Raw genomic sequence first — 68021 nt, forward strand, 5'->3', positions numbered from 1 at the left:
CGTCCTGCTCCAGTAGCTGTGCGCCTTGCGACGTGACGTGCGATGGGACGGTGCTGTCTCTGGGGATGTGTTGATATGGATTCAGTGCGGCTCCATCACGAGGGCCCCGTGCCGAGTCGTGCGCCGCGTGTGTGCGGGTCTTCTGCCTGCTGGTATGGTGAGACGATCACAATCAGGGGCTGATCCCGTCGTCGTCCGTGACATCATTATTATGGGCTGATTATGTGCGTGCAACATGGTAACCAAAGCTGGATCCATGCGGTTTTGATCCAAAATACGTGCGGCCCGGGCGGCGCGGAACAAGCATCCTACCATCGGTGCCGTCCGTAAGCATCCACGAAGTCCAATTAGGCGCACATGTGACACCGGTACGGTACGACAGGACAGGGATTCTTGTTTCTTCCCGTGCTAGTGAGGTGATCGGATTTGGTGACTAAAATTTAGGAGATGTCATATGAGGATATCGTATGGGGTGTTCGAATATTAATAAAAAAATAAATTACAGAATTCGTCAGTTCTCCACGAGATGAATTTATTAAGCCTAATTAATTCAGCATTAGCATATGTTTACTGTAGCACTACATTTTCGAATCATATATTAATTAGGCTTAAAAGATTCGTCTCGTAAATTAGTCGTAAGATGTGTAATTAGTTTCGTAATTAGTTTATATTTAATACTCTATGTATGTATCCAAATATTTAATAAGACACCGACTAGGTCGACCTCACGTATGTACTGTTCGCCGACTGACGGCAGGAGGTATTGCGAGCAGTACTCGTACTACACGCAATCAGATCTGTCCCCTTGGACGTACGGGGCTTAATTAACGCAAATAACACTCCAGATTCCAGAGCAGTCACACACTCCATTTGTTTACTTGCTCTTGCTCGTCACTTCTGCTGCTGCCGCGGCTTTACCACCAGCTCGATCGCTTTGCACAAAGGCAGCCGAGCCGATGGGCCGCCTCCTTTGTAGCCGAAGGCGACGACGACGTGCGCGCCCTTTCCTTTTGCCTGCCAATCGTATATGTGCCATGCATCAAGCCAGCATATGCCTGCACAAGTGCACATCCGCCAGGCGCTCCATCGCTTGCCGAGACTGGTCAAAGCCATGCATCGCTGCGTAGCGATGGCCGATAGCGACGCCGCCATGTGAGGTTTATCTGTTGTATATATATGTTAAAATTAATTAATTAACGACGACTCGCGTTGCGCCGTGTTATTCTGACAGCGACTTTCGATCCTCGTAAGTGCTTGGCCGTTGCTTGCTTGTTGCTTTCCACACATATGCATGTGCCGGCCAACGACCAGCCTGTTTGTTTGGCTGTGGCTTGTCATAAATGATCGTAAATTTTCAGTCGGAACAGTATTTTTCTCTCACACAAACCAGCCAGCAGTACTTCTTCACGAACCAGCAACGATACGAACCAGCCAACCGAACAGCCGTATAGTGCGGTGTGGTGGCTATATATTCCATCAGCTTCACATTGCCGGTATAATCTCGTGCTTATCGGTAATAATAAACCGTATAGCCGTGGCAAGTTTAGTCATCTATTCTTTGGTTCAGACAGCAGCTTGATGGGTTTTATTGTTGCTACTCGTGCAATCAAATGGAAGAGAATGTAACGGAAGGGGAAAAAAACTGATGAGCGCTAAAGTAAACGCTACTGCTTTTGACTAGGAGTTACTACCGTTACCTGTATGGAAATTAATAAGTGCTATTTTTTTATAGGAATATATAAGTGCTACATTTTGAAGTAGATCATAATGAGTATCATATCTTGTTAGCAGTTAGTGTGTACTGAACCATATGGCTACTACTACCTGTGAAACAAAGGTATCGTCTTATCATAATAATTAATTTAAAAGTATTAAGATATGGATCCACTCATTTGAATCAGGTAACATTTTATCATCAAATTGTTGGTATTATCTGCCACTCCGGTGCTTACCTAGCTAGGTGTCATCGGCAGCTTTTACAAAACAATAACTTTTAAGAACTGGAGTTGTACGTGGAAGAGAAAAAAAATGAAAACTATGAGATCTTTTAAGGTCCCGAAAAATACCACATAGCACTAACAAGCCTACACACTAATTTGAAAATAATAAAAGGAAAATCAAATATCTATGTTGTCATAAAATAAAAATACACTGCTATTTTGATAATTAATTTGGATAACTTTGACGAAGCATTTCGTTCTCGAGAACACATTTCCATATAGGCCCAGTAAATAAATACGGAAGTTTTTTTTTAAAACTTTTACTACAAAATTATTTTATCTAGCAACTACTACGCGTCCAAAACGAATATGAGCCTGTTGTGTCGCTAGCTAGACATAATTCTACGCCTTTTCTTTTAAGGCCTTTTTGGATCTATAGAATTTAATTGAATTAGAATCATATTGTTTGGGCAGCCTATTTTGGTAGAAACGACAATTCCAAATAATTCCATCGAAGCCCATAACACCCATGTAGTAAGATTCTTGGCCTGAAAAATGGAAAGGATGATTCCGTACTTGCTCTTTCTGCCCATCATGTCCTACGAAGCAAACACTTGTTTTGTAATGGAACAACGATGCCATCAGCACCGCGGAAGGAGCACTATCATATCGAGTATGCATGCTAAAAAATACCTGAAATTCAAGGCACCCCAACGGGCCGTTAGAGATCACCAATTTGCAACAACGGTGAGGTTTAATATGATCATACGCACCCTGCTTAAGCTATGTACACCTTCTTTTGTGTCACTTGGAACATTTGGAAGAAAAGTAATGCCCGGTGGCCGCATCTCCCAAACCTGCTAGTTTATATGCCGTCAAATGTTGCTATAATGGCAAAAGAAGATATTCTGCAACGGAGGCGTACATTTCTAAACTGTTACCGGAATAGGACATGTGTTTGTGTGAGCTATTTGTGAGCTAGCTTTTTAGCATTGTGGTTTTCCTTTTTAAGTGCCGTGGACATGGAGGGCCCTCCTTTGAGGCTGGAGTTCCATGCCGCTCAGCGCCCAGCCTGTTCGTTTGGCTGTGGCTTGTCGTAAATGATCGTAAATTTTCAGCTGAAACAATATTTTTCTATAACATAAATCAGCCAGCAGTACTTCTTCACGAACCAGCAACGATACAAACCAGCCAACCGAACAGGCTACTTGTACAAATTTGCTTTCTACCTTAAGTGATTAGATAGAGCTTTGTCATTTAAAAAAAAAAGCTATTATACATTTCTACTCAATAAAAATCAGGCACGAGTTTGATAGTTACGGGGTGGTTCATAGCTGCTTGTCGACAAACCATAAATCCTGTTCAAAATTGACAGTTTCACACGTGTCGAAATCCGTTAACTCTTGTCATGGATTTATATAAAAAAAACCCATTAACCCTCATCGGGTAACGGGTATTGTGACAAAAGAATATTTACACACGTAGATTGTAACCCGAAACATTCATTATGTTCGTTTGGATTGAGCAACATATCTATGTTCATAGCACACGGAACATTATAAAATGCTTACTCATGCGCTACTAGAACGGGTGGTTACCGATATAGCATCAGATAAATGTTACCTGATAACAACAAAATAGGAACATTATGGCCCGTTCGCTTCGCTGAAAAAAAAAACAAACCAAAACGCTGTTCCGACTGATTTGTTGTGAGAGAAAAACACTGTTCCGACTGAAAAAATAAGCTGAAAAAACGAATTATAGCGAACAGGGCTTATAAATGCTTACTCATGCGCTACTATAATAGGCGGTTACTCGAAATCTCGGACACTGGTACGTGCACATAAACCCTAGTCCATCCACGCACGCAAAAATAAAAGTCACAAAACATTTTTCAACTGTATATATTCGATATATAAGTGCCTGTTTAGTTCCTAAAATTTTGCAAAATTTTTCAAGATTTCCCATCACATTAAATCTTTGGACGCATGCATGAAGCATTAAATATAAATAAAAAAATAAAACTAATTACACAGTTTAGACGAAATTCACGAGACGAATCTTTTAAGCCTAATTAGACTATGATTGAACACAAATTACCAAATAACAACAAAAATGCTACATTACTATTTTCCTAAAAAAATTTTGTGAACTAAACCAGACCTAAACCATAAGCAAACTCGTACCTCAAAAGAATTTACATGTGGATACTGCCTACCTGGTGCTTTTCAATCAAAAGGCCACAAAATCCTCCTCCTGTTTTCCGGTGGAAAGGAAAAAGAAATTCGCGAGTATATAATGCAGGGAGGCGAGGAGGAGCAGACAGGCTGCAGACAGCAGGGGTGCCAAAAGCGGGGCAAGGAAGAGCGGAAAAGCCCACCACCACCACCTTCCTCGGATCCACAACCCGGGTCCTTTCTTCCTCCCTCCTCAGTCCCACCCCTCCTTCTCGCACCTCGCAAGTATTTGAGTCTTACTCTATTCGAGTCCTACCAGTGGGAGGCAGGCGAGCGAGAGGTGGTGGAGGAGCGGACGGAACCGTCGCCTGCTGCGGCTGCCTGCGAGATCTAGGCGAGCGAGCGAGCGCGCGCGCGGCCATGGGTGCTCGCTGCTCCAAGCTCTCCGTCTGCTGGTGGCCTCCCCACTTCAAATCGCCGATGCTCGGTGCGCCGCCTACCGCACTTTGCCACCACCGCTGCCTCTCCCTAGGATTCTCCGTGTTTTTGTTTTCTCTCTCCTCATCACACTCGCGCCGCGCCCCGCGCCTGATTCTTCTGTTGTTGGGGGCGGCGGCGTCGGCCCGGCATTTGGGGTGTTTTTTTCTGCTGCGGCTTTTCCGGGGTTTCTGCTGTTCGTTTCCGCGTGCGTGATTTCGTGCTTCCGTTTGGTGGGATGCGGCCCCGTCGATCTCGCTGGAACTGTGGCTCCGATCCCATCCCTTCGATTTGTTCGCACGCGCAAGAGCGATCCGAATCGTGGTTCGCCGTGGCCCGCGGCCGCCACTTGCTGCGCTGATTCCTCACGTTTCTCCTTCGCTCGGTTCGGCGAATTCGGTTGCTCTCGCGAGGTTTCAGGACTTATTCGCGTTTGGTTCTCCGCGTTTCTTCGTGCACTCTCGTGGCGGAGAGCAATGCGAAGCTAACAGCGAGTGGTTTGCTCTTGATTCCGAGCGAGGTGTGCCGCTGTGTCTGGCTCCTCTGCTTATGGTCCTGATCCGACTGCCGTGTTCGATTCCCTGTGCAGAGAATGGCGCCGCCGAGGAGGACGGCAGCGGCGTGCCGGTGTTCGCCGAGTACAGCCTCGACGAGCTCCGGGCGGCCACCGACGGCTTCGCCCCCGACCGCATCGTGTCGGAGCACGGCGAGAAGGCGCCCAACGTGGTCTACCGCGGCACGCTCTTCAGCTCCGGCCGCACCGTCGCCATCAAGCGATTCGGTCGCTCGGCCTGGCCGGACTCACGCCAGTTCCTGGTTCGTGTACCTTGCTCCGTGTGATGGATGGATTGTTTCTTATGTTCGTCCTGCCTCTGTGGCGTCTGATTGAATGACTGTGTGTCCGTGGGCGCAGGAGGAGGCGAGGGCTGTTGGGCAGCTGCGCAGTGGTCGCCTGGCCAATCTGATCGGTTGCTGCTGCGAGAGCGGCGAGCGTCTCCTCGTGGCAGAGTTCATGCCGCACGAGACCTTGGCAAAGCATCTCTTCCACTGTATGTTTGGTTTCTCCTTCCTCACTCTTCTCTTACATTAGCTGCAACTAGCGCATCTGGGCTTGTTAGAGTTGATTCTGATGTGATACTAGTTCAATGTAGCATCAAGGTGATGGTATTGGGACCCATATTTAAGGATGTGTGTTTGTCACCTGTATCCAATCTGGAAGTGTTGCCTTAAGTTGTAGAGTGTTGTTCAAGTTAGTTTCTGCTGCATAACTCTTTAGCTGTTTGCTTTTGTCTGGGGCTATTTCTGTACTTTAGGCTAACTGGAAATCGACACTAGTCTTTTATAATTAATTTTAGTCACCATATTTAAGGATGTGTGTTTGTGCCTGTACCTCAGTACCAGTAACCACTGTGGAAGTGTGGCCTTCGGCTGCAGAGGGTGGAAGTAGTTTCTAGTGCCAAATCCTCTACCTGTTTGTTTTATCTGGTGCTATTTCTGTACTTTAGGCTAGCAAGAAATCAAGACACTGGTTTTCTATAGTTACTTTTAATCACCAATATTGGGTTGTGTCACTTTGTTACTTTGTTCTGGTTGGAGGTGCAGCAGTCATTCATGCCATTGATTTTAGGCCATGCTAGAGGATATCTGTAGCTTGATTTGCATCTAACCTGCAAATGTTGCTTCCAACAAATGGTACTTATTAGGGATGATTTGAATTGCTATGACCTTTCATTTATGGACCACTCTCGAAGGGATACGGCTGTTAGGAGCTTTATGCATTTAGGATTTTCGATCTTTAAGTGTATTATATCAATCTAATATATGATAGTTGCTATGTGTTAAAAAAGACGATAGCTGCATTTTATCCTCATGGTGGTTATATGTGGCAGGGGAGACAAATCCATTGAGTTGGGCAATGAGGATGAGGGCTGCGCTTTATGTGGCACAGGCGTTGGACTACTGCAGTAGCAAAGGGAGGGCACTCTATCATGATCTGCATGCATACAGGGTTGTCTTTGATGTGGTAGGTCTTTACTTGTTCGCATTAGTTGCTTCTCAGATCTTTCATACAAAAGCATTAATCCTTTTGTGTTTTGACTGTGGGCCAATTTTGTAGGATGGTAACCCAAGACTATCATGTTTTGGTCTGATGAAGAACAGCAGGGACGGAAAGAGTTACAGTACTAATTTGGCTTTCACGCCTCCTGAGTATCTTAAGACAGGTAAATGTGTCACACACTAGCAATAGTATCCCATGAAACATTTTGGGGATGTGCCTCTTTAACTGTTATCTGTTCTGCAGGCAGAGTAAGTCCTGAGAGTGTGGTTTACAGTTTTGGCACTGTCTTGCTTGATCTCCTGAGTGGAAAGCACATTCCACCAAGTCATGTAAGTTTTCCTACTCTGTGTGCTTTTAACATATTCTACAATTATAATACATTGGCGCTGTAGTGCTATTAACATATTCTAGAATCTATATAGAAATAAATTTACACTAACCTTTTCTCTCCTTTATTTAGTTCTTTGTGTGTGGATATTTATTTTTTGCCATTGGTATATTTTTTCGAGGGAACGAGTTGACATTACCTTTTTCTTTTCCCTGTAGGCACTCGACCTTATAAGAGGAAAGAACTTTCTAGTGCTGATGGATTCTTGCTTGGAAGGTCATGTATCCAACTCTGATGGAACTGACTTGATGCGATTAACATCCCGCTGCTTGCAGTATGAAGCACGTGACCGGCCAAATCTGAAAACTGTGGTATCCGGTCTCGCAAGTCTCCAGAAAGATGCTTCTGTAATGTTCTTTCTTACTATGGTCTTTTCATGTTAAAATTCTTATACCATGGCGATTCTTGAGTATGCAAATGCCCCTTGTTAAATTTTGTTTCAATTGTAAATTAGAGGTAGTAAGTCCGATGTTATTTTGTTCGAATGCACTTTGTGCATGTGTTGAGAACACAAAGGTTGTTCGTGTGTGCCATGCATTCTATCTTGTTTTTTTCTAGCATGTGGACTTATGTCATTATTTTTACAGTTTTCCTTGCTTAATAGTTCTAACTGAATTTTAATGTAGACTCTGTCGCACACTTTGCTGGGGATCCAACATGATAAGAAAAACTCAGATCGAGTTTCCTTATCCGCTATTGGGAAAGCTTTTGCCAGAGCAGACCTGAATGAGGTGCATGAAATATTGCTGCATGATGGATATAATCAGGACGACGCGGCTAATGCTGAGGTAAAAGAACTATTTGCCAGTTAACCTTATTCCTAGGATGTTTGTTGCTGCAACACTATTGTGCTTTACTCTTTTCAGCAAGTAACAATGGTCTTGCATGGCCAGCTCATGTTATATACTGCTTCCCCCTTGTTTGCACTGAATTCTCTCTGATAAACAGAGAAAAAAGAGAGAAGATGTTATCTTACCCCCGTTTTGTACTGCTGTAATGTGATAAAATACATATATTGTAGGGATTCTCATCAATCATGAATGAGATAAATATACCTTATCTTACTCTGTTTTTACTAAGTTAGTAAATTCTGGTAACTTGCATTGAAAATCTTACTGGCCTTGGATGTATGATAAAACAATGGCATCCATATGCTCGTCACATTCTGCATGAAACTCAACTTTGAGGTTACATTCACATTACAACTATATAATCATGCTCAGTCATAAATATTCTTACATTTGTATTTTGAATGTTGGAACTTGCAGCTCTCTCTCCAGTCATGGAATGGTGATGTATCTGAGAGCTTTGTTGTTAAGAGGCATGCAGACAATGCCTTCAAGTCTAAGGAATTCGTGACTGCAATTGAGTGTTACTCAAGGGTATGCTTATATTATCATCTGATGCACACCTATAATTCTCCTTCCTATATCTGTTACTTACCTTTTGTCCTATTTCAGAATGGTAGCTTTGCCATTTCATTGTATTCAGCAGCTTTTATTCCAACTAGGCTTTTTTATGGGTTTTCAGAGTAATGGCTCAATTTTATGTCCTCTACTGGGTTGCTATGACAGTCGCTAAGTAGCATGTGTAAGGCGTTTCAAGCATTGTGGTTTAGTCAGGAGGTTTTGTAGCTAAAATTGCGATGATACACCTATTGACACAGTTGTGCGAATGTCTAGGAACTACTCCCTATGTTCCCAAATTATAAGACGTTTTGTCATTTTTAGATGCATAACTTTTGCTATGTACTTAGATGTACACTATGTCTAGATACATAATAAAAATAATGTATCTAGAAAACCCAAAACGTCTTATAATTTGGAATGGAGGGAAGTAGTTCTTTGTGGTATGATAATGAAGACAGGCAGTGTGAAGTAGTCTGTGTTGCAGGATTATGTTTTTGGTATGTTTTCCTAGCACCTTCAGGCTATTAATCTGTGGTATTGGATACTTGGCAGTTCCTCGACTCAGGCGCAGCGGTGGCTCCAACCATGCTGGCGCGGAGATGTTTCGCATATGTGGTGATTGGCAACCCCCAGGAAGGCCTTGAGGATGCAAAGAGAGCCGCGGTTATTGCATCTGACTGGCCGATGGGACACTACCTGCAGGCCATGGCACTTCATAACCTGGGAAGGGAGGCTGAAAGCCAAGAAGCACTGAAGATTGGCACTGCCTTGGAAGCTGCAAGGAATAGTAGAGCTAGATCTGTATAGCCCTGAATTTGTGATACCCTGTCCTGCTTGTACCTAGATCGCCTGCATTTCGGGTGCCTCCCTCCAATGCTTTGCCACCAGTAGGGCTGTTTTTGGTATTCCCTAACTTGTATCGGTATTTCCCGTGGTTTTACAAGTCAAAAACTCCTAGGTTGGCTGTTATTACACCTCCAATATATTCATGAATACAGGAATGGGCAACTAGTTTGCAATAGCATTCTGTTGATGTGAGTTTGTAAAGTGACAGAATTTCCATTTATTTCAACAAATTCATGTATATACAAACTTTTGAACTCTGCAACTTTAAGATATTTGAGGTCAGGCAACCTTCAACTATGTCCATCTCTAGTGCTAGGCTCTCTTATGCACTACTTTCTCGGTCTCAAAATAAGTACATATCTCATATTTAGAGGAGTTAACTAATCTAAAGTTTGACTAGATTTATAGAATAGTACTGATGTTTGTATCTATAAATATGTTGTGAAAAATATATAACATGATTAATCTAATAATGTCAAGTATTTGATATCATAATATCAGTATTTATATTTTTTGTTTTTATATATAGTCAAATTTTAATTGACTCATCGAAGTATGAAATGTGCACTGAGCACAGAGGAGGCAACTTATTGCATTATCTTTTATTTGTGTATGTGTTGAGCAGTATTATATCTACGAGGGAGGGAGCCGTATCGAATATTTTTCTCTCGAACCGCATCAAATTTTATTTTGTGTGTGGGCATAGCTGCGTGGTTGTGTTGTGTTCATTGTCATACTTTTGGTTTGTGTGTACAATGTGTTGTGCCCTTGGTTTTTGTGTATAGTGTGTTGTGTTTGCTCTCGTGCCCTTGGTTTGTGTGTGTATATATAATGTGTTGGTATTTCTGTGCGTGCGTACTTAAGCATGTTATATATAAGAATTTTTTTTACTGCGGCAGCTGCTGCAGGCCGCCACCGATCTTGGCCCCGCCCTGCCACCTTGGTTTTTCTTCGCCTCGCCATCCTTCTTGTCACCGCCACTGTTGTTGTTGTTGTTCCTCTTGATCCGAATCGGGATCGCGTTCCCGCCACCACCCTTCTTGCCACCGCCATTGCCATTGCCACCACCCTTCTTGTCGCCACCGGTAGCGGCCGCTGGCATGCCCATGGGCTTCATCATCATCTTGGGGTCGTCGTACATGTCGTTGTCGAGGCCGTCGTCCTCGAAATCCTCGTCGTCGAATTCATCAAACTCTTGTCCCCAAACTCGTCCTCCCTAGGGAGGTCGAACTTGACGGCCTTGGTGCCTTTGGTCGCCGCCTGCGCATGCGCCGTCATCGGGAACGACATCGGCATCTTGTCGCTGCCCATAGCTATGAGCTATGGTGGGAACTACACCCCCTTCATCTGCATCTGCTGCTTCATCTACATCAGCTGCTGGAGCTGCTGCAGCGGCGACTGCGGGTGCGGTGGCGCCACCATCTTCGCGTCCTACGCGCCACCGGCGCCAGCGCCACCACTGCCTGCTCCACCCTAAGGTTGCTGCTGCTGGCGTCCTTGGGCTGTTGTTGCTAACATTTTTTATGGAACAATTTTTGGATGCTAGAATGACGTTTTTTTATGGGACAGAAGAGTACAAGCCTAGTCTAATCACTTCAATACAAGCCTCCTAAACAATTCTAGTAGCAAGAATTACAACTAAGCTATAGCACACAAGCTACCGAGGCTAGCTACACAACTAATCTAGATACTCAAGTAACGCAACTACACAAGCTACACTACTCGACTATTAGAGCTATTACTACTCTCCGTTGAGGTGAGTCCTTTTAGACTACTTCATGAGCTTTTGCGAGCACACAAGGTCGGCTCTCAGTGTGGACACTTGTGTAAAAGCCCGCGTGTCACAAAGGCACTCTCTGTGCCTCTTTGATTTCAACAGAGTTGCTCTTCACGAATTTTGGTTAAGAAATAGTAGTTGTAGCCAAGCATCAAATTTAAATTCTACTTAAAGCCACCACCCTAAAATGTATATATGTTCAACATACCATGCATGAAAAAATAATTTGGTGTGTGTAGGAGTATATATATTCCTACATAAGTGTGTGCGCGTGCGTGTTCGTGTGTGTGTGGACGCACGCGTGTGCATGTGTGTGTCTGTTCATGCGTGCGTGTCCGGACGTGCGTGCACGCGCGTGTGTGAAGCATTATTGTATCTATGAGCCAAAACCATATCAAATAATCTTTTGTGTATTAGTTCCGGTTGAGTGGCTGTGTTTGCGGTTGGTACCATAAGTGGTTGTCCGTTTTGCCCGTCTTATAGGTGGGCCCACGCGTTATCTTTTCTTCTTCGTCTTCCAGCCTCCTTCGCTCCTCGCTGCGCCTCATGTTCAAGCTGGCCCTACCTAGAGCGGCGACTACAGGTCCAACCCCATCACCTCTCCACCGTGTGCAGCACCTCCTCGCCCGCCGCCATCATCGGCCCGTTGAGACCGCCCATCTTGCCCTGGCCAGGCTGGTTCCCACCGCCCGGGGCGCCGCCGCCACGCATGCCATTCTGCGTCTGCTACTGTAGCCCACCAACCTTTTTGACCCTGCACCCGTCGTCCTTCTTACCGGTGCCATCATTGTTGGTGTTCCCCTCGATCTGAAGGGATCTCGTTCCTACCACCACCCTTCTTGTCACCGACGTTGTCATTGCCACCACCCTTCTTGTCACCACTGGCAGCGACCGGCGACATGCCCATGGGATTCATCATCATTCTGGGGTCGTCGTTCATGTCGTCGTTGAGGTCGTCATCCTCGAAATCCTCGTCGTCGAATTCGTCGAACTCACTGCCGTCGTCCCTGAACTCATCCTCCCCAGGGAGGTTGAACTTGACGGTCTTGGTGTCCTTGGCCGCCGGTTGCACCTGCACCGCCGCCGGTAACGACATCGGATCGGCATTGGCATCTTGCCGCTGCCCATGGCCATGAGCTCCAGTGGGAACTTCATCCCCTTCATCTGCATGTGCTGCTGCATCTACATCAACTACTGGAGCTGTGGCGGCGGCGCCACCATCTTCGCGTCCTTCGCGCCTCCGGCGCCGACGCCACCATCGCTTCCTCCACCCTTGGGTTGCTTCTACTGGCCTTGGGCCTTGCTGCCGATGTCCTTAGGCTGCTACTTCTAAGCCTTGTGCCCGCCATCCTTGGGTTGCTGCTGCTGGCCCTTCCCACCGTCGCTGGCGCTGGTGCCGCCAAGCGGCAGCTTCTAGTGCTGGGTAAAACTAGCTTCGACGAACAATAGCTAAGTGATAGGAAAGCAAGCGCAAAACAGGTATTTGTGAAAATAACTGACATCCTAACATTACTTTAAGCAATGGAGGTATAATGGTTGTGGTATAGAAAGAACAAAAAACATGAAACCATGGTGTAAAGATCACAACAACTTTTTCAGTGGTTGATGTGGAGTTTGGATCTTTTATAATGGCTTGTAGGGAATTGGGCTCTATTGTATATATGTACGTATATAACTAATTAAGGCCGCTCTCTCTAGGAGTATTATATCTATGAGAGAGCCATATCAAATCTCCATTTTGTGTTGTGGTGGTGTGGTTATGTTTTGTGTTTGTTGTTGGGCCCTAGGTTTTTGTGTGTATGCACTTGCGTTGTGCAATTGTGTGTGCATGTGTGCTTGAGTGTGTTGTGTGTAAAAATGATTTTTTTACACAAGCACTAGTTAGACAATTAACAAAAATGTAAGTATTATCACAGAACAATCACCTCTGAGGGAATAACAATTACTGATCAAGGTCGATGAAAATGAAATATGATTCATAATAAATGGAATAAGAGAATTCTTAGTAAGTTAGTTGTGTCAAATCCTCTTGAAAACACATCAAATATATGAGATGACAAAGACATATTAGCAGGAAATACGATGCAAATATTATTACTTGGTGGATACATGATATTGCCATAATTTTATAGAGTGGAATATCTAGAGATATCAAGGGAATATGTCACTCTATGCTGACATGTACAACATGTGTAGCGATACCTTAGAATTTTTTATAACCTTGAAGGTGATATAGCATAGGTGTTATCCTCATGCCTAGTACGAGGGTCGTGAGCTCATGGATTGTACAACAAGTGGAATATCAAGGGATAACAAGGGAATATGTCACTTTATGTTGACATGTACAACATGTGTAGCGATACCTTAGAATTTTAGATAACCTTGAAGGTGATATAACATAGGTGTTATCCTCATGCCTATACGAGGGCTGTGGACTCATGGCTTCTCTCCATATATGTGGGTAATCTTCAAAAGGAGCTTATGTCATTGGGACAAAAACATAAAAAGTTGAGATTTTATAGTTGATGGACTTCAATTTAGAAACAATAGTCTCGGCCAAGCATGAAATTAAAACCTTACCTAATTTATATATACGTTCAATGTACCATGTGTAAAAATGATTTTGTGTGTGTATGAGCATGTCGTGTGTGTGTGTGTGTGTGTGTGTGTGTGTGTGTGTGTGTGTGTGTGTGTGTTTATGTGTGTGCGCGCGAGCGCGTGAAAATGATTATTTTGACAGGGAAATATTAGCTTCCATTAGACCATTAGTCATTGATCTAGTTCTAGGATCGATAAGATTTGACCGGGTGGGACTCTGGCCAGGAGGAATAATCTGTAGCTCAATCCAAATATTCGCACTGAGTTCCATTCCTAAGTGAATTTTACTAGGTTTTGGCAGAGTGCTTACATGAAATTTAAAACCACAACAGAAGTCAATCTTCTTGGCATCTGACAAAAGATGCAGCTACATCATTAGTACTGACACAACACATACTACTTACATACAACAACTAGCAAATGCCAACCCGGCCTATTGGCATCTGTCAAAATATGTACTTCCGTGAGCACGAGTTATTTACAGGACTTCAAACTGAAACTACAATCTAATAGTCGCACCAATGATGAAAAAGGCTCATCATCATCGACATCGGAATTGTAAATCATTTCATCTTCATCATTGTTATTGTCCACCAGCATCGTTCGGATACGCAACATCGTTTTCTGCCATAGTCGGTGCATCCCCTACAAATAGGAAACATAATTTGAATTTGTACAATGATGCTAAAATGGAGACGTTAGAAAAATAAAACAACGAGTCCTCACATGAGCGACACTTCATAGTCCCCTGCACGGCTTCGGCCCTAGCGGCCTCCTCCTTGGCCCTCCTCTAGAAAAAGGCCTTCCCTCTCACACCCTCGTTCTCGAGCCAATCGTACCTCTCCTTGGTTTCTCGCCTAAACTTTAGCAAATCAGATTCGCCAAAGTACCATGAAAGAGGTCGACCATGCTCTTGAGCAAAGTCTGCGTCAATCCTCTCGCGAGTCTTCATCGGTGGCAACGGGACTTTGTACCTTTTCCTAATATCTTTCTTCTTCTCCTCCGACAGCCATAGCTTCTTTGTTTTTTTTTCAAGAGACGAATGTACCTTCAGCCTCTCTACTACAGCTCCATGACCAGCGAAATCCTCCCATTTGCGTGCCCTTCCCTCCTAACCAGAATAAGGGAGTGAAGACACCACCTTTGGAGTTGCATGGGTCGACAACGCGATCAAGTGTCAAGGGACGCTTCAATTGGCACGTGTAGTAAGCATGACCGGCTAACTCCGATGCCTTGATTGCTTCACAAAGGCCGGTAGGCCAGTCACATAAAGGTGTAGGTAATGCTGGTAGGAAAGGGCCAAATGCACAATGATCTTTCGGATAACCCAAACACAGTTTATGGCACCGAGCCGCCATCGAACCGTGCCAGCCAAGTAGACAACGGATACAATTACAAACCATTTGAAAAATATACATGAACCCTAATGCAGCGTACAATACACATATGATTTAGGATTAGACAACACCCTACACATCACAAAAACTATGCATCTGATCCCAATATAGTAGGCATTGTTTTAGTTTTTCTAAGTGCATAACTTTATCTATGCACCAGTGTCTAGAAAAGTTAGAATGACTTGTAATTAGGAATATGAGGAGTGCACAATAATTGATATAATGACATACGCAATAACAATCCTAACAACCCTCCTGTGGATGTACACATAGACTATACACTAAGTGACACCACATTATTATTATTTTTTGCGATAATCTGATGTTGTCAGGAAAAAAACGAACATAACAACCTTACTGTGTTACTGTGTATGATACACTTAGATTATACTCTAATTGATACTACAGAATAATTGATATAATTCAATGTTAGTCAGGAAAAAAACGAACCTAAGAACCTTACTGTGGATGATATACAGAGATTCGCAAAGAAAAATATTATACTCTAATTACCTCGGAGGAACACAAATCCAGAATTTAACTACGAAACAGGACAAGCTTTCGAGACAGAATTACTCTAGAGCTGTATCAAATTATTACAGGCATGTTCCCTGTTCATGATTCAGAGAGAAGGCGCATCACTGGAAGGGTAAGACACCGTGATTTTTCTTTAAAGTAGTCCACGCATTAGCATGTCTGTCGCTGTATTGGTGTACTTAGTAGCAGGTGGTGGCATTCTAAAACCAACCAAAAAAAAAAAAGAAACAGAGCAATAGGATTCTGCTACAAAATGGAAGCAGTGCTTCTCAGTTCACATCTGAGGCCGGTTCCCAAGCATCTGACCGACCAAATTAGTCACCTGAAAAGAAAGACCCGAAAGATAGGGGTTAATATGGTGAGACACAAACCAGCAAACATCACATATCAAATGGGAGAATTATGGCCAGTATATCAACATGGGTAATCGGGCATAGGTGGAGCAGCAGGAAAACTATTGTGCTATGGAATAAGCAGAACTATAAATCTGCAAGTGGCACTGTTCCTTTAGATATATAAAGTGAAGATTACTGCATCAAGATCACCATGCTAAAGAAAAAACATAGATCGAGCATATCTCCAGGCATCTGCAGTCTGTGGATGGATATCACAAACTATTTGTTCACAATAAGCAGGTGCTGAGGTACACTAGAAATACATCATTCTTTTCCAACCTAAAGTAGGAAAGACACCATCAAGGACAACTTTTTTTTGACAAATTCAATCAGTGCACAGTCAAGTTATGATATACTCCATAGTCTAGGAATAAGCATAAAAATGAATCCGTAAAGGCCAAAGAGAAAGGGAATCAACAAACATGCCTGCCAATACTTTGAAACGCATCGATCAATGCAACTGTTCTCACCCATATTGAGCTCAGCTTCTTTATACCTGAAATAAAACGAAAAATCAGGAAAAAAAATTCATAGTTCAATCTCACAGATAGATCCTTCTTGGCTATCAATTAACACGCCATGAGAAGTTCCAAGCTTGAGGTGTAATTATTGCAGCTTAGTTAAATTATTTGGTGATTATCCATATATAACATCATAGAGCGTTATTTGTTACATAGAAGTAAGGATGTGCCAACAGGACTATAAATAATAGATTTTAAAAAAAATAAGCTGATCATATCTGTACCTTTTCTCAATGCACTTGTCGAAACAGGTCTGTGTAAGCCTGTATAAAGCATAAAGACACTGTCAGAACAAGCATAAATAAATCAAAAGAAACCTAAATGATTCAAGGCCTGGATTGAGAGGAGTGATATAATATGAGTAGACATGTCCAACTGTTGAGTTGTTAATTAACATAAACAACACACACATTTCAGACGCCCAGGAAAACCCTAAGATTACATTAACGATTAGCATTTCAGATAAGAGGTCTTTGGAAGATTCAAGCCTAATTGTATCAGGACTTGCATGACTATTTAGGAAAAGCCACCACATTCACCTTTTCTTGGAACATATTCAATTCCTTCAGTTAGTTGGAAATGAGGAAACTAAAGATTGCATTATGAATTAGTAAAGCATCTATGCTGAGTGCTAACACCCATCTCTTTGCTGAATTAGCAATCTCCAATTGCAGCCAAAATGGTAGCCACCAACGGCCTACTTGTTACGAATTAATGATCTCAAGGAAGCAAGATGCATGTCACTCACCTATTGAAAAGATCAACCCTGTACTCCATCTCCTTCTCCGCCATCCCAAACATCTGTACGGTGAACGGCGCACAGCACCAATCTTAGCAAGAGCAGCAAATCCAGAAACCGAAACCCAAAAAGGAGGATCAAGGTGCGCCAACCTACCTGCTCCTTCTCCAAGTTGGTCGGCCCGCCTTTCCCAGCCATTGCCGCACCTCTCCTGCAAAGAACAGAGCGAACCAACATAATAGAATCTCAGAACAACACGTCAGGAGTGGAGCTGAGAAGCAACACGGGAAGCAGACCCTCACGGGGGAAGAGAACGAAGGGCGGGGATCTCGCGGGCGGCGCTGAAATTCGATGTCACGATGAGCAGCCGCGCCTTCGCCCCACTCGCCAAGTCTAGCTAGGGTTTTGCTCTCGCCTTCCTTGCCGGCGGCGGAGGAAGCAAACACAGACGAGAGCAGGCGCGCCTCCTCACATGGGCCGCACCCCGAACGGGCCAGCTCACTGACAGAAGGGCCCACTTGTAAGCCCCCGCCTTATTTTGTGGCCCGCAAGCCAGCGTCGTCCTAAATCCTGATGGGCCTCGAGGCCCAAATGTGCTCACTTACAACTGGGGTCCACGAGTAATGCCAGAACGTTTTAATCGTCTTCCTCCAAAATCCAAACCGCTCGCTCCTCACCGAAGACTCGAAGAGGCCATTAGCCATGAGCAGCTTGGCTTATCCGCTCTTCCCGCTCCCGTGCCGCTGCTCCCTCGCGGCGGCGCCGGCGTCTCGGATACCTGCACCTGTGTGCCTATCTGCTTCGGCTTCCGCGGATGCAGAGGGCGAGCTGACGGCGCGGGAAAAGCGAGCGCAGCGTCGGGAGCGGCGGGAGCTGCGTGCGACGGACTGGAAGGAGGAGGTGCAGGACCGGCTGATCCACGAGCCGGCGCGGCGGAGGAAGAAGCCTCCTAAGCGGTCGTGGAGGGAGGATCTCAACCTCGACCTCCTCGCCGAGCTGGGGCCTCAGTGGTGGCTCGTGCGCGTCTCCATGGCGCCCGGCACCGACTACGTCGACCTCCTCACCAAGGCCATCTCACGACGCTACCCCGAAGTCACCTTCAAGGTATCACTTCCTCCTGTCGTTAGTTTTGTTGGCTTGATTGCGTCCGTGCCGCCCGAATTAAGCACTGCCCTGACGAGCATTTAATTTTTAGGCTGTCGCATCGTATTCATACAGATTATGTTATGAGCGTCGTATTCATACAGATTATGTTATGAGCAACATCACGTTGCAGTATTCTTGCGGCTTATATAATTTCATACCTAACATGTGAATCTTAGATTACTAGGTTGAAAGAGATTGAGGATATATATATATATATATATATATATATATATATATATATATATATATATATATATATATATATATATATATATATATATAAACTGTGAAACTGTACTTATGTTCTTACAAACTTGTAACTGTGACTCTTTTACTTGGACAGTATAATCACTGTGACAAGAAAATCTACATTAAGATTACTGACTGTCAATGCTTAATTGTAGCAAGACTTGGATTAAGAGATCTAGTACGAATCTGAATGCTGACAATGAAGTTCTCCTGATTACCGTTCCTCATAGCCTTATAGGAAATGGTTTAGTACTAATCCATCTGAATGACTTCACTAGTTCACATGCATACCATTTTCTTTTCAGCATTTTATTTCTCACAAAAGTTACCTGCAGATTTACAATCCATCCATCCAAGTAAAGAGGAGATTGAAAAGTGGTGCAATCAGTGTTAAATCCAAGCCTCTGCATCCTGGGTTGGTCTTTCTGCATTGTACCTTAAACAAGGAGCTTCATGACTTCATCAGAGACACAGAGGGTTGTTATGGCTTTATTGGAGCTACAGTTGGTTCAATGTGAGTACCTCACTCAGTTCTTTCCATTCCTTCACTTTTGCTCCTCTTTTGTTGACACGTTGTTTTATTGGCATTGTTATGATTCTTGTTTTTAGGTGGCTATTTTCATATTCGTTTTTTGAATTATCCAGTAGTACTTGACCTTAGACAGCATCTCATCCTGTAAATATTTTGAAGAAAGACTTGAAACCATAGCGGTTTCTATGGATATGTGTAATGTAACTACGTCCAAATAAAATATATGCTATCCTTCAACATACTTCTCCAATGACCAGGATATTCTTTGGCCAGAACAACGATGACCACAGTATTTTGTCTAACATAATTGTAACAAAGGCATGTGAAGTATCCTAATCACGACATTTATATATTGCTAGTACATTAATACTGTAGGTCTATAGCAGATCATACCTCTTCTGTGATCACTGATCAGTGATCAGTTATTCAGTTTTTCTGATTTGCACTTCTTTTACCTGTCTTACTATGAAGCAAGAGGCAGATTAAAAAGCCAAAACCTATTCCAATTGATGAAGTTGAATCAATTATTAGAGAAGAGAAGGAGGAACAAGAGAGAGTTGACAGAGAATTTGAGGAAATGGAGAATATGGGAAATGTTGAACCTTTCAGTAAACCTGTTGAAGAATCTGAACTTATGTTAATGAATAAGATCAAGAAGCAGTTTAAGAAATCATCCTCAAATGGTGGCACTAGACACAGTGCTTTTTCGCCTGGTGCAACTGTTCATGTTCTCTCTGGGCCTTTTGAAGACTTCACTGGTTCCATCCTGGAAGTGAATCGCAAAAACAAGAAGGTTGGGCTGATTACAAATTTATCTTAGTGAACTAGTTGTACGATTATTTTGCAATACCTTTTCTTCTGGTATTGTTTGGTTTTCTAAGAAGTGTTACCTCTCACAGGCCACTGTCCAGTTGATACTTTTTGGGAAAGAGAGCTTTGTGGATCTTGATTTTGATCAAATTGAGGCAATTGAAGTGGATGCCAATGATAGTAAACTATGAGGTCTGAAAACGCCTCTAAATCCTCGAGTTTGACTTTGGCAAGCATGCTATGGTAGTAGGCTAACAAAAGAAACGATAGATCTAGAGCATGTTTTTTTTCACCTATGGTGGGGCGCCTTTGGTGTCCCAGCATAGCAGGTCCCAAGCCCTGGTAAAGGAGGAGGGTTGTGTTAGGCGTGGCGAGCCAATGTAAAAACTTAGCCACTTTAATGGAGATAAACCCGAAAGAAAATCGTTGGGGCGTAACCCTCTTAGCGACGCGCCATATCGGAACCCGGGTATGGTGTTAAATGGGCAAGGGCCGGGTCGTCACCCCCGTGACGCGCCGTGTCGTGATCTGGGCATGGTGTCAAGTGACCAAGGATCGGGTCGTCGCTTCCTTAGTGGCGCGCTACATCGGCGCCCGGGTGTAGTGAAAAATGAGCAAGGGTCTTCGCATCTGAGTCGACGGGTGCGAAGGGTAAGGAAGCTAGTCGAACCAATTAGAATCCGTTTAGGTAGTTGGAATGTAGGGTCACTTACAGGTAAGTTAAGAGAATTAGTTGATACCGCGACTAGGAGGCGTGTAAATATATTATACGTTTAAGAGACTAAATGAAAGGGTCAGAAGGCGAAGGAGGTGGACAATACAGGTTTCAAGCTTTGGTACACAGGGACAGTCGCGAATAGAAATGGAGTATGAGTTTTGATTGATAAGAGCCTCAAGAATGGTGTGGTGGGAGTGAGAAGGCAAGGAGATAAGATTATCTTAGTCAAGCTTGTCGTTGGTGATATGGTCTTGAACGTAATTAGTGCGTATGCCCCCCAAGTAGGCCTCGACGAGAGTGCTAAGAGACAGTTCTGGGAAGACTTAGATGGTCTGGTTAGAGCTATACCTAGTAGTGAGAAACTTTTTATAGGAGGAGATCTTAATGGGCATATAGGTACTACAAGCGCAGGTTTCGAGGTAGTTCATGGAGGTTTTGGGTATGGTAGTAGGAATCAGGAGGGGGAGGAAGTTCTGGACTTCGTGGTAGTTTTTGACCTGATGATAGCCAACACTTTCTTTAGAAAGAGAGAATCTCATCTAGTGACCTCCAGTAGCGAACAACACTGTAGCCAGATTGACTTTGTACTCACAAGAAGAAAGGACAAACGAGCATGCTTGGATTGCAAGGTGATACCAGGGGAGTGTGTTGTTTCTCAACATAAGCTTTTGGTGGCAGATTTTTGTTTTCAGGTGCGTGTCCGTAGGGATAAACAAGCTAAGATTGAAAGAACAAAGTGGTGAAAACTGAAAGGCGAGACGTCAGAGGTATTCAGGGAAAGAGTTATCAAAGAGGGCTCTTGGAAGGAAGAAGACGACATAAACAACATGTGAGATAAGATGGCAACCAACATTCGAAAGGTGGCCTCAGAGGTGTGTGGAGTAACCAAAGAAAGTGGACGCGAGGCTAAAGATACTTGGTGGTGGAACGACGAAGTCCAAAGGGCTATTAAGGAGAAGAAAGAATGCTATAGACGCTTGTACCATGACAGGAGTGTGGACAACATAGAGAAGTACAAGGTGGCAAAGAAGACTGCAAAGCGAGCTGTAAGTGTGGCAAAGGGTAGAGCGTACGAGGATCTTTACCAACATTTGAGTACGAAGGAAGGAGAGAAGGACATTTATATGATGGCTAGGGTTCGTGAGAGAAAGACACGAGACTTCAACCAAGTTAAGTGCATTAAGGATGAAAGGGAGCATCTCTTGGTGAAGGAGGATGAGATCCGACATCGATGGCAAGAGTATTTTGACAAATTGTTCAATGGTGAGAATATGGACACAACCTTTCAGTTGGATGACTCTTTTGATGACACCAATAGGCGCTTTGTGCGGAGAATCCAAGAATCTGAGGTCAGAGAGGCGTTGAAAAGGATGAAAGGAGGTAAGGCGATGGGACCGGATGGTATCCCAATCGAGGTGTAGAGATGCCTCGGGGACATAGCTATAGTATGGCTAACCAAGCTGTTCAACCATATTTTTCGATCGAATAAGATGCCTGATGAGTGGAGGAGAAGTATATTGGTACCGATCTACAAAAATAAAAGGGATATTCAAAGTTATACGAATTACCGGAGAATTAAGTTGATGAGCCATACTATGAAGCTATGGGAGAGAGTTATCGAGCATCGCTTGAGAGCAATAACGCGGGTCTCTATGAACCAATTTGGTTTCATGCCCGGAAGGTCAACCATAGAAGCTATTTTCTTAATAAGACAAGTTATGGAGCGGTATAGGGAGAAGAAGAAGGACCTACACATGGTTTTTATTGACTTGGAGAAGGCTTATGATAAAATACCAATGAATGTTATGTGGTGGGCTTTGGACAAACATAAAGTCCCAACGAAGTACGTCGGGCTCATTAAGAACATGTACAACAATGTTGTGACTAGAGTTCGAACAAGTGATAGAGACACGGATGACTTCCCGATTAGGATATGACTACATCAAGGGTCAGCTTTAAGCCCTTATTTGTTTGCTTTAGTGATGGATGAGGTCACAAGGGACATACAAGGGGACATCTCTTGGTGTATGCTTTTCGCGGACGATGTAGTGCTAGTTGATGAAAGCCGGACAGGAGTGAATCAGAAACTGGAGTTATGGCGGGAGACTTTGGAGTCCAAAGGTTTTAGACTCAGTAGAACTAAAACTGAGTATATGAGATGTGACGTCGGCACTACTAGTTGAGAGGAGAAAGATGTTAGTTTGGAAGGTCAAGTATTGCCTAGGAAGGATACCTTTCGATATTTAGGATTAATGCTACAGAGGGACGGGGATATTGATGAAGATGTTAGCCATAGAATCAAATCAGGGTGGATGAAGTGGCGGCAAGCGTCTGGTGTCCTATGTGACAAAAGGGTACCACAGAAGCTAAAAGGCAAGTTTTATAGGACGGCGATTAGACCTGCTATGTTGTATGGTGCAGAATGTTGGCCTACGAAAAGACGACATGTTCACCAGTTAAGTGTCGCGAAAATGCGTATGTTGCGTTGGATTTGCGGTCATACAAGAAGGGATCGAGTTCGGAACGATGATATACGTGATAGATTAGGGGTAGCGCCAATTGAAGAAAAGCTTGTCCAACACCGGTTGAGATGGTTTGGACATGTGCAACGGAGACCTCCAGAGGCACCGGTGCGTAGTGGAATCCTAAGCCAGGATAGTAACGTGAAGAGAGGCAAAGGAAGACCGAAGTTGACTTGGGTAGAGGCAATAAAAGGAGACTTGAAAGGATGGAATATACCCAAAGACTTAGCTTTAGATAGGAGTGCTTGGAAGACAACTATTCACGTGCCTGAACCTTGATTGTTTCTGATGGGTTTCAACTCTAGCTTACCCCAACTTGTTCGGGACTTAAAGGTTTTGTTATTGTTGTTGTTAGCCAAAGATTGTATAGTAGAACATGCTGTCACTATTATTGCACTCTCTGATTTGTGCTCCGCCATTATGATATAAGTAATTTTTCCGTTGTTTGACAAAATTCAGGATTCCATCACATATCAAATTGTTTCTGTTTAGGAGATTATCTGAGCTCCTCCATACTTTAGATGCAGCAGAGGAAATTTTCGAATTTGTGGCTTTCTGCTACAGTGTCTCTCTTTATGCTTAATAACTGAACAGGCATCTTGTGTTTATGTATCACAGTACCGATAACTTTTATCGACAACTCCAGATCTCCAGCTGGGCCTGAGTGAATGAAGCAGGAACTTCAGTGGGTGGACAGTGGACCGTTGAAGACCCAGTTATCAGCAAGAGAAACAGTTAGCACATCTGCACATGAGCTGCCGTCAAAATTAACTAGTAAGTTCTGAGTTCACTAGCATGTGTTCTATAACCTTATTCCATTGAAATTGATTTCCACTGTTCTTATTTTCTATTTGTCAGGGGTTACTGAAATGCAATTTATAAACAATGAGGATGCTGAAGTTGAGATATCTGACTGACTTCCACTAGGCTGTTCACATTTTGCTCGAATGCAGAAAGAAATATTTCAATTTTGTCAGTCCCTTAGGCCATTCATTTCATACTTTATCTTCCTGTATTCATTTATAAATAAGTTAAAATCGAAATAGAAATTCGAATTTGTCTGAGATTGTTTTTCCTTGAGTACTTGGATTGGATCACCAGCCACTTTTCAATTATGCACTGTGCATGCAGCGACCCGGGGCTTCGTTGAATCGTTGGCTTGCTTCGGTTCCTGAACTATGGCAGACGAGACAGAGATGGCTTTGTGGAAAGATACCCAGCTTAATTATTTGTGCCAGCCAAAAGCTTTCGATTAGGAACAAGACAATCTTCCTCCTTTTGCTTTTCGCTTTCCGGGCAGCTTCCACAGATCTGCCCTCAAACAAGATCCAGTAGTAGTAATGTTCAGACAAAATATGCATTCCCTTCACCCGAACTGCTCTATCATGGCCATAATTGCAATAATTTTCAGACAGATTACGTGCTTGCCATGTCAACATCCTGAAAACGTCCCCTATCCCCTGCTCCTGCAACTGCAAGGGGAGAATTGTACATTTGTACTCTAGCAGCGAGCGCCAGAGCAGCAAGCACAGTCACCATGACTTTTTTTTTTTTTTTGAAGAATCAGTCACCATGAGAATGCCCTTTTATGAGGGCAGAGATGTGGTCCTGGAGGCTGGAACGCGCTCTGCACTGGAGTGCCACTGCAAGTCTGCAGCTGCCCCTCACTACAAAGCCAAATCTCCATGGCTGCATCTTACTATGATCAAATCATGAACAGGTGATGATTACCAAACGATGATGATACGAGAATTCAATTCAAAGTCCTCTTAAACGTGGGCAATTACTTTATTTGAGAGAGAACGGCAATCTCGATTAACCAACAGAAGTAAAAAACAAATCTACGGAGTCACCAGTACAGCGCTTCTACCACTACGACTGTTCTTCACCAATGAGATGGTGAGATGCAGCAGCTACTCGAGGTCCAGCTCCAGCTCCAGCAGGGCGCATTGGCACCCACCAACAACTCTGTCGGAGGAGGGTGATCCGTGGACCGTGGCGCCGCGCCATGCATCGGTCTGTCACGGTCGGCCACCACGCGGTACCAGGTAGACCCGGGCGCGCACGACGGCGCCGTTCCCCAGCCGGAACCCGGGCGCGACCGCGAACCCGACGACCATGCCGGCGCCGGCGTGCGGGGGCGCCCCGGTCACGCTCTCCATGTACTCCTGGTGGAACTCCGCGCCGCGGCCGGCCTCGAAGTGGCTGGGCGGCGGCTCCAGCGCGAAGGCCAACAGGTGCAGCAACCACATGGCCTTGGCCGCGCGCAGGAACTCCCCGTAGAAGGGCGTCCGCGGGTGCGCGCCGGCGTTGACCACCCTCCGGTGCTCGCCGTCGCCCAGGACGGCCTCCTCCACGCGGGGCGGCAGGAGCGCCGTGAACTTGGCGGCGGCGTAGCGGCCGAATGCGCAGGTCGGGAGCACGCCCAGCAGCTCCGCGGGCTCCATCCCGCGCATGTCGCGGAACTGCACGTACCGCTCCCGCCGGAACGCGGCGGGGTCCAGCAGCGACGAGAGGGAGCCGTCCAGGTAGAAGGACTCGTGCTCGAAGCCGCCGAGGAGGGCGCGCGTGACGTGCGCCTCCAGCGCGTGCTTGGCCAGCTGCGGGGAGGATACCGGGATCTTGGTGAGCGATCGAGTGGCCGCCGCGAGCTCCAGCCCCGCGGCGCGCATCAGGTGCGCGAGGTGCCCCGCGAACGTCAGCGTCGCCGCGCGGGCCTGCTCGGCACAGGAGGTGAACAGCTCTGCCGTCGGCGCGCCGCCGGGGCCGTTCTGCTTGGAGAGCGGGTGGTGGTGGTGGCGCCCGTTACGGCGGCTGGTGGCCGCCGCGAGCTTCTCCTTGAGCCCGTCCACCTCGGCCTGCTTGGATTGGAGCTGGCGCTGGAGGTCGTCGAGCGCCGCCTCGTACGGCGCCACGGCCTCGCGGAGGGGCGGCGCGGAAGGGTTCGGGCGTGGGATGTGGCCCGCGGCGGCGGAGCGGCGGAAGCGGTCGCGGAGGCGCGCGAGGTGGCGGAGCTTGGCGACAACGGCCGCGTCCGCGGCGCGCATCTTGTCGGGGTCCCAGGGGCAGTGCGCGCCCTGGAGCGCGGCGTAGGCGCGGCGCACCCCGGAGACGGCGTCGAACACCTCCGCCATCAGCGCGTCCGCGTCGCGGGCGCGCTCGGCGCCCTTGGCCGCGGCGGCCAGCCTCTCCTTCTCCTGCTCCCCCTCCTCCCAGATCTTGAGCTTCTCCTCCTCCTCCTCCCCCTCCTCTTCCTCGATTTCCTCCGCCTCCGCAGCGGACGGGGACCGCCGGCATTTCTCGCTGCTGGAGACGGCGTCGGCGAAGGGGTCGTCGTCGTCGTCGTCCAGGTCGCTGTCGACGGAGTCGCGGAGGGTGTAGTTGCAGGGCAGGCGGTTGGAGAGGCAGGAGGAGGCGACGCGGTGGATGAGGTCGCCGACGGTGACCGGCTTGGTCGCCATTCCTCGGCGCTGCGACCGAGCCTTCCCCTGCGGGCTGCGGCCGGCCAAGCTGCTTGCTTTGGAGTGGGGGCGTGTGATCGGCGTGGGAGTGGGAGCGGGGCGGAAAAGATGCCCTGTGGAACTCAGTGTCGGGTAGAACAAGACAAAAGGCACTGAGCTATAACATGCACCATCAATTCTCGTCCGAATTAAAAATGCTTGCTAATCCTCATAAAACGTACTACAGTGCTAGTTTAACCAGAGATCTTTCTTTTAGGCTCTGTTTGATAGTAGGAGAAGGCAGAACCCGCTTCACATGCGCAATGAAAAAGGGCTTATATGGTATTTCGTTTATGAAGTCTATTCCCGTAGATTAAGGCCCTGTTTGGTTCCCCCTCCTAAATGTTTTAGGAGCTAAAATCTGGATAAAATCTGTCTAAAGAACCAAACACCCCCTCCTAAAACCTCCTAAAAGTTTTAGGAGGCTGGTTTTTCTTTAGGAGCTCCACCCCCTCCTAAAACCTCCTAAAGTCCTTCCTGGACCCCCACTACCCCTCATTTATTGCCCCCTCCCCCCCTCTCTCTCCTAAAGAAGGGTAAAAGTGTCTTTGTTCAACAACATTTACTGCTTTTAGTCAGTTTTAGGAGATGCAACCAAATACTCTTTTAGGAAGTTTTAGAAGGCTGTCTAAAACTTTTAGGAACTAAAGTTTTAGGAGGTCGGAACCAAACAGGGCCTAATTTAACAGGGCCTTTTATCATAAGTTATGGAGAAGTCAAAGCTAAAGCTGCTAAAAAACCCGGATCCTAACTAATTGTCGTGTTTTCACGTTTCACGACCTTTGGAATAAAATAAAACGTACAGTAATTTACCGACGTACAATCTCTACTTGTATCATGGTGCGAGCCAGCTCAAGTTTTGTCACAACCAGGAGCGATGTGCAATTACTTCTAGCAAGGACGTGCTGTAGCATTGTACGTAGCTCTGACTTCCAGATTCTTTAGCTTTTTTTTTTTTGGCGACGGATTCTTTAGCATTATGCTAGCCCGCATCTACGGTTACGCACGTGGTCTCGTGTCAGATGCTCTACTATTTGGGGTCCTCCATCCTTCGCAGACGGCGACCGTGCGTTGCAATCGCTTGGCTCTCTGATCGCCATTATCAAGTGCCTACTTTCACCCGCCTACAATACAATTGTTCATGAAATCGTTGCAAAATTTACTGGTCGGACAACGGCAGGTAAATCTGCCATCTGATCACGATTCAGAAGTTCAGGGTCATCGGATCTCCTATGCTCGCGGTCACCGCGATCTCGTGGAGAGTTGGGGGTTAATCGAAGACTAGAGTAGCGGCCTCGAACTTTGTTCCAAGTTCTCGTTTAGATTTGGTACTTCTAAATTGCATATTCAGCTCTCTAAACTTATTTCGAGTTTTTATCCACGTCTTCGTACTTTTAAATTGTGCATTTAGCTTCTTAAATTTGTCATAAGTTCTTATCTAGGTCCGGTACTTTCAAAATACACGCTCAATTCCCTAAAGACGTATATATTGTAGCATCCTGGGCCGTCACTTCTCCGTACTACGTTACATGTGCCCACCCCACTCGTGCGGCCACATTGTGTTCTTTCACCCATAGTGGTGTATTTGCACAGGGGACGAGGCGTGCGGTGGGATCTCTCGATAGACGTGCAGACCTAGCTTCCTAGGACCATGTCGCTTGGCTGCTCTTGTCATGTTTGCTCTACCACACGTCCTAACCGAGCCTCACCGCCGCCGTGGCCCTCCTCAATTCCACTTGATCGCTCTTGCTCCAACTCATCGTGGCGTTGACAGCCGCCTCATCGCCACCACCGCACTCCTCCCCATTGAGTGGGAGTTCATGCTCATTCTCTATATTTTCTTGCACTCAGTTTCCCACTATCACAACCTTGGCAATGGCAAGGCCGTCGTTGCAGCGGAGTGGGTGAGTGTAACTTACGGCATGGCGGCACTGTTCGTTTCACTAAAATATGGCTTATGCCGCTACTTATGCTGATTTGTTGCGAGAGGAAACACTGTTCGTTCGTTGAAAAGTACTGCTGAAGAACAGGACGATAGCCTAGGGTGGCAACGTGAGTGCAGTATCACACAACGATGCACACACAGGGAAAGCGTAAGGTAGTAGGGCGAGCATGTTATAGCGCTTGTAGCTACACATGTAAAGTAGGCGTTTTACAGTGTGGCAGAGGCGAGGATGGTGGTGTGGGGATGGTCAACCATAATGGTATAATAATACAACTTTAGGTATTTAAGTGTGCAATTTACATGTAACGGGTCGAGATGAGAACCTGAAACAAGTTTAGAAAGAGAAACATGTAATTTGAATTAATGGGAACCTCAATAAAACTCGGAACTACGAGCAAGTTCGAGGACCTGAAATTTGCTTGGTACTCCCTCCACCCATGAAAACATGCAACTATGGATTACGTGCCAGAAAAAGTAGTTCACGTTTGACCAAGTTTCTAATGAATAATATTTATATTTATGGCCTCAAACCAATTTATTATGGAAATACATTTCATAATTAATCTAATGATATTTATTTAATATCATAAATATTAATATATTTTTATCTATAATTAATTAAACTTAAGATAAAAAACGTGACACGGTGCTATAACTGTATGCTTTCGTGGAGGGAGGGAGTACTACCACAGCTATAACACGTGACCCCACTGGGGGGCCCACGGCGCCGGCCATCGAACCCATCGCCTAGGACCCGTCTGTCTGTCAGTGACCATCCGACCCTGCCTCAGAGCTGGTTCGTGCACCCTCCCTCCTGGCTTGGCTTGGCCCGACCAGGCGACCACTGCCTCCGCCCCGTGCCGCCTAGTCGCACTCGCGCACCGCGCGAGATCCACCTTCCCCCGCGCCCGCCTCCGACGCTCCGGCGCGGCTGCGTGAGCCCTGCCCTACGGAGGGGCTGGGCTCTGGCTTACCCGCAGATGCGTCCCCTTCTGGCCCTCGCCGCCGCGTGCGCCCTCCTCGTGGCCGCCGGCGCCGCGGCGGCGGAGGAGGCGAAGAACTCCACCAACAAGTTCCGGCAGCGCGAGGCCAGCGATGACATGCTCGCCTACCCCCACCTGTGAGCACCGCGCGCTTCTCCCCAAATCCCCTCCCTCCCTTCCCTCCGCGATTTACGAGCCGCTCTAGATTTGGAGTAGCTGCTGGATCCTTGGAGGCTTGGAGCGATCGGATGGTCCCTGTGGGTTCTCGTGGGGGCGTTGCGACTGATGAGATTAACGAGCTTTTGGGTGCTAACATGCTAGCGTGCCGCTGGTGTTGATTTAGGCGTTGGATTTGTCTAGTGATCACCTGTTCGTCGATCGTTGAGTGCTGCAGCCTCAGTTTCGCATTTGGTTTCTTGAGGTTCTGGGGTTTAAGCACCACGTGGTATAGTGAATTTGAAAAAAATGAAAGTGAGCAACTGTTGTTTGGTTTGAGCATTATGGTCGCTTTTGAGTAGCTTGAATTGCTGCTACTTCTGTTCATATTCCAAAAGAGATAGCAACTACTGTCGTCCTCCAATCCCGTCTGTAATCTAGTAGAGCAAGGTTAATAATACAGCCTGCCGGCCGGCCGGCTGCAGGATCTTTGCAGTCTTCTCTCAGCCCACCCATACAGGAGTTAGCTCTTCACTATTAATACATGGCCCACTTGTCTCTCCCACAAAGTTTCTCAGATCATGTGTCTAAGCCGGTTGTAAGCTTACAGCCCGCTTATCTTCTCTCTCCTCTCCTCTCTCCCCCACGTCAGCATTCTGCCGGCTTACAGTCTACTATTATACTTGCTCGTATTGACACAAGATTTAGAAAGTAGAGCTGTCAAAGTGAAACATTTTTTTTATGTATGTAAGGCTCACACTATGACCGCAGCCTAGTCAGAACTGATCTTATAAACTGTTTGAAGTAAGTGTGGGTAATCTGAGTATCACTTAATTTTTTTGGATTGATCATGTCTGAACCTGTGGCAACTGCAAACATCTGTTCTACTAGTAGTATGTTCTCGTACTGGTCATCTCAGCGATTATACTATTAGTGCTGACAGCGATTTACCTGCATTTAATTGATAATTGCTGCATGGCACATAGAAATCTGATAAAAGCCAAATAATGAGCAAACTATGTACTAGTTGTTTGATGCAAGGCCTATTCTTTTTTTTTGGGTTCATATGTCATAGGAATTAGACCTTCTATGCATTCAACGAATTTCAGCTAAAGTTAACATCTGCTATAGTGAACTTAGGATGTAAGTTCAATTATGCTTGTCACTAAATTTTTGACACATGTCTAAGTACTATCTCAATTGAAAGCACACCTTTAAAGTCAGTTAAGTAATAGTGGTCGTCTACATGAATTGCTTAACGCACCCAATAAGTTTATCTATACATTGTCTTATAGAGATGAAGATGCTTTATTGCAAACCAAATGTCCAAAGCATGTGGAGCTGAGATGGCAGACTGAAGTTAGTTCCAGCATTTATGCAACTCCTTTGGTCGCTGATATCAACAGGTATTTGTCACCTAATTTGGCGTCTGTCTTTAGCATCACACCAATTGTGGTTATCTGTGTCAGAGATCTTTCTCTCTATCTTCTGCTGTTTATGAACACGTTAATCATTTTGTCTTTTATTTGTTGCTCATGCAAGGATATTGTGTCGTGCATGAAACAATGTCAACTTCTGCTGTTTCTGTAACTATTAGTGTTTTATGCAACATTGAATGAGTACAGCATTGCCATTGCCAACACTAGACCATATTGTTTCTTGTATTTATATATGCAGTTTTCACAAAGTTGATTTTCAAAAGGTCAAACACATATGTTTCCGTTCTTCCTATTAGTATTTTAATGAATTTTCCTGCATAAGATTTCATAATAGACACACTGTTAATGAACCTTTTTCTGTTGTGTAGTGATGGAAAATTGGAAGTAGTGGTGCCATCATTTGTTCATTACTTAGAAGTTCTTGAAGGCACTGATGGAGACAAAGTGCCAGGTGTTGTTTCATTGCCATTTTACATTCTTAGTTCTTCCTTACAGATTCTGAAAAGAATTCTCATCTGTACCTAATTATTGTCTGTGATGTCGTAATACCCTTTTAGCTCCTGAAAGAGTTTTGAGAAAATTTCTCCTGAACTTTTAAGACATGCTAAAATAAATTGGTTTGGTTATTATTTGTTATACACTTTTCAGGATGGCCTGCATTTCATCAGTCAAATGTTCATTCAAGTCCTCTTCTCTATGACATTGACAAGGATGGTGTACGGGAAATAGCTTTGGCTACTTACAACGGTGTTGTAAATTTCTTTAGGTCAGGAACTCTATGACAGACAGTTTTATGTCTCCCTGTTAAATCCAGCAATATTTATTTGTTTATTATGTAGGGTGTCAGGTTATATGATGATGGACAAGCTTGAGGTACCTCGTAGAAAAGTACGTAAAGATTGGTATGTTGGGCTAAATCCAGATCCAGTTGACCGCTCTCATCCAGATGTTCATGACAGTTCAATCGCCAAAGAGGCTACTTCTAAGGAAACTCCGGTAATAGATCAGAATAAATCAGGTATCCAAGAATCTTCTATAGGAATGCAATCTTGTATGTTACTTTTTATAGAAATGTCTTTTTTGGTTTTTGGATCTCATGATAAAGCTTAACTTGCTATCAATTAGCAGAACTCCTGATGTCATCAACTTGCTTTAAGGGAAAAAAAAATTGCATGCATGTTGCACCAGGACCAACTATACTAACTGCTGTGGATATGGACCTTCTATGCATTTCATTTTTGTAAAATATGCAAGATTATCTGTTTTGTTGTTATTTATATATGCTTATCATTGTAGGAAGTATGGAGGGAGGTGAGGCCCTGAAAAATACATCCGAACAACACTCAGTTGAAACAAAACTTAATTCTACCCAAGCGCAAGAGAATGTGCAGTCGCCGAATAATTTAAACGACACTCATTCTGGGAGCATCTCTAGTGTTACTACTGAAGCAGAGAATACATCACAATCACATACTCAGAGACGCTTGCTTCAAACAGCTGACAAAAGTGACGAGCAAACAGGAAGCTCAAAAACTCACGAAAGTGATTCGGGAGCAAAAGTAGCAGCCACTGTTGAAAAAAGTGAGCTTCTAGATGAAGATGCAGATGCATCATTTGACTTGTTTCGGGATCCAGAAGATCTACCTGATGAGTACAATTATGATTATGATGACGATGTTGATGATCGTTTGTGGGGAGATGAGGACTGGAAAGAACAAGAACATGAGAAAGCGGAAGATTATGTCAGCATAGACGCCCACATCTTGTCCACCCCAGTAAGTGATGCTTTAGTTCCTTTTGCTTATGTTTTTTTCTATCCATCTCATAACATCTTGTCCACCCCAGTAAGTGATGCTTTAGTTCCTTTTGCTTATGTTTTTTCTATCCATCTCATAGATAGGCTTGAGTTATTATCCACATTCTTGCTACAGGTAATCGCAGATATTGACAAAGATGGTGTACAAGAAATGGTGATTGCTGTATCATACTTCTTTGATCATGAGTAAGGCTTCTCTTTTTGCTACAAACACATCCTGTTCAAGTTACTCATGACTTCTTAATAATGGCTTCAAATTGATTAAACTTTGGTTTACTTACATACAAAAATTGAGGCTTAACGGTTTGTCTATCATTGTGAATTTGAACTTAAGTGGCCTTGGAAATGAAAAAAAAAAGAAACATATGTGCAACTTGTGTCCCAAGAATAAAATGACAAAACTTTATTTCTACATCATCATGTGTAGGTCTTATTAAGATTGAACCTTACCTTCCCTGGTTCTTTTAATAAATTTTGTCACCAGATTTTGTACTTTCCTTTCACAAAACTGGCAGGCTTAGATTTTTTTGTCAGCAAAAATGTGCCAAATCGGGTGTTAGTCGTGAACTCGATGTGTTTTCTTGGTGCCAGTGCTTGGTGTTTGTTAGTCTTGCTTTTATGATTGATGAAAACTGTTTTTTTAACAGAACTTGCTACCACAAACTCACTTGAGAATTTTTGGTTTGTGTTTTCTGGCTTTTATTTGCAGATATTATCGTGATTCAGATCATGCAAAAGAACTGGAAGGAATTGACATTGGAAAATATGTCGCAAGCAGTATAGTTGTCTTTAACCTTGACACTCGGCAAGTTAAATGGGCTGCAGAGCTTGATTTGAGCACAGATACTGTAAATTTCCGTGCTCATGTATTTTCCTCTCCAACTGTGGTTGATTTGGATGGTGATGGATATTTGGACATCCTTATTGGAACTGCCTATGGCTATTTTTATGTTATCGATCATCGAGGTAAGTTTGTAGTCTCTTAATATATTAATTAAGGATTGAATCCAAAGGAAGCTTTGTTCTAAGCTGGGTTTTCCCTATATTTTCTACATATCAAGTTTCTAAATAATACTCCCTCCGCTCCAAATCATAAGACATTTTGGCTTTTCTAGATACATTGCTTTTATTATGTATCTAGACATAGTGAATATCTAAGTGATAGCAAAAACTATGTATTTAGAAAAGCCAAAACGTCTTATAATTTGGAATGGAGGGAGTAGCTTTCATTACTAGGATAGTGGTATTTATTGGTGTAGTTACAAATAGTGGGATAATAACTAATAATCCACCCTGGCAAAGGGTAGAGCACACCAGTTCACTGGTCTGTATTCCATTCCTGACTAAGGCACCACCTTGAAAGAAAAATATGATTTATTCCCTGGCTAGAGAAAAAGGGATTTGCTGCCTAGTAAAACAGAAGACTACTGAATGAAATTAGTGGCCTATATTGAATCAAGCTTTGCTGGTCCGTCTATGATAAAAATCGCATTGGTTTGGCTGATTGAACGGGAGGGGGGGGAGGGGAGGGAGATGTAATATAAGTTCTGTATTGGTGTGTTGGGTTCTGGGTGTCTTGTATGTGGTGTTGTACTTCGGTACCCTTCCTTCTTAAATCTGAATGAAATGACACACACCTCTTGCCTTCTGTGCGCTGCTAAACTGTTTATATACGTAAAAGTATACATGCCCTCTTCTTATTTTGATTCTGTGAATTAGGTAAGGTTAGGAACAAATTCCCCCTTGAGATGGCAGAGATCCATGCACCAGTCATTGCTGCGGACATCAATGATGATGGCAAAATTGAGATGGTTACCACTGATTCCCATGGAAATGTAGCAGCATGGACTGCTGAGGGAGAAGAAATCTGGGAAGTGCATCTAAAGAGTCTGATTCCACAGGCAAGTTTCATATATTTCTTTTGTATAAGATGTTGATTGATTGTTGCTTAGTTAGCTCGTTATTTATCTGTATGGCAAGGCACTACACGTCTTGTCATTATCTGTACACTTCAAGTGATGCATGTGCTGAAGATGCATTCTTAGTTTAGCTCAAAGCAATACGTACATCCAAAATCTTGCGTAGATTGTTTACTTGATTCTCCCATTTCGTCTTAAACTTATGCTATGGCCCTGTTTGTGGGAGCTTTTGCTTCCCCAGGAAGCTCCAAAAGCCAGAAGCTCCCCCCAAATGGGTTCAACGCTATTTTGAGACTGACTGAGAACATTATAACTCAGTTTCAGGCCAAAAGAAGATATCATATATACTTTCACCCCACCATTTCATTTACTTTATATTCGTTTTGTTATTATACTTGGCTACAATTTCTATAATGCAGTCTGATTATTGTCATATGATGACAGAGACCTACTGTTGGTGATGTCAATGGAGATGGCCACACTGATGTTGTGGTCCCAACTGTGTCAGGAAACATCTATGTTCTCAGTGGAAAGGATGGCTCAAAAATCCAACCTTTCCCATATAGAACACATGGAAGAATCATGAGTCCTGTTCTACTGCTCGACATGAGTAAACATGGAGAAAATGCAAAAGGGCTAACTCTTGCTACAACATCCTTTGATGGTTATTTATATCTGATCGAGGGATCAAGTGGCTGTGCTGATGTTGTCGACATTGGAGAGACCTCGTATGCCTTATCTTCTTTGCTTTGCTAGATGTTTGATATCATTGTTGGGGATTATGTACTGCACTTCAATAAAGTCGGTTGATTGTTGCGCTTTGACTGGTAGGTACACTATGGTTTTGGCTGACAATGTGGATGGTGGAGATGACCTTGATCTTATTGTTACCACTATGAATGGAAACGTCTTCTGCTTTTCCACGCAGTCACCACACCATCCACTTAAGGTTGGCAATCTGTTTCTGTAGGCCTTCATTTTACTTTACATTATTTGACTCATCTCGGATAGTGCATTGGTCTCTCGGTTAACCCTTGCAACCTATGCTTGAACCTTGTTTGAACTTCAGAATCACATTCTCCAAGATTTTTATTCTTTTGATTTTTGGATGTTTAAACTTTGTAAAACACTTGGTTAGCATGATAGAGAGAATTTCTCATTCTATATTTTTTTCCCCAGCCAAGCTTATCATTCTAATTTGATGGCAGGAATGGCGGTCATCAAACCAAGGAAGGAATAATGCTGCATATCAGTACAACCGTGAAGGTATTTATGTTAAGCATGGTTCCAGGACCTTCCGTGATGAAGAGGGCAAGAATTTCTGGGTAGAGTTTGAAATCGTTGACAAGTACAGAGTGCCCTATGGGAATCAAGCTCCTTATAACGTGACGGTATATTCTTACTCCTAAAGTATCGCGTGAGGAATGAGCTAAAATATGTACACTAACTTCAACTACCTTTGTTTTATGGTTCAATTTCAGGTAACTTTACTTGTTCCAGGGAATTATCAAGGAGATAGGCGCATTGTGGTCAGTGGTGTGTATCATCAACCAGGGAAGCAACGAATGATGCTTCCCACTGTTCCTGTTAGAACTACTGGAACTGTGGTCGTGGAGATGGTTGATAAAAATGGGCTGTATTTCTCCGATGAGTTCTCACTCACCTTCCACATGCATTACTATAAGCTGCTGAAATGGCTTCTGCTACTGCCAATGCTTGGAATGTTTGGTGTTCTCGTCATCTTGGGCCCCCAAGAAGGTGCACCACTGCCATCGTTTTCACGGAATATTGACTAGTGACTCATCTGGTGAAATTGCGGCGACCCATTGAAGCTGAGAAAGCAACTTAGAGTATCCCCAACATTTTCACAGAATGTTGACTAGTGCTTCACGTGGTGAAATGCCTGGGGGCATTGAAGCAGATAAAGTCACTTAAGTTAGAGTTCCCAACATCTCCATGACTTAAATGTCATATTATTCGCACTGTAATATACTGGGTTTTTTCTAATCTGCATAGAAAACATGCAATGTATTGCTCCCAACAGTTAACCAGTTCAAGGATTATAGATTTAGTTTTACAATAGACCCATTTAGTTCTGCAGAAGAATTTTGTACACACTTTGAGCCGTTTTCTAACTGGTATGCATATTGGCTCACCCGAACAATCATATCTAAACATCATTTCAGTATGTGTGTGTCACGGTGCCAAAAGATGCAGACACTGCTGATCAAGAAGGGAGAATGGTACCAGGCGGAAGATCAGGCCCAGTATACGTTATCAAGGCCCAAAGTGGGAAGCCGGCCCATGACGATGCCGTGACCATCTCGTGTGCTCACTAGCTGTTAAGGGGAGGAGGAGACGTGTAGGAAAAGTTGAATGGAGAAGGACGAACTGGCCAGCTGTGCCGGAGGCGTGAGAGGCGAGCGATTGCTCGATGTAATTACTACTCCCTGTCAATCCACTAGTACTCGTTAATTGAGCCATGGTGAAGTGAGATCATAACAATTGGTATAGGAGGTCACCGATCCGGTGGGCTCGGCGGCACCCGCCATCGTTCAGGTACGCTGTCGCCGTTGGTCGTTCTCGCCTTGATCTGGACTCGTAATTCCTGACGGCAAGTCAATCTCTGTTCATCGCCCTCGAGTGGTGTTCGTGAGGTCCCAGAGGTCCACGCCGAGGTTGAGTTGGTCGGCGTTAACATCGCGGTCAGCTGCTCTGCTTCCGCCATTCACCTCCACCAATTTCCTTGTTCTCCACCAAATTCCATGTTCTCCACCAAATCTTTGGTTCTCCATCATCGATTACCCTGGCGTCAGTTCCTGACTACCTTCTCCACCCTCAGTACCAAACCCGTGATCAGAAACGCATCAACAATATGGAGATTCAGTTGAGCAACCTTGCCACTATGATGAAGGAGCTCCAGACGCAGAACGCGTCCATCCAGCACACCCTGAACGACAACCTCGCGACGCTCCAGGATGTGGGCGTGTGGCGGCCCCAGATCGATGCCAAGGTGGACGACCTCCACAAATCTGTGACGGATCTACGACTCAAGGTGGATCACCTGATCTCTCACCCGCTTGCGACAGATCGAGCGAAGCAGGTCTTCGACACCGAGCTCATCGACCTCACGAAGCCGGTAGCTGCTCATCTGGTTGCAACCACGTCTGAGGCGGCTTCAGGGCCGTTAGGCCGTGGCGAACAACACAGTCACCGGGGTGGTCACCACCATCGTGCCGACCCCGGTCAAAGGTGTGAATCCACCCCTTCCAACGTTTCCCTCAAATTTCACTGCTCAGCAATTTTTTTGTTGTGAATCAAGATATTCCTCAGCAAGAGTTTTCTAAGTTCGATGGCATGAGTCCCAAATTATGGAAGAAGCGTTGTGAGTCATACTTTGATGTTTATGCTGTACCTGAGCATTTGTGGGTGAAGATAGGCGTGATGAATTTCGTAGGCTCAGCTGCTTTCTGGTCACAATCTGTAGAGTCTATCTTACAGCGTTGCTCGTGGTCTGATCTATGCATAGCTATTTGTAGTCGTTTTGAGCGTGATCAGCAAAACTCTCTTAACCGCCAATTCTTTAGACTCAAACAGACCACTACGGTAGCTGAGTATATTGAAAAATTTGATGAACTCATTAATCAGATCTTGGCTCATGACCCATGTGTTTAGCCCTCATGTTATCACCGGTAGATTTGTAGATGGTTTGAAAGATGAAATTCATGCTATTGTTCTAGTTCATCGCCCTTCCAGTATGGATGCTGCTTGTTCTCTGGCCCTTTTGCAGGAAGAGGTGCTGTCAGACTCATCTTCAACAGAGTCTCACAGTGCTAGTGGGCATTCTGGTTTTCGAGCTCGATCTTCCAAGCCACAATGGTCAGCTCCTCATACACCTCGTGTTCAGACAACAATGTCCAATGCCACACCTGTCAATCTAGTGGAAATAGCTAAGCCATCAGGTGTTGAAGAGAAGCTTCAAAATGTCAAGAACTATAGAAGAGCTAAGGGCTTATGTTTCAAATGTGGAGAGAAATGAAACCCCCAACCATAAATGTTCCGCTACTGTTTTATTGAATTTAGTTGAAGAGCTGTGGCAACTTATTGATAACTCTGATGAGCAAGATCAGTACCACTCAGATTCTGGAGAAGATTTGATGCAACTGTCATTGTCAGCTGTTCAAGGCACTGACACTGTGCAAACTATCAGGTTAGTAGGTGATCTGTATCAGTATTTTGTGTTACTGTTGTTGGATTCAGACAGTTCTAGCAGTTTTATCAGTCAATCTCTAGCCGCTAAAATTCCTAATTGGACACCTCTAAATACACCTGTGCAAATTAGAGTGGCCAATAGCACCTTGTTGCAATGTACTCATGAGCTACTACATTGTCCTATTTATATTCAAGGGCATTGTTTCTTGGTGAATCTGAAAATCCTGCCACTGCATTGTTATGACATCATTTTGGGCATTGATTGGCTTGAACGGTATAGTCCAATGGAAATACACGGGAAGAACAAGTTGTTATCATTTGAGTTTCAGGGTGACCAAATTCAACTTGTGTGAATTCAACCCAATCTGCAGCAATGTCCAATTATCATTGCTCTAGAAGTGCTTCAACTTCATACACAAGATCAGTTGTGGTGTATATTTGAAGTTTTTTAGATGGCATCTCAGCACATATCTAGTAGTTGGCCTGCTGATCTTCACAGTATTATTATTCTAGTATCAGCACCTATTTGAGAAGCCCAATAGGTTACCTCCTGCAAGACATATTAATCATACTATACCACTGATCCCTAGTGCTCAACCATTTAGACTAAGACCCTACAGATACAATCCTGCTCAAAAGGATGAAATAGATAAACAAGTTCATGAGTTACTTTAGAATGGATTGATCAAAGAGAGCAACAGTCCCTTTGCCTCTCCAGTTCTCTTGGTCAAAAAGAAGACCGGTGACTGGAGAATGTGTGTTGATTACAGAAGACTAAATGCTCTGATAATTAAAAATAAGTATCCATTACCTGTCATTGATGAAATCCTTGATGAATTATCTGGTGCTCAATGGTTCACTTCTCTTGACATGACAACAGGCTATCATCAAATCCTGATGGAAGAGGCTGATCAGTATAAGATAGCTTTTCAAACACATCATGGCCATTTTGAATATACGATGATGCCATATGGGGTGACAGGTGGACCAGCTACTTTTCAACAAACCATGAATTACATTTTGGCACCTCTATTGAGAAAAGGAGTTGTAGTATTCATTGATGATATCTTAGTCTATACAAAGACTTGATCAGACCATTTAGCTATAATGCAAGCTGTATTTGATCTGTTGACAGAACATCATATTAAGATCAAGTTGTTAAAGTGCTCATTTTCTCAAACTCAGTTAAAGTACTTGGGTCATGCCATCAGTGTTCTAGGGGTGGCCACTGACCCCAAGAAGATACAAGATGTTCAACAATGGCCTATCCCTACTAATGTGAAAGAAGTAAGGAGTTTCCTAGACTTAGCAGGTTATTACAGAAAATTTGTCAAAAATTTTGGTGTTATAACAAGACCTTTGACTGATCTGCTCAAGAAGGTTACAATATTTCAGTGGACATCTATTCAGGAGACATCTTTTCAACAACTAAAGCAGGCTCTTATCACTGCACCAGTTGAAAGGTCCTAATATGGCTAGAGGGGGGGGGGTGAATAGCCTATTTAAAATTCTATAAATCAACTAGAGCAATTTGATTAGTAAGACAAATAGCGAAGTGCAAATTTGCTCTAGCTCTATGAGGGTTGCAAGCCACCTATTCAACAATTCTAGTTACAATGATTACTAGACACACAACTTGCTATGATACTACTCACTAAGAGCTCTCAATCTTGCTACACTAAAGAGCTTCACTAGATGAACTTAAATAACAAATCAAGCTTTCAATTCTAATTACACTAAAGAGCTTGCCATAACTAGTTTGTAAGAATATAAAAGAGTGAGTAGGGTGATTATACCGCTGTGTAGAGGGATGAACCAATCACAAGATGAAGATAAAATCAATCACCGGGAGAATACTAAAGGGCAAGAGACAACCGATTTTCTCCTGAGGTTCACATGCATGCCAACACGTTACGTCCCCATTGTGTCGACCAACACTTGGTGGTTTGGCGGCTAAGAGATGTTGCATGAACCTCGTCCACTCAATTGGACACCGCAAGAACCTACCCACAAGTGAGGTAACTCAATGACACGAGCAATTCACTAGAGTTACCTTTTGACGCTCCACCGGGGAAGGTACAAATCCCCTCACAATCACCGGAGATGGCCACAAACAATCACCAACTCGTACCAATCCTCCACCGCTTCACCAAGCCATCTAGGTGGTGGCAACCACCAAGAGCAACAAGCGAAATCCGCAGCAAAACACGAATACCAAGTGCCTCTAGATGCAATCACTCAAGCAATGCACTTGGATTCTCTCCCAATCTCACAAAGATGATGAATCAATGATGGAGATGAGTGGAAGGGCTTTGGCTAAGCTCACAAGGTTGCTATGTCAATGCAAATGGCCAAGAGGGTGAGCTTAAGCCGGCCATGGGGCTTAAATAGAAGCCCCCACGAAATAGAGCCGTTGTACCCCTTCACTGAGCACAACACGGGGTGACCGGACGCTCTGGTCAGATCGATCGAACGCAGGACCCCAGCGTTCGGTCGCCCAATGCTTGCCACGTGTCATCGGCTTCAAACGCCGATCGCCCGATCTCAACGGTCAAGTGATGACCGGACGCGTCAGTTAGAAAGTGACCGAACGTTGGACCTTAGTGTCTGGTCGTTTCTAGTAAGGTTCCAAACACGAGAAATCATGCTTGACCAGACTCACCCAGCGTCTGGTCACTCAAAGTCTCTTTTGTGCGCCCCACGTCAGCGTACGTCGGCATTGACCAGACGCACCCAGCCAGCGTCCGGTCACTTTTAGCGCCAACGTCCGGTCAAAGACCAAGACCGCGCGCTCACTGCTGCCACTGACCGGACGCGTCGGTCCAACCGAGACCAGCGTCCGGTCACTTACAGTGACCTTCGTCTTTTCTGTCTAGGGCACCGTCGAACTGTCCGCACTCTACTGGCGGACACTCCGCCGGTGAAGTTTTCTACCCTTGCTCAAATGTGCTAACCACCAAGTGTAACACCTTGTGCACATGTGTTAGAATATTTTCACAAACATTTTTAAGGGTGTTAGCACTCCACTAGATCCTAAATGCATATGCAATGAGTTAGAGCATCTAGTTGCACTTTGATAACCGTATTTCAATACGAGTTTCACCCCTTTTAATAGTACGGCTATCGATCCTAAATGTGATCACACTCACTAAGTGTCTTGATCAAAAAACAAAATGGCTCCTATCATTTATACCTTTGCCTTGAACCTTTTGTTTTTCTCTTTCTTCTTTTCCAAGTTTAAGCATTTGATCATCACCATGCCATCACCATCGTCATGATCTTCGCCATTGCTTCATCACTTGGAGTAGTGCTACCTATCTCATAATTACTTCGATAAACTAGGTTAGCACTTAGGGTTTTATCAATTAACCAAAACCAAACTAGAGCTTTCACCAGTACTACAGTTGCCTGATTTCTCTAAGCCTTTCACTATTGAAACTGATGCTTCTGCCAAAGGCGTAGGAGTTGTCTTACATCAAGAAGGTCACCCAATTGCCTATATCAGTAAAGCTATTGGAATCAAGAATCAAGGTTTAGCAACCTATGAAAAGGAATGTCTAGCAATATTGATGGCAGTGGATCATTGGAGGTCATATCCGCAACATGCTCCATTTATTATTAAGACTGATCCGAAGAGTTTGGAAAATCTGACAGATCAAAGATTATCCACACCTTGGTAGCTGAAGGCATACACTAAATTGTTGGGACTCAATTATAAAATAATTTACAAGAAGGGTACTGACAACTCAGCTGCTGATGCATTGTCTAGATTACCATTTGCTGCTAACCACTGCTCTAAACTTTATGCCCTATCAGTAACACAACCAGTTTGGGTTCAACAAATAGTGAACTCTTACAACACTCATCCTACTACTGCTAAACTGTTGCAATCTCTCAGTGTGTCTGCAACACAAGGTCATTTTGTGTTGGACAAGGGTATCACCAAATACAAGAATCTGGGTGGCTAGTAGTCCAGCTTTGCAACAAAAGATATTGTCTGCTTTGCACAATTCAACTATTGGTGGTCATTTAGGCTTTTTGGTCACCTATACTAAAATCAAGAAATTATTTGCTTGGTCTGGAATGAAGAAGATGGTCAAGGAATTTGTAGCTCAATGTTTGGTGTGTCAGAAGGCTAAAACTGAGAGGGTGAAATATCCAGGTTTGCTTCAGCCATTACCTGTTCCTTCTCATGGTTGGTAAACAGTGAGTCTAGACTTTATTGAGGGTCTTCCTCTGTCTAAGGGGTGCAACTGCATTTTAGTAGTGGTGGACAAATTCTCTAAGTATGCCAACTTCATACCTTTAACTCATCCTTTCACTGCCTTGCAAATTGCAAAGCATTTTATGGATAATATTTTCAAGCTGCATGGTATGCCTTCTGCTTTGATCTCTGACAGAGATAAAATCTTCACAAGCAATCTTTGGCAAGAGCTATTTCGTTTGTCCAACACTGAACTTCAAATGAGCACAACTTATCATCCTCAAACGGATGGCCAAACTGAAAGGGTGAATCAATGTCTCGAAGCTTACCTTAGATGTACTGTCAATGCTTGTTCCAGCAAATGGAGAGATTGGCTACCTCTAGCAGAGTTTGGGTATAATACCAGTTTTCATTCTTCTTTGCAATGCCCACCTTTTGAAGTACTGTATGGTCATGAACCACATCACTTTGGTATTGATCATCTCCAAGATTGTGCTGTTCCTGATCTGCAAGTCTTGCTGAAAGAACGTAGACTCATGCAACAGTTGCTACATCAGCAACTTCTTCGGGTTCAGCAACGTCAGAAACATCAAGCTGATAAAAACAGGACTGAACGAGAATTTCAAGCGGGTCAATCTGTGTTTGTCAAACTTCAACCTTATGTTCAGTCAAGTTTGGCCCATCGGGTGAATCAGAAGCTGTCCTATCGTTACTTTGGTCTCTTCAAGATTATTCAGAAGATCGGCGCTGTGGCTTATAAACTCCAACTTCCGGCTGAGTCATCAGTGCACCTGGTCTTTCAGGTCTCTCAACTCAAACTCGTCGTCAGCTCTTCTATGCAGGTCAGGGCTAATATTCCACCTGCTCCATCTCCATTCCAGTACCCATTGAAGATTCTGTAACGACGCCGTACCGATACTCATCATTCTGAGCAAATCCTTGTTCACTGGTCGAATGGCCCGAGCATCTTGCAACCTGGGAGGATGAACGAGCTTTGAAGCTTACTTTCCCGGCGGCACCAGCTTGGGGGCAAGCCGGATCTCAAGATAGGAGGAATGTCACGGTACCAGAAGATGCAGACACCAACAAGGGGGAAGACGGGAACACTGCTGATCAAGAAGAAGGGGGAATGGTACCAGGCAGGCCCAGGAGGAAGATCAGGCCCAGTACACGTTATCAAGGCCCAGAGTGGGAAGCCGGTCCATGACGATGCCGTGACCATCTCGTGCGCTCACTAGCTGTTAAGGGGAGGAGACGTGTAGGAAAAGTTCAACGGAGAAGGACGAACTGGGCGGCTGTGCCGGAGGCGTGAGAGGCGAGCGATTGCTCGATGTAATTGCTACTCCCTGTCAACAGTGTACTGTACTGTTGTCCCATTTTTGTCAGAATACAGCTTTATGTTTGAGACTGCAAGACATCTGAGTGTATATATGTATTGGTTGCAATGACTAGATTATTTGATAATAATCACAGAAGTTGTATTTAAAAATCTGCAGCTTTAGTTCATGTATATTCCCTGGCACCATGTAAAACTGTTTGCATGCACATACTCCAAACGCATGAGAAATCTATAGTGAGAGCATGATTTTATATGATCAGTTCCCCATTTGCCACGCGGTTCAGAGAAAACCACCACTTACAGGCTAGTTACACTTCCATACCAATCAATCCAAAGCACGCATCATCTCATCCGACTGTAGCCTCTGAATGGTTTTACAAACTAAAGCTACCTGACGACCCACTCGTCGCTACGTTCCTCCGCGACAGCGGCGCACCGCGGTTCCTCCTGGCGGTGGTAGTCTCTCCGGATGGCCCACAGCAGCTCGCTGCACCGCCGCATCGACGGTCGGTCATCCCTGGCCGTCGCGACGCACTGCGCTGCCAGCGCCAGCATCCTCTCCACCGCGGCCACCGACGCCGGGCTCCGCCGCATCCTGGGGTCCATGGCCACCACGGCTTCCCCTGCTCTGCACCTCTGCAACGCCTGCATGGCACGGCCACGGCACGGCTGTGAGTATCGCAGCTCTGCACATACATACATGCAATTCTCGGATTGTTTCTTTTCTTACCCATTTGGTGGTGAGCCGGGCCTCGCCGCCACGGCTGCGTTCGATGGGCGGCCGGCCGGTGACGAGCTCGACGAGGAGGACGCCGAAGGCGTACACGTCGCTCTTGTCGGTCAGCTGGTACGTGCTCAGGTACTCCGGGTCCACGTACCCGGCGGCGCCCTTCGCCGGCGTTGCATCCGAGCCTGAGCCCGAGCCCGAGGCCGCAGTCCCGGCCAGCCCAAAGCCGGCCACCTTTGCCGTCAGCGCGTCTGTCAGCAGCACGCCCGACGACCGGATGCCTCCATGGATGACCGGATGCTCTGCAACTCACCATGATACCTTGTGAGTTTCAGATAATCAGACAGGTCCCATTTCTTGTTGTGACAACCCAGTTTATCTATGTTTCACCATGCGTTGCAACAATCACATCACAATTTGATCTGAAGAACATATGCTGAATCGGCTTCGTACCTTTGTACTCGTGCAGGTAGGTGATACCCTGAGCAACGTCGATCACGATGTTGAGCCGTTGCCCGAGTTCTAAACCATTTCCACAGGATTCTGCAGGATTTTTCGCACCGCAAAATGGATCAGTATCCTCCTAGAGTGACAAATACTTGTTCGATGCAGATTCTATGATTTTTTTAGAAACAGGAACTTGAATTATGCACTCGACCATTCATTATTACAGTTCCAGCATCCAGCGGTAAGAAAAAGCAACAAAGATTATGGATGCCGGTTCTATGATAAAAGTATAGAACAGAACAGTTTATATTAAAACAGTGGTCTATTAGCTACTGCAAGAGTGATGATGAAAACTAGCACAATGAATAGGATGATATATTGATATGATCCATAGCAACACAGCATACCATCCAAATGTTTCCTCAAGGAACCATTGCTGACATACTCGACTACGACGAGACTATCAGCTGCGCGCTCAAAGAATCCGAAGAGCCTCGCCAGATTCCTATGCTCAATCTTCTCAAGAGTCTCAAGTTCCCTCCAGAGTTCAGCTGTCAGATTCTGACCGTTCAACTGAGGCAATCAGGCAACAGAAGAGGAGAGCTAATTAGTAAGGCCCTGTTTAGATCCCACCCAAAAACCAAAAATTTTCAAGATTCCCCGTCACATCAAATCTTGCGGCACATACATGGAGCATTAAATGTAGGTAAAAAGAATAACTAATTACACAGTTTACCTGTAATTGGCGAGACGAATCTTTTAAGCCTAAATAGTCCATAATTGGACAATTTTTACCAAATACAAACGAAAGTGCTACAGTAGCCGAAAACCAAAAATTTTCGGAACTAAACGCGCCCTAACATTACTGCAATTCACCTGCTCTATGACTATGAGCAATCCAAAACATGGATGATCTTCGGTTTCCAACCTTTCTGCACATTTGACGGCGATCTGAGACCCATCCTTGAGCTTCCCTCTGTACATGGTGCTTGAGCGCCCCTGCCTTATCATGTTCTTTTCACTGAAGTTTGATGTTGCCTTGGACACGTCAGCAATGGTGAGAGCCCTGCCTTCTTGCCATGATCCTGCTGCACTCGAAATTTGCCAAGCTTCCACACACTCAGATTTTTCGTAATTCGAAAGTTTAATGCTTGCTTGGTGCTAATTTTAAGCAGAGAAGTTTGCTTCATTTCATCCATGATAGGGGATTGATATGAACCTACTGCCACTGAAGAAGAGGGGAAAGAGGAAACATGACTGCACCGATACCTGAATCTATGGAGACATGGCACTCTGAGCGCCTGCTCTTCTTCTTCTCCTCCTCCTCTTCCTCGGTCGTGACCTGCCTCCGCGGCACGAAGCAGCTGGTGAACGCGCCGGCGACCCGCAGCGCCGCCGCACTGAAGGAGCCGCTGCTGCTGACCTGGGAGGAGCGGGTGCTGTAGGACGAGAGCTGCCGGCCATAGCCGTAGGGGCCAGGGGAGGAGGCCGCTCGGCCATGGTGGCTGTGGCTGTGAGCGCTGGCGCCCGAAAGCTCGGCGCTTTTACTGCTGCTGCTGGACTGCCTCCTTGATGTTGCTGGCCATGATGCCATCGGGGGAGGCAGCTCTCATCTGGTGCCGGCTGCGCTGCATCTCCGGCGCTGCGAGGGCGGTGATATGGGGCGATGACTCGACGCTGTTCAGCGGAACGGGGCGTGGTTGCTGTCGCCTTCCGGCCGCTGGGTCAACGGGACCCGCATCGCATGCCGAGGATGGCCTGCGCATTATTGCTGGTCCATTTTCTTGAGAGCGGAGCACCAATGGTTTCTTGACAAGGTACCTGTACAATTATACAATTGTCATATGAACACTTTTGGAATGAAATAATGTTTCCCAGGAAGGATACGCATGTGAGCCATGCCATTTTTTAGGGAATGGGAGAACGTCTGAAATGAAAAAAAAAATGAAACGCTAATCAGGTAGGAATAGGAAGAAGAAGAACGTTCTGCCTGCGCTGTCACGGTTTGGTTGGAACGGACGTAGCAATCAGACTTGGTCAGATTAGTACAAATCTTTAATGCAGCTGATGTATTTGTATTGTATGTAAAACTTTGTTCTCTTGTATACTGCAATCAAGTTTTCGGATATGACAAAGAAGTGCGTACTTTTCTGGTCCAATTCAACGCACTCGTAATCAAAATTTGTTAGGTGGTGTTTGGATCATCTGACTAAAACTTAGGAGTTGTCATGTGAGAATATCGCATGAGGTGCTAATAAAAAAAATAAATTATAAAATCTGTCAGTACTCCACGAGACGAATTTATTAAACCTAACTAATTCGTTATTAACACATATGTACTGTAGCACTGCATTGTCAAATTATGGACTAATTAGGCTTAAAAGAATCGTTTCGCAAATTAGGCCCTGTTCGGCTTACCCCATATTCGGCTTGTTCGATTTTTTTTTTCAGCCGGAACAGTGTTTTCCTCTCACAACAATTCAGCCGGAACAGTGTTTTCAGCCAGTTTCAGACCAGCGAACAGGGCCTTAGTCACAAGTTGTGCAATTAGTTTCGTAATTAGTCTATATTTAATACTCCGTGCATGTGTCCAAATATCTGATGGGACAACGGCTAAAGTTTAGGAGGAGAAACCAAACACTCCCACGATGAAGAAACGACAAGAGGACACAAGAATGAGGAACTTTTGTTACTAGCTCTACATATATCTAAAGAATTTAGTTTGCCACCTCAATCGCGATCGTAATGTAACTACTCCGTATGTAAGAATGTAGGAATACGTACATTGCTGGAAGCTACATTCAGAACTTTCAGATGGTTAGATGGATCATTCATCATTGTAGTACAATGAGCAATCTAGACCGTCCGATGGAGATGGAGGTCGTGCCGTCCGTCTGCATCCGTGGCTGATTTGCTGTCGCCAACCTTACATGAACGCTCATTGATTTTGCTTGAGGACGCGCTTGGCCTGCCACCACATAGGCTCGGTTTGAATTCATTAACTATTTGAACTCACTCTTTGTTCGTGACTTTAGCCGTAGTGATGAAGGTGGGAAAAAAAAACTCTCTCGTCTGCCCTCACATTCAAAGCACATGTCTGTGTTCAGCTCATCTCATGAAGCTACGGTGCCGCTATGTATAGGTGGGACAGAGGTTCAGGGGTTTTCTCGATCTGTATGACAAGATCTTCTTTTTAAGTCGAAATACCCAGGTCCGTCAGCCACCACGGAAAGTTTTTTAATAATTAGCTGGCTAATAGCTCATATCTAATATTAGTTAGCTAACTATTAGCTGGAGGATGTTTGATACATAACTAATAAAAAATGTTACTAAGATAACTATTAACTGTTATTATCTAATTTGATCTATCTAATGAGGTAGTTATTATCTAAAAAATCTAGCTAATAATTAACTATTTTATTAGCGGCACGATGCAACTAACTCTCTTCGTCTATCACCGGGGAAGATGTGTGCAGGTGTGCCACTGCCATGTGAGGTTGCCCCCGCATCGCGGCCGTCCGTTTGCCCCGGCCCGCTGATGGCAAAGCAGGCGACCTGGAGTTGGCCCACATGCAGCGGCCCCGGAAGGTTAGGTTACACCAAACGCCACCGTGAGGGCCCGGCCCACACTGAGCAGCGTCTCTTCTAACGTTCAAATATTCAAACGAGCAGCGGATCGAGAGGAGCCCGGATGAGATGGCACTAAAGGAAAGGGGAAACGCGAGAGAGGAGGCGGCGGCGGCCATGGATTTCGACTCCCTCTCGCGTCGAGAGCTGCAGGCACTCTGCAAGAGCAATGGCATCCGCGCGAACATGTCCAACGCGGCCATGGCGGAAGCGCTTCGGTGCCTCCCCTCGGTGAGCATCCCCAATTCTATTCCTTTTGTTCGTGGTGAATCTCTGTGGATCTATTCCCATGCGTGTTCGTGGGGCGTTTGGGGGCAACTGGGGTGGTCGATTTGATGCGCGTGGAGGTTGTTTGCTGTGTTGATTAGGTGGACAGGACCGACGAGATCGGGAGGACGGCGCCGCCGATGTCGGCGATGAAGGAGGTGACTATCATGGAGGAGCAGACGCACGGGTCTCTGCTCCCCCGCGGCAGCCATGCGCCGGCCAAAATAAGGATGATCGCAGCGGGTAATACGGAAGAGGATGTGCCAGACCTAACCATGCAGGGGTGCCAGAGGACTGCTGCACGGAAGGCCGCCGTGGCCCCGGAGGCAGCAGAGGCGATCGGAGAGGAGCAGGAGCTCGGGTGTCCGCTCCCTCGCGGTGGCCGTGCACGTGGGAAGACAAGGAAGGCCGGGGCACGTAAGATGGAGGAGGAGGTGGTGCCGGGGAACAATAGGACGGTGGCAGAGGAGGCTGTGGATGCGGAAGAGGTGGCCGTAGGAACGAGGACGAGAAGGTCAGCGAGATCCAAGGTGAAGATCGCGTTGGATCAGAAAGAGGAGGACGTACAAGCGGCAGTCCGGAAGGAGCACAAAGGTTAGGACAAGTTCACGCTTCCCCTGTGTAACTTGTATCGATTGATTTCCGTGCTGATTTCCTGTAATTTGCCAGTAAGAGTCCTTCGTTTACCATACTTTGTGAAAGGTTAATTTGGCTATGTTGGTCAACAGTCCCTAAAACTAATTTTCTGAATACTGTAGGGGCTTCGGCCCCTCCAGTTTTTTTTTTTTAATTTTTTTTTACTAATTTTCTGAATATGCAGCTGATTCTTCCGGTGCGGCCATTGCGTCTGCAGTAGTTTCAGATAAGAGCTGCGGTGATTCTGAAGAGCATGCAGTAGTCATTATGGTGGAAGAAGGGGTCACAAAGCCACAGGAAGGTCAAAACATGACGAGGAGAGCAGCGCCATATAAGACACATGAGGATTTGCAGCAGGATCAGAGGACGGCGGAAGAGGTGGCCACGACGAAGAAAAGGACGAGAAGGTCCACAAGATCCAAGGTAGCAGCGGCAGCACGGAAGGGGCAGAAAGGTTTGGACAAGTTATCGCCTCCCCTGATTAACTTTGATTGCTTAGTTCTGATTTTGATGCTGAATTATTAGTAGTATGTTGTAATTTGAAATTGTAGACTTAGTATTGTTCATGAGCTATCTGCTAATTTCTGAATGCGCAGCTGATTCTTCTGACACAACCATAGGGCCTGAAGTTGACCCTAAAGCGGATGAAGTTGTTCCCAAGGTGGAGGAGGCCGCAAAACCACAGGAAGGCAAGAATGAGACAAGGAGGGCCACAGTGTATAAGGCACGGGAGGAGGTGCAGCCAGGCCAGGTGACAGTGGCACCAGAGGCTATGGCAGCTGTGGAGGCAGAAGAAGTGGCCACGGCAAAGAGAAAGAGGAGGTCAGCAAGATCCAAGGTGAGGGTGGCAGCACGGAAGGGTCAGAAAGGTGAGGTCAAGTTCTCGCTTCTCCTGATTAACTCGTGTATTTTTGTTATTGCTTGAATGCTGGTTTTTGTATTCCTTCGTTTACTGATATCGAATTGTAGATTTCGTGGGGACACTGATGATTATTGTTTCTGAATGTGCAGCTGATTCTTCTGATGCAGTCAACGGGCCTACAGTAAGTGATGATCCTAATGAAGAGCAAGTGGGTGAGGTGGTGGAGGAAGGGCCAGCAAAGTCCAATGAAGGTGAGATGCCTCACCGGTCACACAGTCGATTTGATCTTTGCTTTTTTTTATCTCTCCCAACTTTGTGATTTTCTGAACCTTTCTATCAATTAATTGTGTATCTTAATGCATCTTTGCCATAAACCACAGAAGAACGAGAGCAAATCAGTAATGTTCGCCAGTTTGCTTCCCTGCCAAAACTGGAGGATTCACCAATCCTTGGCGTTGTGTCCAAGCCCAGTGCAGCAGATGCTTCTGACAAGGCAGCAGTTGCAGATGAGGAGGCTATCAAGGAAGATGATTTCACTTTCACTGGTGAGGCTGATCTGTCCAATCTTCTTGTCAACACACTTGACAGATTTGCAAAGCCTATGTATGTGTCCACAGACAAAGAGGAGAAGAAAGGCAGTGATTGTTGGTGGATGCTTCTATAATTTACAAGAGCTGTAGGACACCAGGCCCAGTCAGGAATAGCCAAAAATTTCAAACTATATGAGATCCTGTAATGCAGTGCATCAAAAACTCTAGAATCAGGATTAGAGAGATGGATTAAGACACGGATCTAATAGCAAAGAAAGGAAAACAAAGAGTTCTGAGGGTGCAAACAAATGGTTTATACTGGAGCATGAGGCAGGCATATAAGTCCACTGTGGTTTGTGGACACCACCTCCCGCATGGTTTACAGGATATTAATTGACATCTACATGCCGATCCTTTTTTCTGAATTGCACTTTTTTTTAGGCAACGCACACTTTTATTTGCTCCTACAAACATGCACCTGTAAATGACTTCTCTATCATGAGGTCTGCCATCGTTTTGAATGAAATGGACAGTTTGTCTAGCCATTTAAAAGTAAAATTTTCTTGAAGTTTTCTAGGATGCCCATATCTACTGAAATGACTTTTTACTGTTGAGCATCCAGTGGTTACGTTGAATATATACTGTCACCCACATTGATAATCTGGTAACTGGGTCTGAAGCCAATTGTTGTACAATCCTTTATGTGTCATTGATCGAGTTCAACCGATTGCAGTTGTCTTCTAGTCGAAGTTAAATGGCCCTTTATTTACTAAGGCAATTCAATTTCAAGATATTTCTCTCTATTGTCTGGAAATTTCATACTTAATATTCAATTTTGGAGATCACTATTGCATCCCAGATGTACTGTAGTCACTAGTCACAGAAGAATTTCTCTACTATTTTTTCCTCCCTGTGATCACAGAAAGACATTCAACTAATGTCCTAATTTGTACTGTCATACAATGGTCGTACCTCTCCTTATTGAACAAACTAGCTTTATCTTGTGAGTTTTAATCAAACAAATGGGTGCTAACGATAGCTTGAATTGTTGTTTAGCTCAAAAGCATGAAATCATTTCAATTGATTGTGGTTTATGAAGTGGGCAAGTATTGCAGAACATGGAATTCACTTGATTTTTGTATAATGGAATGTTTCTACTTGTGGCCACTGTTTTGCGCAAGAGAGGTGGTCTTTTGTCCGATTAATTATGTTGTGTTGGGTAGCGTGAGCTATTGTAGCACTCTATTTTATCACTGGTATTAATATCATAGCGTATAGCAGAACTGTAGTGCTTCTTGGAGTTGCTCAATGTCTAGCGATTACTAGAGAAGGAATTACAAATTGTTAAGATGTTGCTTGTTATTTTGAGTTCTACTTGCTAACACTTTTAATTAGTACACTGATTAGTACTCCCTCCGTTCCAAATTATAAGGTGTTTTGGCTTTTTTAGATATATAGTTTTTGCTATACATTTAGATATACATTATGTCTAGATACATAGTAAAAACAATATATCTAGAAAAATCAAAACACCTTATAATTTGAAACCGAGGGAGTAATTACTTGCCTGCCAGGCCTCTCTCGTAGTATAGTATAGTTACCAGGTACACCAATTTCAACCATTTACTAGAGAAAGTTACTTGTGGAATATACCGTTTGCATTTACTCTTTTCTGAGATGTCCGCAAGTATAAGTTGTTTGTGTATTGGGTCATTGGATGGGTACGGGTATTGGATACCTAGTGGCATCAGTGAGTTTTCCATAATGATATCTCTGTGCCAGCATACCACAGTCTGCCAATAGGCATGACAAGTTATAAGAAAACAACTCATCAAGGAGCAGAGAGAAAAATATGAGATTTTCCAACAACCATCAAACCGCCTGAGCAAAATTTTGCTACCAGGATGTATGTCATAACAATCCATAAATGGTGACCAACATATCTGGTAAACTCTCTGCATCTCTATACCATGTTTTTTTTTCTCGATTTGCTCTTATGTGCGTCCATACAAAATGGCACGATGCATGAACATATACGCTCTCTCGAGGAGAAAAAAAGGTTAGACTAACTCATCAGCATATGTTTACTCCAGTGTCTACTCACTGGTAGCTGATTTAAGTTCGATACCTAATAACCATTCACTTTCAAGCGCTGCAAAAGTGATATTTTTCTACTCCAACTCCAACTGCATATAGCCAGAGATATGTAACCTTGAAGACTACCCCAGCTCCACTTGAAAAAAAGAATGGACAATTGTCCAAAGCAATTAAGGTATTTCAGGTTTTTCCTACTTCCTATTCCTCCGCAGCAAAATGTCAGTCGCATGTATGGCATTTCTCCTACTTCCGGGACCTGTCAAAGAAAGCTGAATGCAATTAGCAAACTAGCAAGGAGAAAAGACATGTTCAACTCGCAAGTGGAAGAGACATAAAGTACTGTCACAATTGATAAGAAAAATCACTATAAGAATCACACACATAACCAATCGATATGTACACAGACAGGATACACAAAACTTTCAAAGTCATTTGACGGGATCAATAGAAAAAATTGAATTACTCATCCCCTTTTAGAAGTATCAAATTGTAATTTGATGCAGGTTTAGCAATATAAGTAGAAAGCAATAGCCAACCTCCATGTAGTTATAAACCCTTTTTCATTTTTCAGGGACGTACACAAACCCTTAATTGATTAAATATATATATTACTAACAAGGACCTTTACCAGCTTCCAAAATGGTCGCTGATATTATTATAGTGCAGGTAGTGTCTCTGTTCGGAAATTTACAGATGCAACACAGCAATATCATTATGGAAAACCCAATGAACAAGGTTGACATACACCCTAATAAATGACAGAAATTACTTGCTCTTTAGTCAGAAAATATTCTGTGAAAATGATAGCATATGATTGATAGAACTATGTTGCACAAAGTAAAATGGTTTTCAAGGCATAAGTGATATTGCTACCTTTTGGAAGACGATCCAGAGCCTTTACTCTTCTCTTCAGAGCGATGCACTTTGTTGTCATCATCTTGATTATTGCCTTCATCATCTGGACTCACATCTATGGAGGTTGTAGCCTCTGTTCTATTCAGGCTGGCCAACCTTCTTGGAAGAAAAACGTTGTAGTAATACTTAGCCAAATCTGTTGTTCTCTCTGAGCTAAACTGCTCCAAGGCAACCTTCATGAAGTCTTCATCAGAACTCTTACTCTGAGGAATCAACTTCTCAATATCAGCAAGTTTTTTCTTCTCTTCTGCAGTCCATAACTTCAGAACTCGCTCACCCATTGCACCGAACCCGCAGTTTCTGAAAGCCTGATCACCCAATTGATACTTGACCCTCTTCCAGGCCTCTTTTACACGAACTTCTACGCAGGCCTCAGATCCAGGATGAGAACATTTACAATTGTCATCCTCAGATCCAGGATGAGAACATTTACAATTGTCATCCTCAGATCCAGGATGAGAACATTTCCTTGTCTTTGGTGGCTCCACAATGGGTGGCAGCCTGACCACCGTGCCCATCCTTTGTAAGGTATCTTTATCATTTCTGTAGTTAGCCTTACATTCCTCAGATGGGTCATTATACTCAGGGATAGCAGCTTGACATGTGACAGGGTCTATCCCAATACGTTTCCTCGTTGATTCAAGAAAACTAGATAAGTGACTCAGTTCACCAGCTCTCCTTCCAGAACTCCTTGTGTCTTGTTTGTGATGTCTTTTCTGTTTCTGTCAGCATGCAGAATTGAATTAACAATGAGTTGAACAAAACTTAAAAATGGTAGATGAAAAATTGGAAGGCACCAAACAGTAATAACAACAAATATTTATCAAGACTGCCATTGGAAGCAGGATCAGCGATATATGTTTTTCATTGACAGTAGAGATGGGCACAAAAAATGTTCAGTCTTATGGCAAACAATTTTCACACACATTTCTACTTACTATTACTAGTCAGGAGAACTGGGGTATTGAGACCCTTGATATATGACAATTTAGCAAACCTAAGAACCAATCTACTCATGCATGACCAGGAGCACATATCTACAGCTATGATACCTTATTTCCTGAAGCATGACCAAAAATAAATTATTATGAACTAACATCTGAAAGGGGGATACACAAGCACTTGCACTTGTCATTTGTTAAATCATCTGATTTGACTAACATCGGACAGCGCAGGTCATGGCTCCTTGTATTCTTTCTTCGTTTATCATACATAACCATCGGAGGACACATGATAAGTGATAGAATAAAACATAAAGAAACAACGCCTTGCCCGAATCCTTTTCCTACATAATCAATGAAAATCTAACCATAATAATAATGTAATTAAAAAATATTCCTCCTACGAAGTCACAGTAGACCTTTTACAAATTGCAACGTCAACAATGAGAGTGGTAATAAAACTAGCAATGCAATTTTCCAGTATATATACTAGCTAGGCGTATCATGTGACACAAATATCAGAAAAATCTCAATCAAGGAAATAATAAAATAACAATAACTACACCATCAGAAATCTGAAACAAGGTAACAGTAAAAAAACGTTAATGACAAGGCAGCAGCAGAACTTGACGATGATGGCAACAATTTAACAATATCTTCCACAAACATACAACTCCAGTCAATAGTTTCATCCAATAAAACCACCATCCATCAATGTGACATATAATCTTGACATGGGAACCATGACCAAGATGATTCCATCACAATAATGTGAAAAAATAATAGCACCACTCTCCATTTGATCATCTTAAACATGCTCAAAAGGCAGAATTAGTCATATCAAACAATAACAGAATTACTAACAAGAATAAAAGGCACGAGAAATGAAAGATACAGACAATCTTGGCCCGTCCAACTAATAATGACGTGTACTATTCGGATTCGGACACAGAATCTGACACGAGCAATGAAAGATGCAGACGAACTAATTGCCATCCAGACAGCCGAGAATCTCGCTCTGAAGCAACGGTTTCAGGAAGCGAGACGCATGGAGAGACAACACCTGATAATTCCGTGTCCTAACGAATACAGCGGCATGCAATGGTGACGAGTGAAAGACACCTAACGAAACTTTTTTTCCCGAACGGGAACTACGGCAAACCTGAAAACACTGGCAATATTTGATCCATTTTAGAACAAAACTAGACAAGAGCGCCGCGAAGACGGCGATCCTCGTGCACGCAAATCCCAAGAATTCGAACGCGTCGAGAGAAAAACCCCGCGCGTCGGCCTGGAAAGAGCGTCACCTTGTAGTACGGCGTGTCGGGCTCGGAGCGCACGTGCCGCACCGCCAGGATCACCGCCCCCAGCGGCTCGAAGTCGACGTCGATGCCACGGTTGCGCCCGCGCACCGCCCACAGCTCTCCCGCGGCCGTGCGCCGCAACCACGCCACCACGCCTTCCACGTCCATCTGCGCCGCCGCCGCCGACGCCGAGCTCCGCGTCGCACGCCTGGGCGACGCGTCCTCGGCCGCGGCCGCGGCCGAGGTGCCGCTCTTACGCTTCCTGGGACGCTCCGGGGACCCCAGGGGCGCGCCGGAGCCGCCGGGAGGGACGTCGGACCATCCGGGGCGCCGCCTCCGCCGGCGAGGTGTTTGCTGGAATGCGGCGGCGCGGCGTGGTTTTGGAGAGGGGCTTTTGGCGCCCGGGTTGGTGTCCCGCTCTCTTTTTTGCTTGCCGTTGTCTTTGTAGGGGGATGGAGTGGTTTTTTGTGAGGGACGCCGCCTCTAGCGGTGGCTGCCGGCTGGCTGCGCTGCCTTCCTAAATGGGCAACCTCACCATGTGAATGCGCCTTTGGCATGAACATGAGTCATGATAAGTACCACCTCCCCCCTTCCTAAGGGTTCTATGGTGGAAATGATCTGGCCCTTTTTAATTTTGGTGGTGTTTGATTTCACATGAGTCTAGTTTTTCGATGACTTTTGATAAAAGAGATAAGGTGTATAGATAATTTGTCGAATAATATACCTAGAGTGATTAATAGGACCACCGATGCCGCCGCTTGTTTGGTCAGATTTCTAAGAATTTATAGGATAGATTAATAAAATCACGGCGGCCAGTCACTTGTTTGGTTGGATTTCTAAGAATTTATAGGGCGGATTAATAAAACCACGGCGGCCAACCATGAATGTTGGTCTATGGTCAATGAGTCAGTTATGTTTTGGGTACAACCAATGCTATAAAGCCTATAAAGCCGGTAACGTTTTTGATACAGTAAATGCTATAAAGCTCGTAGAGCCGGTCACGTTTTGGTGGTGCTAGATATCACATGAGTCTAGTTTTCGGTGATTTTTTTATAAAAGAGATATGATAAAGAGATTATTTGCCGAATAAATATACTTAGAGTGATTAATAAGACAATTGCTTAACTCCGCCTATGGTGGGGCGCCTTTGGTGTCTCAGCATAGCAGGTCCCAAGCCCTGGTAAAGGAGGAGGGTTGTGTTAGGCGTGGCGAGCCAATGTAAAAACTTAGCCACTTTAATGGAGATGAAACCCGAAAGAAAATCGTTGGGGCGTAACCCTCTTAGCGACGCGCCATATCGGAACCCGGGTATGGTGTTAAATAGGCAAGGGCCGGGTCGTCACCCCCGTGACGCGCCGTGTCGTGATCTGGGCATGGTGTCAAGTGACCAAAGATCGGGTCGTCGCTTCCTTAGTGGCGCGCTACATCGGCGCCCGGGTGTAGTGAAAAATGAGCAAGGGTCTTCGCATCTGAGTCGATGGGTGCGAAGGGTAAGGAAGCTAGTCGAACCAACTAGGATCCGTTTAGGTAGTTGGAATGTAGGGTCACTTACAGGTAAGTTAAGAGAATTAGTTGATACCACGACTAGGAGGCGTGTAAATATATTATGCGTTCAAGAGACTAAATGGAAGGGTCAGAAGGCGAAGGAGGTAGACAATACAGGTTTCAAGCTTTGGTACACAGGGACAGTCGCGAATAGAAATGGAGTAGGAGTTTTAATTGATAAGAGCCTCAAGAATGGTGTGGTGGGAGTGAGAAGGCAAGGAGATAGGATTATCTTAGTCAAGCTTGTCGTTGGTGATATGGTCTTGAACGTAATTAGTGCGTATGCCCCCCAAGTAGGCCTTGACGAGAGTGCTAAGAGACAGTTCTGAGAGGACTTAGATGGCCTGGTTAGAGCTATACCTAGTAGTGAGAAGCTTTTTATAGGAGGAGATTTTAATGGGCATGTAGGTACTACAAGCGCAGGTTTCGAGGCAGTTCATGGAGGTTTTGGGTATGGTAGTAGGAATCAGGAGGGGGAGGAAGTTCTGGACTTCGCGGTAGCTTTTTACCTGATGATAGCCAACACTTTCTTTAGAAAGAGAGAATCTCATCTAGTGACCTTCAGTAGCGGACAACACTGTAGCCAGATTGACTTTGTCCTCGCAAGAAGAAAGGACAAACGAGCATGCTTGGATTGCAAGGTGATACCAGGAGAGTGTGTTGTTTCTCAACATAAGCTTTTGGTGGCAGATTTTCGTTTTCAGGTGCGTGCCCGTAGGGATAAACAAGCTAAGATTGAAAGAACAAAGTGGTGGAAACTGAAAGGGGAGACGTCAGAGGTATTTAGAGAAAGGGTTATCAAAGAGGGCTCTTGGAAGGAAGAAGACGACATAAACAACATGTGGAACAAGATGGCAACCAACATTCGGAAGGTAGCCTCAGAGGTGTGTGGAGTAACCAAAGGAAGGGGACGCGAGGCTAAAGATACTTGGTGGTGGAACGAGGAAGTCCAAAGGGCTATTAAGAAGAAGAAAGAATGCTATAGATGTTTGTACCATGACAAGAGTGTGGACAACATAGAGAAGTACAAGGTGGCAAAGAAGACTGCAAAGCAAGCTGTAAGTGTGGCAAAGGGTAGAGCGTACGAGGATCTTTATCAACATTTGAGTACGAAGGAAGAAGAGAAGGACATTTATAGGATGGCTAGGGTTCGTGAGAGAAAGACACGGGACTTCAACCAAGTTAAGTGTATTAAGGATGAAAGGGAGCATCTCTTGGTGAAGGAGGATGAGATCCGACATCGATGGCAAGAGTATTTTGACAAATTGTTCAATGGTGAGAATATGGACACAACCTTTCAGTTGGATGACTCTTTTGATGACACCAATAGGCGCTTTGTGCGGAGAATCCAAGAATCCGAGGTCAGAGAGGCGTTGAAAAGGATGAAAGGAGGTAAGGCAATGGGACCGGATGGTATCCCAATCGAGGTGTGGAGATGCCTCGGGGACATAGCTATAGTATGGCTAACCAAGCTGTTCAACCACATTTTTCGATCGAACAAGATGCCTGATGAGTGGAGGAGAAGTATATTGGTACCGATCTACAAGAATAAAGGGGATATTCAAAGTTGTACGAATTACCGGGGAATTAAGTTGATGAGCCATACTATGAAGCTATGGGAGAGAGTTATCGAGCATCGCTTGAGAGCAATAACGCGGGTCTCTATGAACCAATTTGGTTTCATGCCCGGAAGGTCAACCATGGAAGCCATTTTCTTAGTAAGACAAGTTATGGAGCGATATAGGGAGAAGAAGAAGGACCTACACATGGTTTTTATTGACTTGGAGAAGGCTTATGATAAAATACCAAGGAATGTTATGTGGTGGGCTTTGGACAAATATAAAGTCCCAACGAAGTACGTCGGGCTCATTAAGGACATGTACAACAATGTTGTGACTAGAGTTCGAACAAGTGATGGAGACACGGATGACTTCCCGATTAGGATAGGACTACATCAAGGGTCAGCCTTGAGCCCTTATTTGTTTGCTTTAGTGATGGATGAGGTCACAAGGGACATACAAGGGGACATCCCTTGGTGTATGCTTTTCGCGGACGATGTAGTGCTAGTTGATGAAAGCCGAATAGGAGTGAACCAGAAACTGGAGTTATGGCGGGAGACTTTGGAGTCCCAAGGTTTTAGAATCAGTAGAACTAAAACTGAGTATATGAGATGTGACTTCGGCACTACTACTCGGGAGGAGGAAGATGTTAGTTTGGAAGGTCAAGTAGTGCCTAGGAAGGATACCTTTCGATATTTAGGATCAATGCTACAGAGGGACGGGGATATTGATGAAGATGTTAGCCATAGAATCAAAGCAGGGTGGTTGAAGTGGCGGCAAGCGTCTGGTGTCCTATGTGACAAAAGGGTACCACAGAAGCTAAAAGGCAAGTTTTATAGGACGGCGATTAGACCTGCTATGTTGTATGGTGCAGAATGTTGGCCTACGAAAAGACGACATGTTCAACAGCTAAGTGTCGCGGAAATGCGTATGTTGCGTTAGATTTGCGGTCATACAAGAAGGGATCGAGTTCGGAACGATGATATACGTGAGAGATTAGGGGTAGCGCCAATTGAAGAAAAAGCTTGTCCAACACCGGTTGAGATGGTTTGGACATGTGCAACGGAGACCTCCAGATGCACCGGTGCGTAGCGGAATTCTAAGTCAGGATAGTAACATGAAGAGAGGCAGAGGAAGACCGAAGTTGACTTGGGTAGAGGCGATAAAAGGAGACTTGAAAGGATGGAATATACCCAAAGACTTAGCCTTAGATAGGAGTGCTTGGAAGACAGCTATTCACGTGCCTGAACCTTGATTGCTTCTGATGGGTTTCAACTCTAGCCTACCCCAACTTGTTTGGGACTTAAAGGCTTTGTTGTTGTTGTTGTTGTTGTTGTATTAATAAGACAATTGCTTATACCACTGATGCCGCTGCTTGTTTGATCGGATTTCTAAGAATTTATAGGACAGATCAATAAAACCACGGTGGCCAGCCGCTTGTTTGGTTGGATTTAGGGGAGGTTAATAAAACCACGGCGGCCAACCGCTTATTTGGTCGGATTTCTAAGAATGTATAGGACGAATTAATAAAACAAGGGTAGCCAACCATGAATGTCGGTCTATCGTCAATGAGCTAGTCACGTTTTGGATACAGCTAATGCTATAAAGCCAGTCACATTTTCGATATAGTCAATGCCATAAAGCTCATAGAGCCGGTCACGTTTTGGTGGTGTTTGATATCACATGAGTCTAGTTTTTCGGTGATTTTTTTTATAAAAGAGATATGACGAAGAGATTATTTGCCAAATAAATATACCTATAGTGATTAATAGGACGGTTGCTTATACCATTGATGCCGACGCTTGTTTGGTTGGATTTCTAGAAATTTATAGGGTAGATTAACAAAACCACGGCGGCTAACCATGGATGTCGGTATATGGTCGATGAGCTGGCCATGTTTTGGATACCGCCAACGTTGTAAAGCCTATAAAGGCGGTCACACTTTCGATATAGTTAATGCTATAAAGCTTGTAGAGCCGCTCACATGACCGAGTGGTGTTCGATATCACATAAGTCTAGTTTTTTGGCAACTTTTTGATAAAAATAGATATGATAAAGAGATTATTTGTCGAAGAAATATACCTAGAGTGATTAGTAGGACATTGTTTATACCATTGATGACGCCACTTGGTTTGTTGGATTTCTAAGAATTTGGTGGACACATCAATAAAACCACGGCATCCGACCATGAGCTGGTCGCATTTTGGATACGGTCAATGATGTAAAGTCGATCATGTTTTTGATATAGTTAGTATTGTAAAGCTCGTAAAGGCAAGCACATTTTGGAATTAGGATACGCAAGCATTTAAAGTTAGGTGGTATCGAAATACATTGTCGCTTGGTTGTTAAAATAAAGGAGTCTTTTAGCGATAGACATGATTTAAGTTTTTATGATCTTTTAATGGAAGAGACATGATGGAATTCGCAAATAAATATACCTACCATGATTAATTGCAACACCTTTATCATAAACATCACCACTAGATTGAACATGTATTATGGTGTCTCTCTCTTAAAAAACTATGTTAAGGAGATGAATAAATCACAACAAGTAGTTAGGCTTGTCAATCCATATCAAGTGTTGTAAAACTGGTTAGTTTTGTGTTTATGTGTATTTGAAGTAGACTCCCAAAGTATATTTTTGTCTGGTGCTTGTTAAAATTTTGTTGAATTATTGAGGTTACCTTCTACAAAGTTTAATATTATTTCCCTTAGTCAAGATTTAGAAATCTCATAACAATCCTACGTTTATGCTACTTAATATCAAACTCAAGTTTATAGTAGTAATATATGACATCTTAAGAGGGTAATCTTTTGTCACCTAAATTGTAACATATAACTACAAACTATTTAGACCACACATCAATAGCACAAGATAGCGAGCCTTACAATGTTAATAATTGTTGCTAACTAGTTAGACCACACATCAATAGCACTTAGCCAAAAGATGAGGATGGTTACGAATGGCTTAAAGAGTGTATTGAAAAGTTATACATTTAGCCTAAAGATGAGGACAATTACGAATGACTTAAAGAATGTATTAAAAAGTTATACACTTAGCCTAAAGACGAGGACGGTTATGAATGTCCTAAAGAATGTATTGAAAATTTATAGATTTAGTCTAAAGATGAGGTTGGCTATGAATGGATGGAAGAATGCATTGATAAAAACTATATTCAAAGCTAAACTATTCAAAAGAAACAACTATACATTACTTCTTTTTCCTTTTATAATGGGACACCATATTTGTAAAGAGAAATGTATGTGAAGTATACTCTTTATTAAAAGAAAAGAGCATTTACCATCAAACCCCCCTCCCCCAAGATTATATGTTACAACTTCAATGACTTTATGTAAGCCAAAGCATGTGGGTGGGTGTACATAATTCATTTGTAGCGGTTTTGGTGGTCCCATGTTTTGCGTATAAAGGTTCATCTTTGAGTGATGTGATTGTAAAGTTGTACATAATATCAATGTTTGTGATATTAAACTTTATTACTTATATGATGTAAAAATTTAGATTGCTTGTGATAAGTACTTTCACCCATTCTTCAGGGTTTTATGGTGAAACATTGACTAAAATTTGAGGTATATGTGATATCAGACAAGTCAAGAACGTCAGCAGCCTTTAGATAGAAGAGATAGCATGAAGTAACCTATATATATATCTATATTGATCAATATAAAGATTATGTTCTTATATATAACATCACTTGATTGATTATATCTTGTAGAATTTCTTGGCCTCATAATTTACAAGGTTGAATAGATCCAGGCCCCATTTTCAAATTTGGGGTTTTTCTGATTGATGAATACAAGTGCTTGTGACTAACCTGTATTTTGCAAGGAATACATTCACATTGAGCTAATCACTTCTGGCCACATGGTTTCCTCATCATCGAGGGTGCTCTGAATGGATGACAAGTATGAAGCAAAGGATATTTGTAAAGGCTAAGAACTCTATAGAGTCAAGCGCAAGCTTGGTGCTCGGAGGCACTTGACATAGACTATATAGGGCTTTCCCCCCCTTTGGTGGTCCTATAATGGGCCTCCAAGACACGCAAGTTGATGGGAGCTCGAGTTGAGAGCATTTGGATGTGCATGCATTCTCACCAAGTAAGAACCTAAGTGGCCCCACTAGATATGTTTTAAGCCAAGGATCTTAAAGAAGTTGAATTGAGTGAGATTATAGACTTAAAATGAGCTCAAAATATGTAGTGGAGAGTGCACCAGATGATTGGTATACACTTACCCAGTGGATCATCATGTGGCACTATGCATAGTCAGTTTCAAATTTGGCCTTGGTAACTAAGCGATCACTGTATGATCTGGTGGTGACTTCATGACACCCCGGTGGATCATCCGGTGAGGCCCACCCTTGGCGATGTGTCAAGTGCCAAACTCACTCGTATGTGACGTATGATCTAGTGGTGACTTCATGACACCCAAGCGGATCATCCTATGAGGCCTTTCCTTGATTCTATTGGTGGTGTGTACTGTATGAACTGGTGGAGACTTCATGACGATAATCTAGTGACAGTGTGCCTCGGCTATGTATCAAGTTGGCCAAGTCACTAGATTGCATCGTATAATCTGGTGGTGACTTTGTCACTCCGTAAATCATCTAGTGAGGCATATTCAATTCCCTCTCGACTGTTGAAAAATTGGCCTGTATATGATCTCTATATGATCTGGTATGACTCCATGATGCCCGACAGGATCATCCAGAGATTTTAGGTGTCTACAAACTTTTTCCAAAGGCTAGCATGACCTTCACACACTATATGTGCCTTTCCCTAACTCATTTGGAGCTACTCTTTCACCTCGGTTGTCAGACTAATATAGAGGGACTTTTGTGAAGTGTGTGCGATCCATCCAAGCTTAGATTACTAACTTGGAGTGTGTGCTTTTATGTGCATCAGGTGTTCTTAGCTTTGTTTTCATCAAAGTGCCATTGAAGATAGTTACTCTTGGTGTTTACCAGCACCAAGATGGTCTGGTGGAGAACTAGGTGACCTTCCAAGTGGAGTTTCTTGTTGGGAGGCTCCTAGTGGTGTTCACGGTTTGAAGCCGTCGTTCCAGAGTGGACAATGGGTATGCACCAATGAAGAAGACTTGAAACTTTGTGACTCAAGGAGCTAAATAGAGTCTTTGTGACTCTATGGTGCTCCAACACGAAATAGGGGTTGTGGCAACAATTTGATATTATGGGGAAATCAGGTTGTATATTTGCCTCTTTTATGTTCTTGCATTACTTGCATGTCTTAGTCTTATGCAGGGATGTGAGTGGGTTTGTCTACAAACCTGCAAACAGGCTTAGTTAAGCCTACTTGCGGGTTTGCGGACAAACCTGGTTGCATCCCTAGGTTTATGTCTTGCTTCTTGTTGTGTGTAAGTTCATTTATGTGATAAATAGGATTGTATCTTAGAGTATGCTTAATGAGAGGTTTATTTTTCACACTTAAGAATCCTACTCTTAGTGTGAACCTTGCCAAAGGACTCCTTAGTGTGATATTTTTAGTCTTAGGTTCCTTAGTGCAAACGGGTGAAGTAGATCTACATAAGTTAAGATTATCGTTGCTTTAAGTTTTTAGAGCCCAATTCACACCCCCTCTTGGATCATTCGGTCCTTCCAAAGGTACATTAGTAAACTCATGATGACAAACCGTGCATGTCAATCTATAGTCAGTGTTGTAAAACCAGTCATAGCTTGGATACACAAGTATCTAAAGTAAGTGTTGTCACAAAATACATTGCCTCGTGCTTGTTGACATGATGTGGAATTTTGATATGAAATGATTAAGTTTTTCTATGATCTATTAGTGATAAGATCGGTGAATATATCAATGATGATTAGTGCAACGTTTGTATTATGGATATCACCACTAGATCATCAGTCGAAAGATGTGGTCTTCTCTATAATGATTAATAATGGATGGAAAACAACGACAACTAGTTAGCCATGTTGATTTGTAGCAAATGTTCTAAAATTAGTTGATTTTCTCGAAGTACATTGTCACATGTTTGTTGAAATTTCATTGAATAGTTGAGGCTACCTTTTACAAAGTACAATCTTAGTGGCATTGGACCGATATCCTAGAAATAGAGTAACCATCCTAACTTATATGCTACTTAGGATCAAACTTGGGTAGATAGTAGTGGTCGGTGATAAAGGATAATCTTTTTCTCATCTAAGTTCTCAATACAAGAACTATAAGATATGGCTACGACCTAAATCCTACTCCCTCCGTTCCTTAATATAAGCCATATAGTTTTTAGCACCAATATTAACGCACGGCTTGGGGAAGGATGTGAGACCGAGGAAAAAAAGGAAAATCAGGCAATCTTCTCTCTCCCAATCAGATTGCTTCCTAACAAACTATAACAAACCCCACAATCCTCTCTCTCTCCCCCGATCGGTTTCCCCTCTTCCTCGCTGGACCCACCGCCTACGTTTCCTGCGAGCGACGACGCGCGTTATTTTCCTCTCTCTCCCGTGCGGCATGCAGAGGGAAAAGCTTCGGCAAGTTGAAACAAAGCTACGGAGATACGCGTGCCAGACTTGATGGAATGCATATGTACGATAGGTATCGATCGTTCTGTTAAGAAAAAAAAGATTCGTAAATCTAATGGATTGGTTGGGGCATGTGCTATGTACGGTGGGAATGTTTCCAAACTAATCGGCGTGGGAGCTGATGCGTACCTATATTTTGGAATTTCCTTTAGAAATCTATATGTCTTATATTAAGGAACGGAGGGAGTATTAAAGTTAATGGTCCTACTTCTGTAGATAATGATCCTTATGACATTAGTATCTGTTGCAAACTATTCAACCATGTTAATAGCACTTATCCAAAGAGATGAGGACATTTTCAAGTGGCATAAAGAATGTATTATATAGAGTTATATGCAAAGCTAAACTGGCCAAAGGAAACTACTACACATTACTCTTTCTTTTCTTTCATAATGGGAGTTTGCATAGAGAAATATAAGGCAAATACACACTTTATAAGAAAAAGCCTTTGATGATTAGCTCGACATGATTACACATTAGTACAACTCAGGTGGCATTGGGAAAGAAATTATTGAAGCCATGGCTTATGGGTGTACCTACACAATCCATTTGTAGCAATTTTGGTAATCTCCTATGTAGACAAGTTCTATTTTTACTATATGGTTTTTTAGGTGAAGGGAGTTTTTTTAATAAAAGTTCCAACTATATAACAAGGCGCTACACACAACTATTGCAAAAGAAATAAGTAAGGAAGAATGTGACCTAGTATGCTTTAAGCAACACAGAATCTCGGACTAAAGATACATCTAAAAATACCCAGTCAACAACCTCCTTTTTCAACTACTAAAGGGAAAAAACTTAAAGTGGTTGCTCGTATTGTCTTGCACTGCGAAGTCTGATGATCAAAATCCATGAGACATCGCTATCCTCGTACATGGTTATGGCAAGAATGGTTTTCTTTAACGATGAGAACCCCCATTCTTATGCCTTATGATGTCAACCTTTATGGCTTATGAAGTTATATTTATATGATATATAACAGTTTGTATTTAAATTACCTAGAAACATGTGTTGAGTTCTACTCCGTATTATTGCAACGCATAGGCATTCCACCGCTCTGAATTAGATGCCTTCGTTCTAAATTATAAGTCGCTTTGACTTATTTTGCTACGCATCTAGGTATTATAATATATCTAGATACATAGAAAAATGGATGAAAAAAAAAGTCAAAGCAACTTATAATTTGGAACGGAGGAAGTATGACACAACACACAACAATCGCTACGAGACACTATTTTCT

The 68021-nt window shown here is 44.0% G+C and overlaps 8 protein-coding genes across 14 annotated transcripts; 4 read left to right on the forward strand and 4 right to left on the reverse strand.

Annotated features, from left to right (window-relative positions):
• The first annotated feature begins 4285 nt into the window (after nucleotides 1-4285).
• LOC136481112 (serine/threonine-protein kinase BSK5-like) lies at nucleotides 4286-9558 on the forward strand. Its single transcript, XM_066478480.1, has 11 exons — nucleotides 4286-4351; nucleotides 4437-4604; nucleotides 5184-5410; nucleotides 5508-5643; nucleotides 6484-6617; nucleotides 6711-6816; nucleotides 6897-6982; nucleotides 7200-7388; nucleotides 7668-7829; nucleotides 8310-8423; nucleotides 9003-9558. Exons 2-11 carry the CDS (start codon nucleotides 4538-4540, stop codon nucleotides 9255-9257), a joined length of 1476 nt encoding a protein of 491 aa, XP_066334577.1. The 5' UTR covers nucleotides 4286-4351; nucleotides 4437-4537; the 3' UTR covers nucleotides 9258-9558.
• Nucleotides 9559-15550: 5992 nt separating this feature from the next.
• LOC136499714 (mitochondrial import inner membrane translocase subunit TIM10-like) lies at nucleotides 15551-17701 on the reverse strand. 2 transcript variants are annotated; one of them, XM_066495288.1, is made up of 6 exons: nucleotides 17563-17701; nucleotides 17417-17471; nucleotides 17270-17322; nucleotides 16746-16784; nucleotides 16427-16496; nucleotides 15551-15927 (listed from the first exon to the last, which is right to left on the reverse strand). In XM_066495288.1, exons 2-6 carry the CDS (start codon nucleotides 17456-17458, stop codon nucleotides 15880-15882), a joined length of 252 nt encoding a protein of 83 aa, XP_066351385.1. In that variant the 5' UTR covers nucleotides 17459-17471; nucleotides 17563-17701; the 3' UTR covers nucleotides 15551-15879. The 2 variants fall into 2 exon arrangements, with proteins under 2 accessions (XP_066351385.1, XP_066351422.1); XM_066495325.1 differs by having other exon boundaries at nucleotides 17557-17690.
• A 250-nt stretch (nucleotides 17702-17951) lies between these two features.
• On the forward strand, nucleotides 17952-24005 carry LOC136499565 (uncharacterized). 2 transcript variants are annotated; one of them, XM_066495230.1, is made up of 5 exons: nucleotides 17952-18364; nucleotides 18991-19169; nucleotides 19659-19980; nucleotides 20087-20189; nucleotides 23884-24005. In XM_066495230.1, the coding sequence occupies exons 1-4, from the start codon at nucleotides 17963-17965 to the stop codon at nucleotides 20186-20188; spliced, it is 1005 nt and encodes a 334-aa protein (XP_066351327.1). In that variant the 5' UTR covers nucleotides 17952-17962; the 3' UTR covers nucleotide 20189; nucleotides 23884-24005. The 2 variants fall into 2 exon arrangements, with proteins under 2 accessions (XP_066351327.1, XP_066351287.1); XM_066495190.1 differs by having other exon boundaries at nucleotides 23856-23988.
• Nucleotides 24006-25011: 1006 nt separating this feature from the next.
• On the reverse strand, nucleotides 25012-26824 carry LOC136499475 (protein GRAVITROPIC IN THE LIGHT 1-like). The gene has a single exon (XM_066495129.1). The coding sequence runs from the start codon at nucleotides 26696-26698 to the stop codon at nucleotides 25259-25261; it is 1440 nt and encodes a 479-aa protein (XP_066351226.1). The 5' UTR covers nucleotides 26699-26824; the 3' UTR covers nucleotides 25012-25258.
• Nucleotides 26825-29482: 2658 nt separating this feature from the next.
• LOC136481121 (protein DEFECTIVE IN EXINE FORMATION 1-like) lies at nucleotides 29483-37175 on the forward strand. Its single transcript, XM_066478488.1, has 13 exons — nucleotides 29483-29802; nucleotides 31117-31227; nucleotides 31629-31711; nucleotides 31909-32026; nucleotides 32100-32278; nucleotides 32557-33035; nucleotides 33192-33262; nucleotides 33786-34042; nucleotides 34796-34977; nucleotides 35440-35723; nucleotides 35827-35944; nucleotides 36204-36386; nucleotides 36477-37175. The coding sequence occupies exons 1-13, from the start codon at nucleotides 29663-29665 to the stop codon at nucleotides 36789-36791; spliced, it is 2520 nt and encodes an 839-aa protein (XP_066334585.1). The 5' UTR covers nucleotides 29483-29662; the 3' UTR covers nucleotides 36792-37175.
• Nucleotides 37176-44918: 7743 nt separating this feature from the next.
• On the reverse strand, nucleotides 44919-47750 carry LOC136481130 (calmodulin-binding receptor-like cytoplasmic kinase 2). Of its 2 annotated transcripts, none has more exons than XM_066478498.1 (6): nucleotides 47194-47750; nucleotides 46801-47009; nucleotides 46332-46497; nucleotides 45931-46020; nucleotides 45481-45779; nucleotides 44919-45395 (listed from the first exon to the last, which is right to left on the reverse strand). In XM_066478498.1, the coding sequence occupies exons 1-6, from the start codon at nucleotides 47516-47518 to the stop codon at nucleotides 45138-45140; spliced, it is 1347 nt and encodes a 448-aa protein (XP_066334595.1). In that variant the 5' UTR covers nucleotides 47519-47750; the 3' UTR covers nucleotides 44919-45137. The 2 variants fall into 2 exon arrangements, with proteins under 2 accessions (XP_066334595.1, XP_066334589.1); XM_066478492.1 differs by having other exon boundaries at nucleotides 46801-47012.
• Nucleotides 47751-49627: 1877 nt separating this feature from the next.
• Nucleotides 49628-52325, forward strand: LOC136481146 (methyl-CpG-binding domain-containing protein 10-like). 4 transcript variants are annotated; one of them, XM_066478506.1, is made up of 6 exons: nucleotides 49628-49782; nucleotides 49920-50412; nucleotides 50639-50908; nucleotides 51051-51323; nucleotides 51466-51567; nucleotides 51697-52325. In XM_066478506.1, the coding sequence occupies exons 1-6, from the start codon at nucleotides 49669-49671 to the stop codon at nucleotides 51978-51980; spliced, it is 1536 nt and encodes a 511-aa protein (XP_066334603.1). In that variant the 5' UTR covers nucleotides 49628-49668; the 3' UTR covers nucleotides 51981-52325. The 4 variants fall into 4 exon arrangements, with proteins under 4 accessions (XP_066334603.1, XP_066334609.1, XP_066334615.1 ...); XM_066478512.1 differs by having other exon boundaries at nucleotides 51700-52325; XM_066478518.1 differs by having other exon boundaries at nucleotides 51075-51323.
• A 2487-nt stretch (nucleotides 52326-54812) lies between these two features.
• LOC136455518 (uncharacterized) lies at nucleotides 54813-57641 on the reverse strand. Its single transcript, XM_066455515.1, has 3 exons — nucleotides 57634-57641; nucleotides 57107-57524; nucleotides 54813-55580 (listed from the first exon to the last, which is right to left on the reverse strand). The coding sequence occupies exons 1-3, from the start codon at nucleotides 57639-57641 to the stop codon at nucleotides 54813-54815; spliced, it is 1194 nt and encodes a 397-aa protein (XP_066311612.1).
• Between the last annotated feature and the right edge of the window lie 10380 nt (nucleotides 57642-68021).

Source organism: Miscanthus floridulus, chromosome 1 (genome assembly GCF_019320115.1).
Source record: "Miscanthus floridulus cultivar M001 chromosome 1, ASM1932011v1, whole genome shotgun sequence".
Taxonomy (NCBI): Eukaryota; Viridiplantae; Streptophyta; class Magnoliopsida; order Poales; family Poaceae; genus Miscanthus; species Miscanthus floridulus.

Excerpts from the sequence above, each read along its gene's own strand:
- LOC136481146 (XM_066478506.1), top strand. The coding sequence starts at position 49,669 with ATGGATTTCGACTCCCTCTCGCGTCGAGAGCTGCAGGCACTCTGCAAG. Across the intron at positions 49,783-49,919 it reads CGCTTCGGTGCCTCCCCTCG|GTGGACAGGACCGACGAGAT; the intron begins GTGAGCATCCCC and ends TGTGTTGATTAG. Across the intron at positions 50,413-50,638 it reads AGTCCGGAAGGAGCACAAAG|CTGATTCTTCCGGTGCGGCC; the intron begins GTTAGGACAAGT and ends CTGAATATGCAG.
- LOC136499714 (XM_066495288.1), bottom strand. The coding sequence starts at position 17,458 with ATGGCTGGGAAAGGCGGGCCGACCAACTTGGAGAAGGAGCAG. Across the intron at positions 17,323-17,416 it reads CCAACTTGGAGAAGGAGCAG|ATGTTTGGGATGGCGGAGAA; the intron begins GTAGGTTGGCGC and ends TTCACCGTACAG. Across the intron at positions 15,928-16,426 it reads GCGTTTCAAAGTATTGGCAG|GTGACTAATTTGGTCGGTCA; the intron begins GCATGTTTGTTG and ends CTTTCTTTTCAG.
- LOC136481112 (XM_066478480.1), top strand. The coding sequence starts at position 4,538 with ATGGGTGCTCGCTGCTCCAAGCTCTCCGTCTGCTGGTGGCCTCCCCAC. Across the intron at positions 5,411-5,507 it reads CGGACTCACGCCAGTTCCTG|GAGGAGGCGAGGGCTGTTGG; the intron begins GTTCGTGTACCT and ends CCGTGGGCGCAG. Across the intron at positions 6,817-6,896 it reads TCCTGAGTATCTTAAGACAG|GCAGAGTAAGTCCTGAGAGT; the intron begins GTAAATGTGTCA and ends TCTGTTCTGCAG.
- LOC136481130 (XM_066478492.1), bottom strand. The coding sequence starts at position 47,518 with ATGGCATCATGGCCAGCAACATCAAGGAGGCAGTCCAGCAGCAGCAGT. Across the intron at positions 47,013-47,193 it reads CCATGTCTCCATAGATTCAG|CAGGATCATGGCAAGAAGGC; the intron begins GTATCGGTGCAG and ends TTTCGAGTGCAG. Across the intron at positions 46,498-46,800 it reads TGCTCATAGTCATAGAGCAG|TTGAACGGTCAGAATCTGAC; the intron begins GTGAATTGCAGT and ends TGATTGCCTCAG.
- LOC136499565 (XM_066495230.1), top strand. The coding sequence starts at position 17,963 with ATGAGCAGCTTGGCTTATCCGCTCTTCCCGCTCCCGTGCCGCTGCTCC. Across the intron at positions 18,365-18,990 it reads ACCCCGAAGTCACCTTCAAG|ATTTACAATCCATCCATCCA; the intron begins GTATCACTTCCT and ends AGTTACCTGCAG. Across the intron at positions 19,981-20,086 it reads TGAATCGCAAAAACAAGAAG|GCCACTGTCCAGTTGATACT; the intron begins GTTGGGCTGATT and ends TACCTCTCACAG.
- LOC136499475 (XM_066495129.1), bottom strand. The coding sequence starts at position 26,698 with ATGGCGACCAAGCCGGTCACCGTCGGCGACCTCATCCACCGCGTCGCC.
- LOC136455518 (XM_066455515.1), bottom strand. Across the intron at positions 55,581-57,106 it reads CCGACACGCCGTACTACAAG|AAACAGAAAAGACATCACAA; the intron begins GTGACGCTCTTT and ends GCATGCTGACAG.
- LOC136481121 (XM_066478488.1), top strand. The coding sequence starts at position 29,663 with ATGCGTCCCCTTCTGGCCCTCGCCGCCGCGTGCGCCCTCCTCGTGGCC. Across the intron at positions 31,712-31,908 it reads TGATGGAGACAAAGTGCCAG|GATGGCCTGCATTTCATCAG; the intron begins GTGTTGTTTCAT and ends TACACTTTTCAG. Across the intron at positions 34,978-35,439 it reads TAAAGAGTCTGATTCCACAG|AGACCTACTGTTGGTGATGT; the intron begins GCAAGTTTCATA and ends ATATGATGACAG.